Here is a 72,089-nt window from a genome sequence, read left to right on the forward strand (position 1 = left end):
TCCTGATCTGTGTTTTTTTACACTTTCGACACACTTCGCGTAATCTTGGCGCGCTTGCGCGTCTATTTCACTCCAAAATTGTTCACTTTCTTCTTTATTCATTTTCACTAAGGATTATCGATACAGTCCTTATTCACTCCTTATTCACGTAGTTTTACTCAGGAACTTTGCCTAACGGTCGCCATCTCCTATATTGCGTTGTCCTTACGCATTATAGGTATATGTCACTAATAAACACTACTCACTACATGGTTTAACGGACCATGTCACGAAGCGGAATAACGTGGCGGACTTACTTCAAGACGATAGCCTTGCTGGTGATAACCAGAAGGGTCGCTTATGGATTCTTCAAACTTAGTAGTCGATAGCCAGATTGGAGACGTCCAATTGGGTCGAGCTAAGAATCAGAATTCTTTATTCATCAGATACACTTGTCCCTTTTATACATTTCAAGGTTCAATACATTTCAAGGTTTAACATAACAAATAGCTTAATACATAGGTGAGACGACTGGAGTGACAAATAACCAAAAATGCTTATGGTTTGTTTTACGTTAAGCCAGGCGCTAGCCATGCAATTTGATCCTACCACGCCGCATGCTATCGGCCCTCGTACCTCACAAGCAGAAGTGGAGAGAGAGTCGATAGAACGATGCACTCGTGGTTAATGACTTCTATATGTTGTGTTGATATTGCATAACAGTGCGCTTTTGCACTTGTTTGTTATTTTCGGTGTGGGTATGATTGGTTTGCTACAGTCGGTCCTAAATGTTGTGGCATTTACGTTAATGGTATGCTACAATATTTACCTAAAGCTATTAACAACATATTTTTCTCATTTCGACTAAGTCTTCCTAAACTTGGAAATTTCAAATCATTGAACTGAATACTATTAGCAACTGCTACCCTTCTCGACAACATATGCAACATATATGCCCACAAATCTTTACTCTGTACACAATTTACGTATTTATGCGACAAATCCTCAAACAATCCTGGACAAAACGTACAGAAAGGCTGAGGAACTCGTCCATGCCTATGAAATTGTTCCAAATTTGGAATCTTTTCATTCACGAAAAGGTACAAAGAGGAAACCTCATTCGAATCGAGTCCTCGGTGATGAACATGTTTCCAAATGAGTTTCCATTGCTGTTGACGATATTTTTTTTTCAATTTGTGAGCCTGGAAGTTTTGCTATATAATGAAGATACAATGATTTTGAGCACATTTGATCAGAAACTGACGAAGGCAGGATTGCAAGCTCAGTGCTATGAGTGTACCCGAATTTGGAAGGAGGAGATCCCGACTAGATGAACATAACAAGAATATATCATAATGTGATATAACTAACAAATTATGTTATAATTTTGTTATGACATGGACTGTTTATTACTTTTTCAAACTAAATTATAACAAAATATATTATAATCTTTTGTAACTAGTTTTGTTACAAATAAATCAGAACAAACTCTGTTATAACTTTGTTATTTTTGCAACTGAACAAAATGATCAGTTGAAAAAATAACATAATTATATTAGAATATGAAATTATTTTAATTTTAACTATATTACAAAAAATGAGAAATTTTATTATGTATTCGTTTTTTTTCATTGCTTGTAGAGCAAAAGGTCAATGGGTACAGGTAAAAGATCAAAAAATGCTTATAAGGAAACATCGTTATTCTATGTAATTGTAAAATTTATGAAAAAACATTCAATTGCTGTTGAGGGGCTGCAGTTTTTTTATTGCGTAGAATGCCGGAAGCGTATCCGGTTACCCTCAAAACTGAAAAGTACTCATATTTTTTCAGCTTTGAACCGATTTAAGTGGACTTCGACTCGTTTGAATAAGAAATCTTTTTTTTTATTGATTAGTTATGGGCATAGAACGATTGGGTTACGCGGTATTCCCAAAAGTCCAAATTTTCTGGAACATGTGTTTATGCTATTGAGGGGCTCAGATGCAAAGAGGTGTAAGTGACCATTTTGTCGAGTTTGAGTTCAGCATATAAGAAAATCTTCAGATTTCAAGCTTTCAGGAACATTTTAAAGATTATTTTTATGATGATAAGAATAAATACAGTAATCAGAGAAAATTGGGTTGATATTGAAACTCCATACATTTTAAATGGGATGAAAAACTGGTGAAAAACTTCAAAGCTCATTTACTCGAAAGAGGGTTTTTGTTACTTACACCCCTTTGCTTCTAAGCTCCACTATTCTACAGTCAGCGAAAAAAACAAGCGAAATTCATCGAAATACCTTATGAAAATTTGCTATAACTAATTCTTATGGATGCCATAAGAATACCTTATGAAAATTGATCGTGCTTGCTATGACAAATTTCATAAGATAGACTTATGAAAAGAACAAAAAAATCTTAAAATGATGCAGACTGGATTCGACCCATGAACGTCGAGATCACCGAGCCCGTGTTTAATCCACGCGGCTACCGACGCTTGAGCATATCACGCTGCTAAACATTAATAAAAGCCAAGCTGTGAGACGATTTTACGTCATAGAGTGACCTTACACACTTAGAAAAAATGACAGATTACGGTAAAATTTTACCGTAATCTCAACAGCTGAACGTACGGTAAAAATTTCGGTGAGTTTTCAAACCACCGAACGTACTGTGAATCTCAAGAAAATGCATCTGTCAAAATTACCGGAACATTCGGTACTTTTTACAAATTTACCGTAAAAATAGCAGAACGTTCGGTATGTTTGTTTACAAATGAATTCTCAATATCACTGAACGTACGGTAAATTTTACAAATTTACGGCGATTTTATGCGAGCACAAAAAAAAACAATATTTTCATAAAAAACGTCGATGATGGGATTGAATACATGACATTCTGATCAAGAACCACACTTGCTGCCACTGTACAAGAGAGTCTTGCTTGGAGATGATGCGCAAATTCTAATAGAACTGATGCTCGAATCTGCCGGCGTGGCTGTCAAACGCATTTTACAGTAGTACGGTAAAATAGTCCCATCACCGATCTGTTCGGTAAAATATTCACAGGTATCCTGCAAATTTGTCTGATATCACCGGTTCTTCGGTGATCTCTTAGATTTCACAGATTTTCTCCTGCAATTTCACCGATTTCGTCGTAATACTGTAGTTTGCTTGTTTACAGATCAGTTTCGGTGATTTTTTTCACCGAATACTGTATTTTATTCTAAGTGTGTATGAAATTCACCCGAATCATTATGAATAATTTAAAGGCCGTTTCATAAGTTGAGCCTTATGGAAATCTTAAGATTATTTGGCTGAGTGTAATATCGTCATTGTTGGAGTTGAATCGTATTGAAAAGACATGGTCTCTCGTGAAACATGCTTCGAAATGATTACTTTGAAGTCACTACTTTGGGCCTAGGCTGGGCAGATATGCTATTGCAGCTGGTCTATGGAAAATTCCACGCGTATGGCAATTTGGGGTTTCCTTAACCCACGATGACCAGATTGGTTCTGTCGGATTTGTTTTAGATGGAAAAAATAAATCTGGATTAAATGAGATCAATATTGTCAAAATCGGAGAAAATTTATCGCAGATATAACCATTACAAAGTATACCTTCTTTAGTTTATTGACTGCTGTTTCATATTATGAAGCAAAAAATAAAGGCGTTGCAACTTTTAGAAATTTCATCAGACTCTTCCGTATTTTTTTATTTTATTCATTACTTTAATTTGAGTTTTTGGGTAAATATAGCATCATAGCTATTGATATGTTTATCTAAGTATTTATTTCCTTCTTTCAATATCCCAGTCCCGTTACGGTGCCAAAATCCTCACTTTTCTACAATTCCCAATTCTTATAGGTTAAGTAAAATTTTAGCTTCAAAAAGTGAACTGCACATGAGTTTTTTTTAATCTCAAAATTGAGTAAACTAAACTATAGTTGGATTTATATGTCATTTTAACAGTACTGCTGTTCAAACTTCTAATTATAACGTCAAAAAGTGCCGAACAGACTATGTATTATTAAGTAATGAATGTTAGTGAGCGTGGAGATAGCAAATGTGGTACCTACTAAATAATTCTAATCAATAAAAATGTCAACTATGTGGGGTATGTGTGCCATCATTAATCTCATGCCCCCATATTCATCCTATTCGAAAACAAGCGATTACGGCACCGATTGATTCCGTTCTTTTTGTTTTCATGGGTGCTCACTTCTAACAAAAAATACAAGAATAAGAAACAAAACAAACAGCGCTTCAATCCTTTGTTTTTCGTAGGATGAAAATGGGAGCCACATGCTTAAGAAGGGAACCAATACCCTATACAGACAATTCTGCTCAATTGATGATTGCATTTGTCTATTATAACTTTTTTCTTTCGATCTATTATTATTTGACCATATATTGTTTGACATTATATCATAAATATCTTTTTTTATTACTAAAAATATTCTAAAACAGAATAAAACTAAACAGCATCGGCATATGATAATTGTGATCAATTAAAACAAAGCCACATTTTACCTTCGCTCACGTAGGTACGTGTATAATCGCCGTTCTCGCAGCGCGAACAAAACAAAAAATAAAATAAAAATCATCTCCGACCGGAAAGAATCTTTGTCGCCGCCAAAATGCACCCCATGACGAAGCTCAATCATAAATAATAAATAGTCGACTAGCAACTTTTTCGTCTTCCTCTTTGTTCCTTGGAAATAGCCGACGACGGGCCATGCGAACGCCACCACTGTTATTAGTGTTTCAGTGCGCATGTCTGCGCACCGCGATAGCGCTGTTGGTAATGTCGAATTCGTTTATTTGCACCGCCTGCACCGCTTTGCCACCGGGTGTAGCAAACTTGCACCGAAACCGTTCGTTTATTCGCAGGTACTGTTCTGTTTTGACACCCGATTGGCACCGGTGCAAGAAAATGCTACACCCAGTATGAGCGCGGTGTAGCAGGTACAAAGCTAATTTTACCAATACATGCATATCGCTGAACTTGTATCGTGGTTTTGTTTTGGTATGAATGATGATTTTCTCTTCGGCATTAGGTAAACAGTTTGCTTTGATATTCGTTTATTTTGAGATGTTTTAATTTCCAAACAGCAAATCTGTGCGTTTAAAAATAATTTAAACTTGATCGATGATTATCACGTCTTTCAACTTCTGAGGAATCTTCAAAATTTATCGGTAACATGAACTTTCGAGGAGTTTATTCAACGTATATTTTTCCCATCATTATTTTTTTTTTTTTTTGATTATCGCAAATATGTGGATTACTTTTAATGATTTTAATCATCAGAATTTTCTGTCGCATGTTGATCTATTAATTATGAAAAACATTGACGTAATAAAGTTTTGATAAGCCCAGAATAGAATAAAAATTTATTAATTCAAATTGGACTGAAATATTACTGAAGTAACATTTTGAATTTTGATAACATTGAAAGTCAAACAAATGTCACTAAAGGATGGTTAAAGCGTTTTTAATATGAGTTGCGTTTCAATAACGTTATGTTTTAAAAAGCATTTATTTATTGTCCTTTTTACGTTGTAGCTAAACGTTTTCTATTAAACTGCCTTTAACATTTTTTGTGTTAAATTTGTGCACGAGATCGTTTACAATTGTATGTTAGCATCCTTTTTTTTATTGGGCAACGGAAATTGTTAAATTCTAAAGAGTTGCTTCTAATTGAAAAATTATGATATTACGAGAATTTGAAGAAGATAAATAATGTAGGAGTGTTAAAACATTGGATATCAATTTTCAAGTAACATTTATCATTACAAGTTTATCATGTTCAAGTGGATTACTGAAAACTTTTAAAATTGTTAAATTGGATATAGAAAGTAGAAAATAAAACTAAATAAAATTTTGTTCATCACGGAAATCATGAAAACATTGATTATGTTTATTTTTGATATCCTTTATTGTTTTCATTGACGCTCTCACGCGCTCTTACTAATACCATCATAAGCTGTCAATAAATTGCACCGAAACCGTTCGTTTTTTCGGTGTCAATTGCTACACCGGTGCAGTGCACCGTCGGGAATTAACGAATTCGACATTACCAATACATGCATATCGGTGAACTTGTATCGTCGTTTTGTTTTGGTAGGGAATGATGATTTTCTCTTCGGCTTTAGGTAAACAGTTTTCTCGGATATTCATTTAACAGCAAATCTGTGCGTTTAAAAATTATTTAAACTTGATCGATGATTATCACATCTTTCTATCAACTTCTAAGGAATCTTGAAAATTTATCAGTAACATAAAATTTCAAAGAATTGATTCAACGTATATTTTTCCCATTACTATTTTTTTTGATTATCGCAAATATATGGATTACTTTTAATGATTTTAATCATTAGAATTTTCTGTCGCATGATGATCTATTATTTATGAAGAAAATTGACGTAATAAAGTTTTGATAAGCCCAGAATAGAATAAAAATCTATTCATTCAAATTGGACTGAAATATTGCTGAAGTAACATTGAATTTTTGAATTATATTGAAAGTCAAACAAATGTCATTGAAGGATGGTTAAAGCGTTTTTAATATGAGTTGCGTTTCAATAATGTTATCTTCTAAAAAGCATTTATTTATTTTTCTTTTTACGTTTTCTATTGACCTGCCTTTAACATGTTTTGTGTTTAATTTGTGCACGTAGATCGCTTACAATTGTATGTTAGCATCCTTTTTTATTGGGCAACGGAAATTGTTAAATTCTTGAAAGTTGCTTTTTATTTTTATTTTTATCACGCCCAAAAAAAAAATTACCGTGATATAAACGAAACCGTGAATTTGGTGAAACGAGAAATAAATGTAAATTTTTTACCCAAAATTGTTCAGCTGAAAAATATATAAGTCGTAGCTTATATTTATTAACTGTTTTGGTGGATTGAACAATAATGCATTGATTTTATATTGATATCGGAATGTTTTAAAACAAGTGTGATAAAAACGAAATGAAAATCGTGATAAAATCGAACAGAAAACCGTGAATTTGGGCGAGTAGTGATTAAAACGACTAGTGATAATACCGAAACGCCACTGTATTACGAGAATTTGAAGAAGATAAATAATGTAGAAGTGTTAAAACATTGGATAACTATTTTCAAGTAACATTTATTATTACAAGTTTATCATGTACAAGTGGATTACTGAAATTTTTTAAAATTGTTGAATTGGATATAGAAAGTAAAAAATAAAAATAAATTTAAATAATTTTGTTCATCACGGAAATCATGAAAACATTGATTATGTTTATTTCTATATCCTTTATTGTTTTCATTGACGCTCTCACGCACTCTTACTAATACCATCATAAGCTGTCAACAAACTGCACCGAAACTGTTCGTTTTTCCGGTGTCAATTGCTACACCGGTGCAGTGCACCGTCGGGAATAAACGAATTCGACATAAGAGAGAGGTTCATTGTTTGATCGTGCATTCAAATCTCTGTCTATTTTTGTCCTGCGACTGACAAACAAGAGATGGGGGAATAGGGAAACTGGCAATACGTAGAACCAGTAAAGCTTCTTTCGTCCCTCAGTTCAAGTGCTGTGATAGCCTCATTGGTAAAGGCGACTGAAAATTAACGATGGCAGGATTAGTGGTTCAAATCCCGTCCATGTTTGTAGTTTTATATGAACTCGAAAGTTTTTTTATGTGACCTATTATTTTCTAAACATAGAATAACACACTTAAAGTAATTACCCAAAAATGAGTAAAAAAAAAGTGTTTACCCTATTTGATTTTTACCCTAATTGAAAATATCAAACTGTATTATAATTTTGATATATTTTATCAAAGACTTAGAACAGGGCTTGATATATTTTTGATGTATTTGTAACAAACTCTGATACACTTTTGTTAGAACCCTTATGATTTTTTGTTAGAATTTTTGATAAATAATGATTTGCATTTCCTTTCGACATCATGAAGCCCTAATCCACCCCTATTTTTTTGGTAAAATTAACTGCGTATATGCTACTCTTTGTTCATAATTTTTCCACAGGAAGCTTCCTACTAATGAGATAATTTTAGCTCTACATTTACATGGTAATTCGATAATAGATCCTATGTACCACACTTTTGATAATGCAAACGTATTTAAAAATTGCACTTTCTGTAGTTTGTTCAGATTTCTTGTTTTGTGTAACCACAATAATTTTGACAGGCTGTCCGAAACATGTATCCAGTTTTTTTTCTATCATTTCTTTGAACTCGTTGGAATAAAAGACTCCCAAAATTTTGATATTTTGTCTAACATGAAGCCAATCCGGCTGAAATAACAGGTCAATTCCATGACCTATGTTCAAACATTCTGTTTTGGGAAGAATCAAGCTAGCTCCTGAAACTAATCCGAAATGATTGAAAATTTGTTTAATTCTCTCTACTTTTTCTATGGAATCAACTACTACACTTACATCATCTGGATACGATCCTAAGAAATCTGAATCACCATCGCAAATATCCCTCAATTTCTGTATTAAAGGTTCCATGTAAATAGCAAATAAATGCATAGACAAAGGATCTCTCTGTCTAACCGATCTTCTGATGTGTATCTCACTACTTAATCTTGATCAACAATTTTGAATAAGACATTGATCTTATTTGTCTAATCAGATCAATAAATCTTATGTTAATTCCCATCCTCTCCATCGGATTTAATAAAAATAAATCTTCCACTCTATCAAATGCTTTGTCTAAATCAAACGATTTCAGTTTTAAATGTAATTCTGTAATCTTATCTCTAAGAGAGCAACTGATTTCAAAAATATTATGGTTCTTATTTGCACATTTTTGATTAGGTGAAATAATAAAATTCAAAACTTTTTCTAATCTGCTTTTGAGTATTCTTCAGCACAGTTTGAAATCAAAATTTAATACCGTCAAACGGGGTTACTTGCAACAGCGGTGTAACTTGCAACACGATTACATACACTAAATGTGATGCATTTTCTAATAATAATGAAAACTAGTATGCTCTGCTATTTCGGTTTTAGAGATTATGTGTATCAAAGATCGATTTAGTATAAAAATGAGCTTTGTTTCTTTGTTAATGGTTTAGCTACACTGTTAAAACAGATTGCTCATTTTATGCCATAAAAACAAGTATGAAAATCGTGCTTGACCTCTCCCTTATGGTAAGTGCGATAAGTCTGATGACCTTGCTTGCAGTTAGGGTACCTAATAGTAAGCTTAGCTAAACGATAAATGTTTGATAAACTTATTGACTAAGTATTGCAAAAAATCTTTATTATATTCGACAACCACTATGGGGTAACTTGCAACAGTTGAATTTGACGAAACCTTCTATTATATATCTTCATTTCACGATATATTTGACAGAAATAACCGAAATGGATCATTTATTGATTACGTAACGCGTTCATTTTCAAATGACAATTCATTTTATACATTTTTTTTTGCACGTGACCTTCAAACATTGTTAGGAAATACCGGAAATACCACATTTTGAAGTTTTATTCATGTTTCATCATGTTAAAAGTTCAATTTTTGTTTATGAACACTGTAAAGCAATCACCAACATCAATTCTGAACCTAGATGGAGTAAATTGTTTCAGTTTAATACCCAAATTAGCGAGTTTGACATTTACAAAGAAGAATAGGTGTGTTTCAATCATATTAATTTAGCTGAAATTGCCAAACACCACTTCAAACTGAAAACTACTTGAAGATGACTCACTCTACCTTTTCAAGAAATGACAATAATCATTGTTGACATTTTGTAATGAGTCCTAAGTCACGAGAATCATATATGTTTTGTGTTTGAGGAACGTGAGACCTGTTGCTAAACGATATACTCTCGCTTGCAATAACTATCAATCCTTTCATGAAAAATTATATGTCAATTGGTTAGTGTACATCTTTTCATGGTATGTTTCATGCATAACATCAACAATTTACAATACGACCAAATACTAGAAAGTTAGTGCTGTTGAATGATAGCTAACTTAGCTTCATGCCCTATGTTGCAAGTTACCCCACAGATGGGGAAACTTGCAACAAGCATGTATTTCGCACCTCCTGATTAGGTGGCAACGTATTTTGGTAAACCAAGTGCTGCGTAGTATTCTACTCGGCGTAATTAGCGTACACGATGCTTCACAGGATGTTTCAAATGTTTAGATTTTCAATGATATTGCTTCAAAGTCGAAAAGTGTTGCAAGTTACCCCATTTGACGGTAACGTGATAGGCCTAAACTGATTAACTGTTTGAATTTGACTACTATTTTTATTTTTCACTAACACCACTACTCCGTCACAAAACTTTTTGTGAACGTTGCCAGCTATGAAATCATTCACAACTTCTGTGAAATCAGATTTGATAATATCCCACGTATCTATGAAAAACTGTTTTGTTAAACCATCATTTCCCGGCGCTTTGTGAGAACTACTATTATCAATCAAATTGTAAACAAATATTTCATCTACCGGTTTCGTTTAATTACACAGCGTAACAAAAAATAACTTTTGGTATGTCTCAAGAGCAAACTTATGTGTCTCCGAAGGATTTTGGGCCGCTGAATCCGAATCCGGGCTCAGATTTGCTCTAACACGTCACAATTTTGAGCTATACCTCAATTTATAGGGCAAAATATGCGATTTTGGGCATTTTTGACTGCAAGCCATTAAGCAAGGAAATATTTTTTTTAAGCAATCAAAAGGTTAATTGGTCAATTAACATCTAAATCAATGGCTCATGCAAAATATTTCGTTTTACCAAATCGAATTTGATAGTTTTAAACGATTTATGTTAGGTACGATATTGCCCATACAAGTCATCCTCCAAAAGTTGCATGCAAGTTTTCATACTAACATAAAATGCTTAAATCTATCAAATTTGATTAGGTAAAACGAAATATTTTGAATGAGTCGTTAATTTAGATGTTAATTGACCAATTAACCTTTTGATTGCCTAAAAAAATATTTCCTTGCTTAATGGCTTGCAATCAAAAAAGCCCAAAATCGCTTATTTTGCCCTATAAATTGAGGTATAGCTCAAAATTGTGACGTGTTAGAGCAAATCTGAGCCCGGATTCGGATTCAGCGGCCCAAAATCCTTCGGAGACACATAAGTTTGCTCTTGAGACAAAAAAATGTTGCGCTGTGTTATCGTTTTCAATCAAATCTGGTGGAAAGACGTTTTGCGGGAAAAAAACTGTGTTGGGATTAACATTTTCACGGTCAAATATTTTTTTAAAATGTTCTACAATGTGGTTTTCTATAACAGCAGAATCTGAGCAACAATTTCCATTAATTTCGATTGTTTTGATCTGTGCTGCATTGCACCTGCGAACTTTCTCAGCTACGTGAAACACCGAAACTGGTTCGCCAATATTGAAATTCCCATTTTCATTTGTTTGAAAAGCTGTGAACTGTTTTTGTAACTTTAGCATAATTCCCTTGATTCTGTTGATTTCCGAAATTTTTAGTGGATTAACCAAATACTCATTATATGCTTTTTTGAGAGCACAGTACCAAATTTCCATTGAAACTTTGAAAATTCTATTCATCTCACCAGTTTTCCACTTTATGAATGATGATATTTTTTGTTTAGCACATTCTGTCCACCAAATAACTGGGCTACGATAGTATCTTTTTTGTGACGTCCAGTAGCGCCATTTTATTCTAAACTCGTCCTTATTCTGCTGATTCATTATTCTAGATTTATATCGCCAAACTCCTCGTCCAAAGATGCGACCTAGGTTCGGAAGTTTTAGTTTAATGATTAGGGCTTTATGATGTGAAGGTGGTCATGACTTACACTTTTAATGTTTGTTTGAAAATACACGGTTGGGACATGAAATAGTTATTTATGCAACAAGTTGCAAAATGATGATTTTTTCAGCACGAGTCGTACAATTATCCAACGAGGCTTGCATACAAAGTTTTTTTGTAATTACGAAATACCCTAGTGTGGGTCATCGGAACCGTTTTCTCAGATCAAAGCTTTTTTGGTTCCGTTTCGGGTCCTGAGTATCTGTGCAAAATTTGAGCTTGATCGGTTGCGTCTACACTTTGCGCATTGCAATATAAATTTGTATGGGATTTTGTATGGGAAAACATACTTTTTTGCATTTTTGTCATAAGTTCCCGCATAGAAAAATACTATTCATGGCATCGTTCATATTATACGATGTCCATTGGTGCAATAATAACTATACAAGAAATTATCGTTTGATGATAAAATGAAAGAGATTGAAAAATTTCAATAATTTAAAATTGTTCAAGTATCATTGAACATATTATAATTATAAGTCGAATAATAATCAAATCATTTTTAATAATAAGGTTACCGAAAATTTCAGCGACAAAAATAATGTATTTGACTATTTCGGCACCAACATTTCAAAAGGGCGTAACTGCATTTGGAAGTAATGCCTTCTTTCAAAGCTGTAGGTCGTACTGCCTCCCTTACACTCAAACCACCGTGGTTGTCGGAAAGAGGAGAGTTTTTTCCATCTGGTACTTGTTGTGAAAAACATGGAAATCATAACACATGATCCACAGCTTTAAAAGAAGGTGATGATTCCAAAAGCAGTTACGCCCTTTTGAAATGTTGGTGTCGATTTTTTCACTATATTTATTATTTAATGGTTGGAATAAAAGGTCATCACGATAGTCTGCATTGTCATCCGATTTTGGCATTTTAGGCACAAAAATGGGTTTAACACTTCACATCTACCTCACTTGAGTGGATGTACGACCACGAGCGGAGCTTCAAAACAAAAGCCCTTGCGGTCGCAGGTTCCAGTCACTTTGGGGTTACATGCCACTTGCAGAATATCTGAGAGAGTTGGGGAACGAAATTCGGCACTTTTTAGGCACAAAAAACACAATTGTAGTGAAGACAATTTTAGGTTCTTGTTACGACGGCTTATAACTGCTGACGTTAATGCTTCCAGCGACCAGTTGCGACCAGCAAATCACTGGAGACCACTGAAAAACATACCTTCCGGTGCGGCCAATACTAGTGTGAAGGAAGATGTTCCACGACCTCGACAGAGTTTTCAGTTTTACCACTTTCAAACACTCGCGACCGACGATTTAATTTGGTCTAGTACGGAGACACCGCGCGAGAAGGATTAGGCACATCAATAACACGGTTCGATTCCCAATCCAGCCAGAGATACAGCAAACTTAAAAAAAAAATCACCACGAATGTAAACAACGATTCATATAATGATACAAAAACTTGACAGTGCCCAGCAAAAGCTCGCAGGGGTGTATTTTTTTCTATAGTCGATAAAGAATATTTCATGAAATATTTCCGTTTTGTTTTTATGATTCACAGTATCGTTAAAAATATGATAAAGCGATCATAATATGAATAATAGTGCTAAAATTTTGTTCCAGAAAAATGGCATTTTTGAATGGTAACGATACTTAACAACCCATTCGGTCTATCATTAAAACCCCGTATATGATAGCAAGTAGCATCAATATGATTCATCGTATCATCGATTTATAATCCAGTTTATGATAACACGAATAATAAGAAAATGATAGCCCGTATGGCTTATGTATGATACAGTTTTATTCGGGTTGAAAAAGTTTGTCTGAAACTTTTTAACCGATACTGTAAAATGATAGCCTAGGATGTTCTGAAAAACTTTGTTGAAGACCGCAAAGCGATCCGATGCTTGTGAAAATAGTTATAACCAACGAACCGCATGCATGTGTTTATGTTTTAACATGTAAAGAGTGTAGAATTAGCATCTAGATTAAAATACACATAAATAAAAACTAACAAAAAAAATTAATATGTAAAGGAATAACAATAGCAACAAAATCATGCTGTTTCGCCAAGCAATGCTAACGCTATAACTTTTTTCATAAGCATCAGTTCACTTCGCGGTCTTCGACAAAGTTTTTCAGGACACCCTAGGCTATGTTTTTATTTTAATCGGTTACATGGTTTTAGAAAAATTAAAGCTTGTTATAAAAGAAATGTAAAACAGTGTGTTTTCCCATGTAAAACCCATTACAAACTTTAAACGCAATGTGCAAAACGTAGACATAACCGATCGTGCCCAAATTTTGCACACTTATTTGGGTCCTGAAATGGGATCAAAAAAGCTTTGATCTGATGGGATACCATTGAATTTTTCATTTTTCCATATAAACGATTACCCACTCTAAACCCATTCAGTGCGATCTTTTCTAGCTGCACATGCATCAGTAGGAGCCACGTGCGCGCGCTCATGCTTGTCGGCGTAGTTTTTTGTTTGATCAGGTAGGCTCTGATGTAGTAGGCGTCAACAATGATTGAGCTCCCGTTGTCAAACAGTTGTACGCAGGCAAAAGAAAAAGCAGATTCAGCAGCTGTCTCTACACTTGAAAACTTGCGACAGTTGGCCTACTATAGCCTACCTGATAGAAGAACATACTATCTTAGATAATTAATACATAGATTTCCAACTTAACCATCGCAGTATGCATGCGGTTGGCTTCGCTAACCTAACGCCATCTGTTGGTCGACGGGTGAAGTAAATCACCGAAACAGGTGCGCTTTTCAGTTGAACTACCCTGCGCACTGAATTGTTTTGCTGAAACCTTGGCAACTAAAGTGTTGTTATTGAGTGAAAACAAATGACAACAAAATGATACGAACTCAACACGAACCTGCAGTACGCGCTTCATAACTAGGATTTTCAGAAGCTAGGACTTCAGAAGGATCATCAGAACAGTCAACTCCTGGGAACTTGTGCTGTTAATTAATGATCGATACCTCGTCCACTCAATCGGATTTAAAACGCCTCGTAATTTATGCAGCCTCTATTGGTCTGTACAGAAAAAAGCTTCTCGCTCTACTAATTTTCTATATCGTGCATTCGCGATTTTTTGGATTGGGTTGTACCTCGAAGCTTACAGCAACATTACGCGTTCCCTTTGACTATATCTGGGTGGCGCTGCATATTCTGGTACACCTTTATTATTTAGTTTTTTATAATCAAGTCCGATGGATATTTTTAGTCATATCGATTTGTCTTAACTTGGTAGGGTTGCATTGAAAAGTGTGTATGATCAACCAAATACTTTCGAGAAATCTATTCCGGCGCACCCACACATTTTATGGAGTCATAATTAATCATTTATCGGTAAAGCATAAGTTGTTGTACTAGAATAAGCCAAAGATTGTTGGAATCAGCTTAAAAATAACCCCGATAAACCTGCTTCGCTTAAAATTCTGATTTTTGTTTTGCTGGGCCACGTTTCTGTCCATCAGTAGGTACAACCCCCCGTCATTAATTCAGGTCATCTTTTTTCAAACTGTTAGTCAATACCCCTAGGGCTAGTTCTAATAGAGATGGTAGACACAGGGACACCGTTGATGTAGAGCAAGTGTACTCAAATTTAATAAACGATTTTTATCGGAAAAAGAAGTTTAGATGGTAAAAAGAATTGCTGCGGTCGTCGTATAGTGTTCTTGTCATTAAAGGTATATTTGAAGTAGAATCTCGCGTACCATAGATTTCAAATTCTCCCGTCACATCTATTGATAAATTTCTTGAAATGAGTTTCACTCCACGATATTGCAGTTCAGAAAAGGTTCAATTGATCTCAGCCTACAAATAAATTGTGTCAAAGATTTTTTGTCGTTATAATACAACATAATCAATCTTCACCCATGATATTTGTAACGCGGGTTTTCTTAAGTGTTTTCTGAAATGCGTCTCGAAATGCTTGCGGAAAGCTTTGGTATCCTTTGAGCAGCGGACGACGTCAAATGTCTTCTTCCATTTCTCACATCGTTCGAGCTGAGCCAAAAAAATAATGTTAGTTTGTGCTAAAAATTACGTTAGGCCAACACAGATTCTGTGACATACCTGCTTATCACCAGAACAGTATGAAATGTTTGGTCCGGAAGCCGTACTGCGAAATATTTGTTGCGGTTCCAACTTGAACGAACGCGAATTGACAGCTTGTTTGAGTGAATTGATAACACATTTCAAACCTTCTTTAGAAGGTTGCTTGAATACCTTAAATTACAGGCTACAAATGCGCAGAGAGGAGTAAATGAGTAGTTCACCCGTCGACCACCATTCTCTGATAGGCGCTTCTGATTTGTTGCCAGCTATATTCTTAAGTTGCATATCTATGTATTAATTATCTAAGATACTATGCACTACGTCCTGTCGCGCATGGAGGCTCGCACGTGGTTGCTGCTGATACACGTTTGTGTGGCTAGAGAGATTATACTCGGCAAGCCTCGTTGGATAAACGTACAACTCGTGCTGAAAAATCATAATTTTGCAACTTGCTGCATAAATAATTATTATACAATTTTGTATTATAATTTCTATTTTATATAATTCATTTTGGTAATCCTTGTTTTTTTGTTTTGTTTTGATAGTACCGTAAACGCATCATACTTTTCGCACCCAGGGCCTAACTTTGCGCACTTTTCAGAAAATCGTTAAACGATATTGCTTGCATTAGGCAAACTTTTTTCTTTCTAGCTAGTGGTTGTGGACATGCGGGAAATTGTGCTTGTAGAAAAAAATGGCTGGAGTGGTTATCATCCAAGTGCAAAGTTTGGTGCCTACACGGTAGACACTAGTACAGTTTCTTACCGATTTTGGCAACACCCGTTTTTGTCTACTCCCGATTTTGGCAACACCCGTTTTTGGCAACATTTCCTTCCCGATTTTGGCAACACCCGTTTTTGGCAACAATTTCTTACCGATTTTGGCAACACCCGATTTTGGCAACAATTTTTTACCGATTTTGGCAACAAAAAATTTTGACCAAAAATTTTTACCGAAAAATCGTTTGTATTTGTAAATGTAGTGTTATTTTAGCCTTACTTTTCTTTAAAAAATCAAAATTCATTAAATTTTCCAAAATCGACAATTTTACAAATCATGACGTAATTTATGAACGTCACCTACAGGGATCGTTTAATAGCTTGTGAATAGTCCATATTTATAATATAAGCCAAATTGACGCTTAAAAATTGAAAATAATCCACAATTTTTTTTTACCGATTTTGGCAACACCCCAATTTGGCAACATAAAATTTACCTCGTGTTGCCAAAATCGGTAAGAAACTGTATAGGACACGCTTGTATGGAAAAAATAAATCCTCGCTCCAGTCGACTTTTTAGATCCCATTTAGGTCCCATATGAACTGTACAAAATTTCAGCGCAATCGGTGAAACTATAATTTAGCGCAAGCGATTCAAAGTTTACATAGAATTTACTATGGGAAAAGTTGCACTTTCAAACAAAAAATCGTAGAGGTCGCCCCTTGTCTCCTTAATTCAAATCGATCAATGCTTCTTGTAGGAAATTCATTTATGAAACTTTCCTTCGAAGACCGCAAAACAATTGAATTCTTGTGGAAAAAGTTATTGATTTATTACCGATTAGTGATCCGACGAACGGCTTTTTGTTTTGTTTTATCAGCAGCACTGTAGCTGCTGCCCTGGCTGCTGCTGTTTCTGGGGGTGGTGATGCCAACCCCCCCGTAACTTGACAGATGAGCTCAGTTTCGCGTACCTACTTGCAAATCGCAGATGTCGCTACTGTTCTTAAACAACGGGTCCATCCTTCACTGACGCAATAATTTTTGTCCATGCGAAAACATCTTTTTGTTTCGTGGTGAGTGGAAGCCAACAAGAGGCTAGCGTTTCGTATCAAAAGGACGTATTCAACAGAAGTGCAAAAACTAATGTTCATTAAATTGAAATTATTTTGATTTTTCTATTTGTTGTTGTAAGAAATGTAATAAAATGACATGTTTAAACGGTCTTCCATATTAATTGGTGACTGCGCATGCTAGACCAAACCGAAGATCAAACTCAAACTCGAAAAAAAAAACATCTGCAAATGATTGTTTTTAACTTCCATTTTGACTTGGCCACCAGATATTACAGCTACATATGTTAGCATAAGTAACCTAATTTATTACTTGTTGGTGCTTAATAACCGCACTAGAAGAAAATATGAGTTTCTTATTAATTTTATGAAAGCCGATTACTTTGCCTTTACTTGTTTTATAGATATAATTTTCGCTTTTAGTAAACAAATTCATTATGCCGCACTTAATTTGCATTTATCTACCACAAAAAAGCGGAAACAACAAATAAAGGTTTCTGTTTAATGTTGTAATATTTTTTGTTCGGTTTGTTATTGTCAGTTTTCGTCCTTTTCAAAAGTAGCGCATGCCGCTTTGAATCTGACAGTACCACCCGGACCAAAATTTTTAGGTACGCTGACGTTGTTCGGCAGCTGTCAAGTAGCTCCCGGGTTGGGTGATGCCACCCGCCACCCCATGCAGCAACTACAGCAGTAGTGCTGCTGATAAAGCAAAACAAAAAGCCGTTCGTTGGATCACTAATCGGTAATAAATCAATTACTTTTTCCACAAGCATCCAATTGTTTTGCGGTCTTCAAAGGAAAGTTTCATAAATGATTTTTCTACTAGAAGTATTGATCGATTTGAATTAACGAGACAAGGGGCGACCTCTGGGAATTTTTAACTGTAAATCCTATGAAAACTTTGAACCGCTTGCGCTAAATTATAGTTTCACCGATTGCGCTGAAATTTTGCACAGTTCATATGAGACCTAAATGGAATCGAAAAAGTCAACTGGAGCGAGAATTTGATGTTTGTCCCACACTAGTAGACACCCATCAGATGCATAAGGGGCGATAGTGACCAGGCTTTCCAAAAGTACCGCATCATGATAGCATTTTGATGGCTGTCACACTTTTATTCCCAGGACAGCCTTGTGAATGCATGGTTTATGACAGCCCACAGAATAAAACTCATGCGACCTACAACATTACTGTCAGGAACTGCTCACATCGTCTGCTTTCGCTGTGCGTTCGTTCGCCGATGACAACCTCGGCTCTAGCCCAAACCGTCTCTCGTTGGCTGGACGCGAAGTGACGAAATTCGCTGCGCTCGGCCCGAGCATTTTACTTCTGTTGAACGTGTCGAGTATCGTGGTATATCGCACGCTCAAAATTATCGACGCGTTTCATATATTATGTATTTTTTCAAATAGAGAATATGTACCTGTAAGTCTTATTCTAGTAGAGTATTTTACATAGCATTATTTTTTATTGGCATCTGAAATGCACTGCCATGTTTTCAATATAAAAGAGAGTTGAATCTCACATCAGTGGTATATTTTAGCCAGATTACAATTTTGACAAACGCTGGCACAAACTTTTTTTCGCCCCTGGGGCATCTTGTGAAAGGCATATCATGTTTGTAAAAAAATATTTATTGAGCACATATTTTGTGAATAACTTTTAGCGTTAAGCCATGTGCTCCCGTGACAGCCTATGACACCCTTTACGCGACAGCTGGCTTGGTTAGCCGAAGATTGTCATCGCCATGCGGCCAACAATACTGACGACGTTTCCCACTCGGCTCGATACGACTCGAGTATGCAACTGTCAGGCAAGCAGCCGAAGCAGCGGCTGTTTCAATACATCTTTCGCTCATGCGTGTGCATGCTGTTGGCGATACATTTCTTACTGATGGTGTTGCACACGGTAAAGAGAGATGGTCTGCACACATAAGAGAGTGTCGACTCAGCCTTGCGCGGGCTGTTGCGAGAAGGATGTACATTTGGAAAGCCTGATAGTGACTGTCATCCTAATAACTTGTACAATCTCAATCTCAAATAATACATTTATTTTACGTACCTTGTTATGTACAATAACACTCAAGAAGGGTTCAGTTAATAACCGAACTTTTCGTTAAGCGAAGTTCTACCATCGCCGGTTTGGTCCTGCGGTGGAACCCATTCAATGTTCTTCTCCTCACTCTGCATCTCTTCCGCATCATCAAAATCTACGTTGTCTCGGTTCCGTTCTCGTGTACGGTTCCGATTTCGCTTCTTTTTACCAACGATGGACGAAGATGACGAGTCTTCCAGTTCGGTCTCACTCCTGCGCTTTCTGTTACCTTCGGTCGATGCTGGATTTTCCACATTTGTAGATTGCGATTCGGCAACACTTTCTTCCGCCTCTCCGGCCTTCCGATTTTCATTGTCTTTGTGATGCTGTTCAAGTTGCTCTGGATTGTAAGCAGGGCCCTGAATGTTCTTTGACGTTTCCTCTGGATTCTTTTTTAGTGATTCCTGTTTCCTGTCCTGTTCGGGTGCGTCCTGTACCTCTTCAGCATCCTCTTCTTCAACCTCTTCACCGTAAGAACTTGTAACCCCACCGACCTTGATTTCCGTCTTTTTAATGCCAAACGTCTTGCTAAGCTTGTTTCGCTTACCAAAAAGAGGCATCATCTTTTTCTTGAGAGCCTCTTTGCTACTTCCAGAACATGAAGCCCCTTGATTCATGCTTGGCAGATCAACTGGTTTAGCAATCTTAATAAGCTTCTGAAGTGTCACGTGGTCCTTGAGAAGCCTATCCTTTTCCAACCTCAGCCGACGAATTTCAAACTTATCGTACGGTTTGTCTTCCGATAACTTTGTTAGGAAATCATCCACATCATCATCGTTCTCCGGCAAACGGGTTCCCTTTTCAATCATTTGCCGTTGCTGGATCTTACTTTCAATCTGTTCAAGTCGCTCCAGAAGTTCGGACTCGCGCCGAATCAGATCTTCGTACGTGTGGACTTCAGCCGTGTTTTTGGTCTGCTTTCGTTGTCGACGTCGCTCGACGTCGCCCGTTCGATCAAGGAAGTCGTCATCGTCGTCAGAATCTGACGTTTTCTTATGACGGCGGCGTGGTTCTGAAAAGAAATGAGCAAATTGTTAGGTGTGCATGAAAGCTACATTGGCTAATCGTTCAATTAGTATCAAAATTTCAATTTTACGTAATTAATTTCGCCCATTTTCCGTACTGGGTGGGGCTGGCTCACCGACACTTCCGGTCCGCTTTAGTGCTTTATGCATCATTGTGGCCAGGTGTTGCTCTAGTTTTTCCAACACGCTAAAACTGCTCAGCACTAAAATGTGTAAGACCTACTCATAAGTGCATAATTTCCAGACCACACAAAAATGTGTAGCAGTTACACATTCTCGAAAAACAGGTCGTACACTCTTCTAGATGCGAAATGTTGATTTTTTTTTGTTTTCCAAGGTCACTAGTAATCCTACCTAGATTGGCGTACAAAAATTTTAGCGATTTTAACAATTTTGCGGACACTGGAGCTGATTTTGTAAATGTGCAAGGGTTACACATTTTTGGTGTAGTCTGGAAATTATGCACTTTAGTGCTGAGCGACGTTAGCGTGAACTGTATTGTAAGGCACCCTACACACTATTCAAACCGTTTGACCAACATTGCCACCGCCCTCAGGTTGGTCGAACCAGCAAATGTTTCTGCAACCGTATGACGAACTGCCAAATCGTGTTGCACCAACATGTCACTTTGGTTGCACCAACATCATCCCCCATTTGAAATCACACTATGTTTGTGCAACAACACTACACACGGTACGATCGGTTCGTCAAACATTGGCTCCGCCCACCGTTGGTTTGAGTAAAATCAAACTGGTTTGATTTTTGCCAACCAAACCATCAACTGTCAAATCGGTTTGACGAACTGCCAAATCGGTTCGTCAAACAGCATCACACACGGTCAAACACAGCACCAACTCAACCACCAACCTGGGGGCGGAGTCAATGTTGGTCAAACCGTTTGAGTAGTCTGTAGGGTGCCTAAAGCATGAGCGGTGATCCTTGGCATTCTTGTGTAAATTGGGGTAGGTACTCGAAATGCTGATCGATCACCGATTATTGCTGGCAGATGCAGTGGAAAGTTTGTCTTAATACGTATCAATCGTCTCTGACCAACGAGAAAAACTGACTTCACTGATTACCTGTCTCTGAGCCAAATTTGGTATAGAGTCTTCAGTCTCCGATTAATCGCTTCATGTTTGATGGAGGTTTTTAACCCAATGGGTTACATAGCCGCTATCCGAATGAAGAGAGTAATGTTCCGCGTAATATATCACAAATCGAAAGAGGTACGGTACATTACGTGGAGCGGATATACTGAATTGGGTACCAGACCAAGTCCCTGCTGGGTGGCGCTAAATAGGTGAGCCATAGACAATAGAATCGTCAATGTCGTAGGGCATAGTATGTGACTATTGTCGAAACAACACTATATTTGGTCATTGTCCAACTAAGCGCATAACTATGTTAGGGTCAAGATTAGGATGAAATCATTGGTAAAATATAATAACACTTTTTAGTTTGTGTAGTTAGATATTCGCATGGTTAATTATTTTATGAACAATAATTTTATTGAGAATCCGATTTAAAATAATTGAATAGTAATTTTTGTTAAGCCATATTATATTAAAATAATCACTATCATTATCAATGAATGCTATCCACTCAAGATCTTCGCTTGAATTACTGGAGGCTTCACTTATCAACAAATTTACAAAAAAACACGCTATAACAGAATTTAGAGAATCGTGGAGGGTGAGAAATCTGAACTAGTAGCAGTAATCATATAGATTAACAATTATACTCTACTATTTTCAATCATTGCAACATTATACTAATATGTGCGGGCCGCCCATTTGCGGAGTTGTGCGGCCAATTATTCTCTTTCCATTCCAGAAACGACCGTTTTGAAGCAAGAAGTGTCCCAATGGCCAACACAAACGGGACTTGTCCGAAACACACAAGATAAGTACAACAATTTTATAATCAGGCAACCAACTCTTTCTACTACTTTGCTAATAGATAATACAATATGCATACTTCAATATCAATTATTTGTTTGTTTGCGCGTTTATTTATGACACTATTGAAGCATTCGTGTCGCCGCGGAATAGTTTACAATTTATCTTATTTACATTTTTCAATTCACTTTAAAGCTTTTACAATTGTGTATGTAAACTTGTATCTCAATTATGTTCATTATTAATAGTAGTCTGATAATCCAAGTCTAGTGATTTTTTTCCCAAGGAATAGAAAGAGTTGGTGTCATAATCAATACAATACTTGAAGCTGGAAACTCCTTATTTCCCCCTATGGGTTATAGGGAGGGGCGGGACATTCGAGCCTACTCATCAGTGGAAAGGACTTGCTATGCTAATCGGTTTAGCATAGGGCAGATACAAGTCTACTGGTAGACGTATCGCCCAGCGAAACAACGCAGATTGGCCACGGCCCGGGGGTGCGTTGATTATAACAGAATAACAGAATTTCGCCCATTTTCCGTACTGGTTCATAATGCCACTAAAATGAATTGCGTAATGAAAAAACGTTATATAATGCGACTTATTTGGGCTGCATAATGAACATCATGCAACTCAAATGAGGTGAATGATGAAAAATCATCACATAATAGATATTTATGTAACGAGTTGCAAAAAGTTGATTTTTTCAACACGAGTTGTACATTTATCGAGTAATACATGAATTTTCCCTTAATCATAAAGTATTAGATACTCATATAAAGACTTTTGTAATGACATTTTGGAAGTGATCCTATTTTTTGTCGTTTCGTATATCTGTGACTTTTGATGTACAATACAAATAAAAATTGACATAATTTCATGGCGACTGTCTAAATTTCAGCAAAATCGGTTGACTAGAAACCGAGCACCATATCGTCAAAGTTGGCTATTTTGTATGAAAAACGGCTGGTGGTCATATTGTTTTGTCCGACACTGTATATCGACTAACATCGAGCGAAAGGTCGTCAATACACTACTGACGTGAAAGGAACTATCATCACTGGATGGATTGATCCAATTGGTTTGGAAATGACTGAGTTATAGCGAAGAGTGCCCAAAATACCGGCCGCTGCCCAAGTGGTTCGCTACAACAATAATTTTAATAAGTGTAAGAAGGGTTCCGTTCACCAGAGGTGGGTTAAATCGGTTTTTTTTAGTTAAAGCTGATGTTATCTTGAAGAATTTGAGATAAATTACTAAGAGGTTTATTGAACAAATTTCTAGAGAGGTGTCTATGAAAATTATTGCAACTATTTCTTTTGGATCCTATAGAAAAAAATCATGGAAAAAATCTTGAACCTAATTTAAAAGAGTATTCGGCCCAATTCGTGGATTTACTGCTGGAAAAAATCATGGAATGGTGTTTGCTAAAATTTCTGCAGAAAATTATGTAAATGAACAAAAAAAAAACAATTGAGGGGTCCAGAGTCAAAGGGGTGTGAGTGACCATGTTGTCGATTTTGAGCAGAGCATATGAAAAAAATTCTTCAGATTTCAAGCTTTCAGGAACATTTTTAAAATTAATTTTACTCAGGACCCGAAACGGAACCAAAAAAGCTTTGATCTAAAAAACGGTTCCGATGACCTACGCTAGTAGGCATATTTACACATATCTTATCTGCCGTGAATCGCAAGTCAGTCCCATCTGCATTTTGGTCAAAAATGAGTTAATGACCGTTTTCTATATTTCTTGGGATGATCTTTCAGCTGCGTATATAAAAATACATAGTTTGTTCAGTAAAATTTAAAAAACAACACCAAGTCAGATTGTCCCATAATGAAATGTAATCGCAAGTCAGTCCCATTACGAACTTGTGTACCCACCAGTACAAAACTTAACACTGTTTTAGCCAGTTTTATATTTTTCGCTGTTAGGTTTTCACGTTTGAAATAATGTGTGAAAGTTTCATGATGATCGCAGAAGTTTTCAATTCATGGCGATTTTTTTAAGTTTCACATAGAAATCGAATTTGAAAACTTCAGAGTCCATTTTCTCAATGCCTACTTTTTGCAGATGGGACTGACTTGCGATTCACGGCAGTTATATCCTAGCTTTTGTTGTGGGTATGTCTCTACCGACCCACATATCTTAAAACGTTGGTCGGGTTTTTTTTTTTATTATAGACGTTTTAACCACAGGGGTCATTCGCGTCTGGCTTTATTTAATCATAATCATAATATTTACATGTTTTACATAGTGTCACATTGTTTTATACAGGTCCATTTCTTTTACAAACTTTATAACTTTGTTTTCTTTTTCTTTACTATTTTGTAAGATGCTTTCTAGCGTTCCGGAAATGCCAATTGTTTTTCTGATTCTTTTGAATTTAGTACAATCAATTAGTAAGTGTTCGATGGTTAGTTTGCATTTACAGCTTGAACATGCAGGGGAGTCCGCATAAGGAGTTAACAGAAAATCATGGGTTAAACGTGTATGTCCGATCCTGATTCTGCCTAATACTTTTTGCTCGTAGCAATCTTTACGATCTATCCATTTAAAAACATCCCTCTTTACATAATTCAACTGTGTTCCTGGATTTGATGAGTTCCAATCTAGTTGCCAAGCTTTCCAAATCATTTTTCTGCTCATTTTTTTCGCATCGTTTGCAGGAAGATCCACATTAGCTAGATCATTGTTTTTACCCTCTTTTGCTATTTTATCAGCATATTCATTGCCCTGTATCCCAGCGTGACCAGGGACCCATACCAACCTAACATCTTTGGATTTTAAACTTTCTTCGCACTGTTGAACCCAAGGATGTTTTGAACAACTCCCTTCCAATGCTCTTATAGAACTTGCACTATCCGTAAATATAACGTTTTTAGTAGCCGAAGGAGCTTTCTCTATGGCTGACCATATCGCTCTTATTTCTGCAGAGAATACTGAACATTCATCATGAATTCGACCCTTATCTGTAAATGTTGCGGAATATACTCCATATCCTGTTTTACCATCACCTTTCGATCCATCTGTGTAAATTTTAAGGTAAGTTCTGTATTTCGTGTTGGAGATTTCGTTGAAACAAGCCTGAGCTTCAGTCGCGCTGCAACCAACCCTAATTTTATTAGCCAAGGACCAGTCTACTCTTGGAGTTTCAAAGTCCTATTTTTGACTACTCCATCTGAATAACGGAATAACTTTAGGAAATATTTGTCCTGTTATGGCCTCATAAGAGGCACTAGCTCTTTGTATTAGCACTAGATCATGATCTGTGCGTCCCAATTCCATCATTTTTATTGCCAGATTGGATTCGAACAGTGAAGCAAGGTATTCAAAAGGCAATTGACCTGATTCGGGGTGGAAGCTCAGGTAAAATATTATCTCCTGGGCGCCCATTAAAAACACCACCCCCGGCGAAGACTGGCGCTCGAGCCTAGCTATTTAGCACTGTAGTTGGAGGAAATGCCAATGCAGAACCCGTAGCTTCCGGGAAGGTAAGCCCAGCTCCCTGGGTTAGTGGGTTGGTGTCAGGCCCTGCGAGCCAGCCGTAAAAAAGACTAGCACCGGAAAATCAACAAGAGAAGAATGCGAACCGATACCAATGGCGACGACCACAGCGACGAAAAGGGACTTGCGATTGGAAGCTCGGTACGTGGAACTGCAGATCTCTCAACTTCATCGGGAGCACCCGCATACTCGCCGATATACTGAAGGACCGCGGGTTCGGAATCGTAGCGCTGCAGGAGGTGTGTTGGACAGGATCTATGGTGCGAACGTTTAGAGGTAATCATACCATCTACCAGAGTTGCGGCAACACACGTGAGCTGGGAACAGCTTTTATAGTGATGGGCGACATGCAGAGGCGCGTGATCGGTTGGTGGCCGATCGACGAAAAAATGTGCAGGTTGAGGATCAAGGGCCGATTCTTCAACATCAGCATAATAAACGTGCACAGCCCTCACTCCGGAAGCACTGATGATGACAAAGACGCATTTTACGCGCAGCTCGAACGCGAGTACGACAGCTGCCCAAACCACGACGTCAAGATCATCATAGGGGATCTAAACGCTCAGGTAGGCCAGGAGGAGGAATTCAGACCGACAATTGGAAAGTTCAGCGCCCACCAGCTGACGAACGAAAATGGCCTACGCCTCATCGATTTCGCCGCCTCCAAGAACATGGCCATTCGTAGCACCTTCTTCCAGCACAGCCTCCCGTATCGTTACACCTGGAGATCACCACAACAAACGGAATCGCAAATCGACCACGTTCTGATTGATGGACGGCACTTCTCCGACATTATCGACGTCAGGACCTATCGTGGCGCTAATATCGACTCTGATCACTATCTGGTGATGGTTAAACTGCGCCCAAAACTCTCCGTTATTAACAATGTACAGTACCGGCGGCCGCCCCGGTACGATCTAGAGCGACTGAAGCAACCAGATGTCGCCACCGCATACGCGCAGAATCTCGAGGCAGCGTTGCCGGACGAGGGTGTGCTCGATGTGGCCCCTCTAGAGGACTGCTGGAGTACAGTCAAAGCAGCCATCAACAACGCAGCCGAGAGCACTATCGGGTATGTAGAACGGAGTCGACGAAACGATTGGTTCGACGAGGAGTGCAGAGCGGTTCTGGAGGAGAAGGATGCAGCGCGGGCGGTAATGCTGCAGCATGGAACCCGACAGAATGTGGAGCGATACAGACAGAAGCGGAAGCAGCAGACCCGTCTCTTCCGGGAGAAAAAGCGCTGCCTGGAAGAAGCGGAGTGCGAGGAAATGGAACTGCTGTGCCGTTCACAGGAAACACGGAAGTTCTATCAGAAGCTCAACGCATCCCGCAAAGGCTACGTGCCGCAAGCCGAAATCTGCAGGGATAAGGATGGGAGCCTCCTGACGGACAAACGTGAGGTGATCGAAAGGTGGAAGCAGCACTTCGACGAGCACCTGAATGGCGAAGAGAATGTAGGCACGGAGGACCAAGGCAGCGGAAGAAATGACTATGTTGGTGCAGCAGAGGACGGGAACGAACCAACTCCCATGCTGAGGGAAGTTAAGGATGCCATCCACCAGCTCAAAAACAACAAAGCGGCTGGTAAGGACGGTATCGCAGCAGAACTCATCAAGATGGGCCCGGAAAAGTTGGCCACCTGTCTGCACCAGTTAGTAGTCAAGATCTGGGAAACCGAACAGCTACCGGAGGAGTGGAAGGAAGGGATAATCTGTCCCATCCACAAGAAAGGCGACAAGTTAATGTGTGAGAACTTTCGAGCGATCACCATTTTGAATGCCGCCTATAAAGTGCTATCCCAGATCATCTTCCGTCGTCTTTCACCTAAAGTAAATGAGTTCGTGGGAAGTTACCAAGCCGGTTTCATCGACGGCCGGTCGACAACGGACCAGATCTTCACCGTACGGCAAATCCTCCAGAAATGCCGTGAATACCAGGTCCCAACGCATCACCTGTTCATCGACTTCAAAGCGGCATACGACAGTATCGACCGCACAGAGCTATGGAAAATTATGGACGAGAACAGCTTTCCCGGGAAGCTGACTAGACTGATAAGAGCAACGATGGACGGTGTGCAGAACAGCGTAAGGATTTCGGGTGAACTATCCAGTTCATTTGAATCTCGACGGGGACTACGACAAGGTGATGGACTTTCCTGCCTACTATTCAACATTGCCCTGGAAGGTGTTATGCGACGAGCCGGGCTCAACAGCCGGGGTACGATCTTCACGAAATCCAGCCAATTTGTCTGTTTTGCGGATGACATGGATATTATTGCTAGAACATTTGGAACGGTGGCAGAACAGTACACCCGCCTGAAACGTGAAGCAGCAAAGGTCGGACTGGTGGTGAATGCGGCTAAGACAAAGTACATGCTGGTAGGTGGGACTGAGCGAGACAGGACAAGCCTTGGCAGCAATGTTACGAAAGACGGGGATACTTTCGAGGTGGTAGAAGAATTCGTCTACCTCGGTTCCTTGCTAACGGCTGACAATAACGTGAGCCGTGAAATACGAAGGCGCATCATCAGTGGAAGTCGTGCCTATTATGGGCTCCAGAAGAAACTGCGGTCAAAAAAGATTCACCCCCGCACCAAATGTACCATGTACAAGACGTTAATAAGACCGGTGGTTCTCTACGGGCACGAGACGTGGACGATGCTCGAGGAGGACATGCAAGCACTCGGAGTTTTCGAGCGACGGGTGCTAAGGACGATCTTCGGCGGCGTACAGGAGAACGGTGTGTGGCGGAGAAGGATGAACCACGAGCTCGCTGCACTTTACGGCGAACCCAGCATCCAGAAAGTGGCCAAAGCCGGAAGGATACGATGGGCAGGGCATGTTGCAAGAATGCCGGACAACAACCCTGCAAAGTTGGTGTTTGCTAACCATCCGGTTGGTACAAGAAGGCGTGGAGCGCAGAGAGCACGATGGGTGGACCAGGTGGAGCGTGATCTGGCGAGTGTTGGGCGTGACCGACGTTGGAGAGCTGCAGCTGCAAATCGAGTATTATGGCGGCAAATTGTTGATTCAGTATTATCATGAATTTGATGTTAACTAAATAAATGAATGAACCTGATTCGCAGACAAAAGCCGCAGTAGGACTCGTACAAAACGCTCCGGAAGCTATACGGATAGCTTTATTATAAATAGGTTTTAATATTGGTAGGACCAAGTCCTTCCTTCTGCTGGCAATAGCATATCCGTAAAATAACCGAGATACAATAAGTGCTTTGGCAATTCTTATCAAGGTATCTCGAGAACTTCTGACCTTACCTCCTAAAATTTTGAGAAGATTCAAAGCTCCTACTGCCGATTTTTTTTTCTATCTTTTGCGTGTTTCACGAAATTGAACTTGTTGTCGATAGTCAGTCCCAATATTTGCATTTCTTTTACGCAGGGTATTGTCGTATCATCCAAACAAACATTTGGTATTGACCCTCGATGTCTGCGATTTGTACAAGTATGGAGTAGTTTACATTTTGAAATTTCAATTTTGAAACCGGTTGAGGAGAGCCAATGCATCGCTTCTTCCGCTGCCTGCTGTAATTTTGATCTTAGCCGTTTTCTTTGCTTGCCATATGCTACGATAACTATATCGTCTGCATAAATTAAAATTTGTACGTTCGAAGGAATGGACGAAAATAGTGGATCTATTGCTATTAAAAACAATGTTGCCGACAAGGTAGAGCCTTGAGGTATTCCGCGAATCATGGGCCTTAAGGTTGAAAATGTGGAACCTATACGAACTTTCAAAGTACGATCACTCAGGAAATTTTTTATATATTCAAACATTCGTCCTGAAAAATTCATTTTCGAAAGGGTGTTCAGAACTACCGTCCGGTTCACCGTATCATAGGCCTTCGACATATCAATTGATAACAACTCACAATGCTGGTTTTGATTGATTGGATCGTTCAAAAACTCTTCCAATTCTGAGAAATAAACATCGGTTTCGAGGCCCGCTCTAAACGCGTATTGTCGTGGGTCTCTCAAGTTCTTGTCTTCAATGTACTCTACCAATCGCCTGTTGACGATTCTTTCTAAAACCTTTGCCATGCAATTAATTAGTGATATGGGACGATAATCGTCGGGACCACCTTCTTTTCTACTTTTCTTAATGGACAATCCGCCATTTGACCAGCCGTTTTGGTGCGGCTGTGAAGCCGCTGGTATGTTACCTGCTGATGCGTCCGCTCGCGTCGATGGTCCAAATGGGAAGAGGCCGAGTCGCGTCTGCCGCGAGCTCTCGTTGCTGTGTTGAGTTCGGGACCCGATTGCCTCAAGCTCTTGTGCAGTCGCCCGAATGGTGTTCGGGTTTTATAGCAAACAACCATTACCTCTGACCGAGGGGTATTAATACCGCACATCCCCCTTCCACATTAAAATAATAAAGTTTTAACTTTATTTTTATCATCATGAAAGTTATTAACTTATTTCTGTTTTTTTTTTTTTTGTTGAATGATGAACATCAGTCGTTTTCATATATTACGCTTGATTTACGTCGGCAATTGACATCGTCGACATGGTCGACATACAATTCAGCACTACTCACACTTTTTTGCCTTTGACTTGTCAAAAACTTTGTCCGCTGATGAGGTGGTGCAGTTTTGTTTACAGTTATCGTTTTGCTGGGATCCGATCGGTCTGTAAATAACGGCATCATTCCTCTAATTTCCTTTCTTTTATTCGTTTTGTTTAGCTTTAGTGAAGGTTTGTAAACAACCAGTGATAAAAAAACGCATAAACAAGAGTGTTTATATCCATTACCCATCCTTTTATCCCCGACAATGCAGTTTATATATAGGTAAAATAAGAGTCAATCTATCGTTACATTTTTGTTTATTTTTTTAGGAAATGTTCACCAATATTATAAAACAGCAATAGTGGAAGAAAAGAAATTCAAGTGATGTTTACGGCCTAGCTATTTTCTAGATGTTTCCCGTTAGTTTTCTATTGCCTGCACGTAATCCTTCATGTAGGAGGGCATCGTTCTTATTCTGCGTGGTCGTTCGGAAATGCTCGATTCAGGATTTTGTTTGGTGCTTGAGCTAAGTTGAGGTGCATCATTGGAATTGTCATTGGATGTGCGCCAAGGTCCAACCTTCCGAGTCTGGGTCACATGCCGTTTAACAATCTGGCCGTGATCGTTTTGCAGAGTGAGGCTTCCGTTGTCGTTCTTGATGATGGTGTATTTTTGAGTGTCAAACCTGCTGTCCCCTTTGGCGCGGTTCAACCGCTCGATGATGACCGTGTCCCCCGGATTCAAACGGCATGCTCGCGCTCCTCTTCTAGTATCCTCACGGATCTTAGCCTTCATCTTCTGCTCCTTATCTCTGCGCTCGAATAGGTCCTCGTCATATTTTACTGTTTCATGGTGCAGCAAAGGGAGTCTACGTTTTATTTTACGGCCCATCATTATTTCCTCAGGCGGAAGGCCAGTAACCGAGTGAGCTGACGCATTGTGGGCATTGACAGCAGCTTGTAGCTCTTCCTTGAAACAGGACCCGTTGCCAACTGCAGAAGCCATTGCCTTATTGACAAGCTTCATGTAGTTTTCAACAAGCCCGTTCTGTTGTGGAAACAGGGGGGTTGAAAACACGGCCTCAATGCCACGATCGGCGCAGTACGCTCGGTACTCTTCACCATTGAATGGTGGTCCGTTGTCGGACCGAATATTTTTCGGAAAACCTTCACGAGCAAATACTTCTTCAAGGACATGTTTTGTCTGTTCAAAACTTGTGGATTTAACCGGCCGGGCAATCAAATACCTATTAGCAAGAACAGAACGGAAAGAAAAAAAAAACTGGAAAATTCACGAAACATAAATGAAGTAAAACATACCTGGACCGGTAGTCAACAATCAGCAAAATTGAAACGCCTCCGTATCTCGCGTATGGGCCATTGAAATCCACTGCAATACTTTCCCAAACCGTTTGAGGAGCGAGGATCCTTTTCATGGGGGTTGGCTTTTCGGGTCGTCCATTCGTCGCGCAGGTCTGGCAGGTTTTCACCCACTCCTCGGCATCCGTAGATAGTCCGGGCCACCACACACGCTCACGCAAGATACTTTTGAGCTTTGCAGTCATCGGATGTCCATCGTGAGCTAGGCTCAGAGTTTTCTCCCGCAGTTTTGTGGGAACTACAGCGCAACCATTCTTTACCAAAATTCCATCGTTGAGTGAAAGCTCACCTGCTACACTTTCGAATCGGCTAAGTTCTTTTGGCCAGATGCGGGTTTCTAGTGAATCGATCACCTTCTGAAGAGTTTCGTCGATTGCGGTTTCTTCTCGCAACTCTTCTTCCGTCAAGAATCCTACAGAATTTGCTTCCAAGGTTGCAATTTCCCAGGGGCTGTGTTGCTCATCAAACGCGTCATCGTTGCCGGTGTACAACCGCGAGGATGGATCGGCAATGTTGTCTCTACCTCGGATATATTCCACGTCGTAGCTATAAGGACTCAGACGAAGGGCCCACCCATCCGCTCGTGTTAGGGCTCTCTTGGAGTTCTCTCTCGAACGATTCAAAATGAAAGTGACGCCTTGTGCGTCGGTTCTCAACGTGAAATGTCGGCCTAGAAGGAAGAACGAAAAATGTTCCACAGCCCACACTGTGGCCAGAGCTTCACGCTGGTTCTGTGCGTACCTTTTCTCGGTATCCGTGAGTGCCTTCGACGCAAAACTTATAATACGAGGAGACTTGGACAAACCTTCCTGTACTAGTACCGCTCCTAGAGCGTTCGGCGATGCATCTGTATATAAGATCGTTCTCTCGTTTTCGGCAAAATATCCCAGCGTCGTAGTACATCGTGTGATTTGTTCCTTAATTGTTTCGAATGAAGCAAGTTGTTTCGGTCCCCATTCCCAACTTTTATTGGTGGTGGCGGCCCACAGGATGCTCGAAATATCTGCAAAGTCCTTGATGTAAGGACTGACATAAGATGCCAGCCCAAGAAAACTTTTCAGCTCGGAGACATTAGCTGGGGGTCGAAACTGTCGGATTGCTTTTACTTTCGTTTCATCCACATGGAATCCATTCTCATCCAGTCCATGGCCCAGGAATACAATGAAACTTTTGTCAAATTCACACTTCTGTACGTTGAGGGTTAAGTTGTTTGCACGAAGTATTCTCAAGACTAGGTTGGTCGTTTCCCTAAGTTTATCCAACGTTTCCGCGAATATCAGGACATCGTCGATGTACACTATTAGATTGTCCACTCCCTCCAGAAGCCGGCTCATCTCCCGTTGAAAAATTTCGGGAGCGCAGTTTACGCCGAACATCAGGCGCGTGAAACGGTACATTCCGTTTTCTGACAAGAATGTCGTGAGGTCGCGTGAATCTTTAGAAAGCTCAAGGTGGTAGTAGGCGTTACTAAGGTCCAACTTTGTAAAGAACTTGGCACCGTGAAGTTTCACCTTCATCTCATCTACTAGTGGCATACGGAAATACTCCCTTTTTATCGCCTTGTTTGGGGCCCGCATGTTGACCACTAGTCGAAAGTCGTTCTTGCCTTTAGGCACCGCTGACATGCCACTTATCCACTGTGGTGCTCTAGTGACGCGCTCGATAATGCCGCAAGCTTCCATGTCCTCGAGGCGCTTCCTGGCTGCTTCCCTGAACGCCGCAGGGACATTGTAGTATGCGTTCCTTTCAGGTGGTATTGACGAGTCCACACTGAACTTGACCCTCACTCCTGGCATTTTTGGAAAGATTCCTGTGGTAGTATACTGCTCGCAACTGTTCACCGAGAGTCCCACCTTCAACAGCTTCAACTCACATGCCGTGCGTCGCCCGAGCAACGACCGTCGACCTTCATCTACTACAAGAAATTCTGCGGTCACTCTCGGTTTTTCCGCATCTACGACTTCTACCTCCGCTTTAAAGGCACACCGTATTTGCATAGGAGCGTCTACCGCATATGCTCGCAGCTCCCTTACTACGGCAACTGGCTCTAATTTAGCCATTCCGCATCGTAACTCCTTTTCCAAACATATCCAATCCTTTCCGCCCACTATATTGACATCGGCACCTGAATCAACGAGGAAATTGTATGGCCTGGACGAACCAAGACGGCAACGAATGATTGCATCACCCAAAGACACAACTGTGTTAATTTGCTAAAACAAGAAGAAAAACGAAAAAGAACCAAGTAAGGGGAACAATTTTACCCAAGTAAATTGGTGTTCATCAACTAAATCAAAAGGTGGTGAAATGACTCTAGAGTTTGCAATTCTATTTCTATAGTATGTTGTCTTTATTTAATCCACACATCGAGTTATGCATTTGACTTATACCTGTTCATCGTTTGATCCTTTGCCCCATCCAGGTAGGGGACCGTTACGTGGTTTTTCGTCGACACTGTTGATCCCAGTTTTGGGTTTCTTGCGACAAGTCACGCTGAAATGGCCAATTCGTCCACAAGTGTTGCATGCTTTATCCAATGCTGGGCAGGTATCCCGTTTGTGGGACAGGTAACCACACCTCCAGCAGCGCGACCGCTGTCCCTGACGATAATCTTGGAATGGTCCTCTCGTTTTCGTCCTTTCGAATCCCCTGCCTTCTTCGACTTTCCGCATCTTCCGAAATGGTTCCCTCTCACGGCTATGATCTCGTTTTCTGGTGATAGCTAGAATGTTCTGTGGGCTTTGTTCCGCAGCCTGTTCGTCAACTTCGAACGCTTCGACTCGTGAAGCTGCTTTCAGGATGTAGTCTGCATCATGTCCGTAGGTCCTTCCAGCTGTCGCTAACTCCCGGTTCCGCATGCCCTTCAGGAGCTGGGCAAGCACAAAACGAGTTTGGTCCCCAGGGCTGTAGCCACACAAACGAACTTTCTGTGTCAGCCGTGCGTGGAAAGTGATTATAGTTTCTCCCTTCGCTTGACGCATGGCCTGGAATGCCTCGTGTTCCGCAGCCGTGTCAGTCATCGACTTGAAATAGTTGTTTACTTTCGAAACGAGAGTCGCATAACATCTTGGATCACGGTAATCCGGTTGCAGATTTGCAGCGCTGATAATATCCTGCAAATCTTTCCCGAGCGACAAGTAGAGCAACTTTGCACGGTCGACTGAACTGCCAAACGTTGATAGAGATGCAGCTGTTTCGAAATTCCCGATGAATGCTTGCCAGTTCTCCCACAGCTTGCTCGACGGAATGTCCTTCGGAAATTTTGGAATAAGATCCCAACGGATGTTACTTCCCTTGTCCGAGGGTTCAGGGTACACAGATGATCCAACATCATGCTTCTCGGTGTATCCGGTGTGACTCGCGGTTTGGTTTATCATCGGATTTGCTTCGCACGGATGGTTTTCTACGACCGTTTTCTCCAAATGGGTCATTTCTTCAGACACAGCTCGTTCCTCGGTTTCGACGGTCTCATGAGCCCCCACTTCTAGGTCGTCAGAACAAACGGAGTTACTGTCGCTTTGATATTCACTCGCCTCACTAATATCCGAGCCATCCTCGGCATTCGGAGCCAGAACATATCTTCCACCGCTATACATGTTGTATTCTATGGAAAAAAAATGAGAAAACGTGACCGGTTAGTTCACTCAATCAAGATTTTCAAATGAAAAATCACCGACTATTTTCGGACAAATTTTGCAATTAGGTTGTTCCAAGGTAGTTCCAAAGTCATATAAACGAATTCAAGGGCCTTTTTCACCAGCTGTTCTTGTTCACGAAATACGTCAATCTATCTCAGGATACAATTTCGCCGTGCACAAAAAAAATACTAGCACTAGTACTTCAATGATTCTTCTTTCTGTTGTTCAGCCTATACATTCACGGTCCTTTCCTGGGATATTTGCATAAGCAAATAAATCGTGCATCAAGCAACATTTCGGTGTTTTCCTGGTATCCATCATATCAATATGAAATCAAACTTAATGAAATTTCGAATTTCATTTTTCTAACATGTTTACCTATGAATCTATGGAAGCACGTGTCTCAGATCAAAGTTCCGGTGTACTTCCAGTACACCTTGTGGCACTACCAGCCACAAACCGACGCCATGCAAAATCGTTCCAAACGATTCGATCCGGTGTTCTTCTAGAACACCTTGCAGCACACTAACCTACAAAAAACGCAGTCCGGTATTCTTCTAGAACACCTTTCAACATCCTCCGCTGCAAAACCAGCCATATTTCCATGCTCAAGGAATCGCTCCTAGCAACAATATGTTCCGGTATTCTTCGAGAACACCTTGCAGTAAACTATCTGCAACCCAGCACAATCGCATCAAACGGGATTCCGAACCCGAAAGAAAAAAAAATCATTCAATTCCGGTATTCTTCGAGAACACCTTGCAGAAAAACTCAACTGCAAACCAGCTCAAGCGCATTACACGTGGTTTCGTTACGTTCAAGTACACGAAATTTTCAACCGATTTCCGGTATTCTTCTAGAACACCTTGCGGCATAATTGCCACAAACCGAAACTACTTACTTTGGAACTCTTAAAACAATTGCATTTTGCCATTTTTGTCGGAAAATATCTCAGGTTAAACTGGCAGGTTCGCCAATGGACAATCCGCCATTTGACCAGCCGTTTTGGTGCGGCTGTGAAGCCGCTGGTATGTTACCTGCTGATGCGTCCGCTCGCGTCGATGGTCCAAATGGGAAGAGGCCGAGTCGCGTCTGCCGCGAGCTCTCGTTGCTGTGTTGAGTTCGGGACCCGATTGCCTCAAGCTCTTGTGCAGTCGCCCGAATGGTGTTCGGGTTTTATAGCAAACAACCATTACCTCTGACCGAGGGGTATTAATACCGCACACTTAGGTATGGGGACTATGATTGCTTCTTTCCAGTTATCTGGAATCATCCCTGAATGCCAGACGTTATTGTCAGTACGCAATAGTGCCAACTTACCAATTACCGGCAGGTTTTTCAACAAAGGGTATCCTATACCATCTGAGCCTATGCCTTTGCTAGTGCATTTCTTAAGAGCCCAATCCAATGGATTACCGGCAGGGAGTGCGTTCAATGCTGGTCAGCAGGAGTAAAAACATTTTATTTTGTATGGCGAAAAGCATCTAAACTCGAATTTCTCGAAATGAAAAGCTTTTATCGAAAAAATATTTGGTAGGCACCAAACCGGCCCATATAGCCGAGGCGGTAAACGCACGGGTATTCAGCATGACCATGCTGAGGGTGACGGGTTCGATTCCCGGTCGGTCCAGGATCTTTTCGTAAAAGAAATTTTCTTGATTTCCTTGGGAATAGAGTATCTTTGTGCCTGTCACACGATATACGCATGCAAAATGGTCATTGACAGAGGAAGCTCTCAGTTAATAACTGTGGAAGTGCTCATAGAACACTAAGCTGAGAAGCAGGCTTTGTCCCAGTGAGGACGTTACGCCAAGAAGAGAGAGAGAGGCACCAAACCGGTCATCATTGTGCACAACCGCTACAAAATATTTTTTCGAATAATGTGTTCCACTTCGAGAAATACGCCTTTAGATGCTATTCGCCATACAATATTTTTGCGATTTACTTTTAGCGATTTTTCGCGCATAGAAGCTAGCGCCTCATTGGTCGATGCGGAGAGTAGGAAAACAGCCAAAGCATTTAATCCATTCTTTGTAGAGAAGGTCTTGGTTGTAGCTAACATTTTCTAGCCGTTCAGTAGCTTGAACAGGAACATTTGATTGAATTGATTCCGTGAACAACGAATCTTGACGTAAAACCATTTCGTAATGTTCGGCGAAAAGCTCGGAAACAACGGATGGTTCATCAGAAAAGTTCCCATCAGTTTTAATGAAAAGCTTGGGTCTTTGCAGTCGTCCTTGCAAAATATTTACTCTTTTCCACATTTGGTCGGGTTCTTAGGTATAATGAAGCGCAAAAAAACGATGCTGAAGACTTTGATTTAACGATATTTTTCAATTAACTTGTTATAAAGAATCTTTTAAAAAGTATACTAATTGAATGAATGTTATTTTAACGGATTGTGAAACTAATTCGAACAAAGTTTATCATATACTTATGCATAGCTGAGCGATGCTCATTTTGCCTTGTTCTACCCTAACCACACGTATTGGATGGGGGTTCATTACGTTTTTGTAAAATAACAATTTCACAAAATGGTTTTACAGAGAGGCAAATACCTGCCAGAATATGAAATTTTTTTTAAATGTACAATATACATTTTAGATGTTGTATTTGGGATAATTAATAACAAAACTCACCGTGTGTTGCCTGCCGGAGCAATCCGTACCGATCCAGTATGCGACATGCTTCTAGTGCACATTGTACCACAGCTTGTTTCTTCTTACCCTTGTGGGTCACTTCCGCCACAACTGGTCGACCAAAATCGTCATCGACAGGAAGTTCCACCCTGCAGACATAATTGCCGACTGATAGCTCGTCCAACTTGTAGTCCAAGTCGTGGCCTTCCCTTTCAAAATATCCACGCAATGTTTTCTTCGGGTCATCCAAAAACAGTTCCTCGTTGTTGGTAACGGCAAAGGGATTGTGCGCGAGATCAGTTTCCTCATCTGCATCTTCCGCCATACCCCAATTGATTCCCTCCGATTCCTTTAACTTTTCAATGCGCTCCTTCTCCTGTCTTTCAATTTCGGCCATTTCCTCTCGGAGCTTTTCCTGTTTTTGGCGCATCTCTTTCATTTCCGTAATAGTCATCGCAGACGGCGCTTCCTCATCTTCAGGAGGACCTTGCAGGATATATACGCGTGAGCTAGAGCCGAGTTTGATCATGTATCCTACCTTGACTCTCACGTATGTTTTAGGCTTCAATCGTTGTTTGTTCAAAAATGTGCCATGGGTACTGTTGAGATCATAAAGATACCATCCTGGTTCGACGGTATAATGTAGCGATTTAGTTTCCTCGATTTCATCGGAGTCGTCTTCATTGGTATCTCCAACAGGTCCCCTGTACTGTAAAATTGCGTGATATCGAGATATGGTAGGATGTGCCATATTAATATCACAATTCGGAAGCCGACCGAACAACCAATACGGTTTATTTTCCAGCTGATTCACATTTTCTATGATCACACCATTCTTGAGCACTTCGAAGTTGTACTTTAATGAAGCTTCGCACTTTTGTGACCAAACTGGTTCTTTGTAGGGAATGGGAGGAATTTCATTTGCATCAACTGCGAGAAGCTGCTCCTTCTGTTGAGGCGGCGGTTCATCCGACGCCGACGGTTCCGGAACGTTTGCAGTAATTGGAAGATCTGTTTTACGGCTCTTACTCAGCAACTTCAAATCAATCGAAGGCTTTTTAAACGTTGATTCGTCGTCGGTCATTTTTAAAATGCTTGAACAAATTAAACGGAATTTTCACTGCACAGAACACAACAGAATAACAACAGTTTGACTACTGACACTGACCGTCGAGGATCTGACAGATGGCTAAACTATAAAATAAGTTTACCGAAAATTTCGTCGATTTACACGTTATTTAATTACCTGAGATTTATTACCTAAAAACAAACGCTTACACTGAGCGTGTAATTATACAAACGCTTGCATGCACGCTCGTTGAAAACTACTCAAAAGTGAGTCGTTTTCGACTCACTTTTGTACTTTCAAACTAGCTGTCAAAAAGAGAGTAACTTTATTTTATGAAAGATAGTTGGTTTCAACTCGCTATGGAATAAAATTACGCTTCACTCACTTTTGAGTTTTCTCGAAATAGTTTTACTCAGTCTAACCAGCGGTGTCATGGTCGCGATTTTTTCCGCAGTCATGTTCGCAGATTGTGGACAATCCTCGGTACCCACTTACGTAATTTATGTTAAGTCCTTTACTGTCAGAGCTGTCAGATCGGTGTAACACGCTAAAAATAATTTACACAAAAGGCAATTTACACGGAAAAAAATACACGGTTATGAATAGTTATTGGGTACCGAACTGGACAAACAAAATTTGACGGTTTTCTTTGGTACATCTAGGTCTTGAAATTAGTCTATTGTCTAACGGTTGAGACTTGGTTGAGACTTAGCAATAAAATGACAATTGTTCAAAACGTTTAGTTTTCCTTATTTCAGTAACTAAATGTGTTGTTTTTCGCATAGGTTCTATGATAACTGATGATGGCAAGAAGTATGTTGGTAAACATGAAGGAAATCAAAATATTTAACATGTTTTTCATTGGCACATCAGGTCTCGAAAACAACAAAATCTGAGAAAGGAGGTCTTCGGAAAAATGAGGTTCATCGATCGGATGCTGCCATAGCAGGCTGCTCTGGACGGAATCGCGAATCCGAGCGCGAATCGGTGCCGGTACGCTGGTAATTACACTGATAAAATTGTAAAGCTAAAGTTCATACTGTTTGAGAATATACAATTTATTAGACTATACAATCGTTTCTATATCTGTAAACATATTTGTTATGATGAGTATGTTTTAGAGTAAACTTGGTCAATTTTGATTATCTATGTATCTTGAATTCGACGCAATAAAAACTGCAGCACTTATAATGCGTTGCGCGAAAATTTGTACGCGTAAGTAGAGTGCCTTTAACCGAAGACTACTATATCAAGAAGACATGCAACTCAGTTATTTTTCTATACTAACGGCAAGCGTCACCGACGGCACCACCGCCTGGTGAGCTAAAGTGGTACCTTTGTGTAAAAGTGTAAGAGTGTATTGGTGTGAGTATGAAAATTTACACACACTATCATGAATAGTGCCACCTTAATCCGGGGTGGCGCTGCTAGCGGAGACTCTTGATTTTCAGCAGTGCTGCAAGTCTTCTTGATAATGTGGTCTTCGCTTTAACTTAGAGTGGCGTCAATGTCAAAATTGGAACAAAGATCATGTGTCAAATTGCTGTCAAATCCATACACGGAACCGCCAAACTACCCAAAATTGAGTTCTTTTGACGCAATCCTATAGTTCCGCCCAATAAGCCAAATTTGAGTAAATCGATTAAACTCACACTAGGTAAATTGCCTTTACCTCCAGCAAAAAAATATACTTAAGAGTAGGTAAATTCAACCCAAGACCTCCCCTCATTCAACCCAAATTTGAGTATGCCTCCATTTACTCAAAATTGGCTTATTGGGCTCAAGGACCCCCATTGGGTAGACGCATCTCTGTTTGTTTTTGACAACATCGGTGGGGGAAAGAGGGAAAACAACCTAATTTTGGGTATTGTCGGGCCGCCACCAAACCGGACTTCGCACAATCAAGTCGCGACGCGACCCAACTCGCGACGTTTTTTAATCATGTTAAATGTAGTGCGCATCCTTCCCGTTGTTGTCAGCAACACAGCGCACTAGATGCGAAACAGTTGCGACACTTGTGGACCAAGAAAATTGCAATTTTTGATTGAATGTCGGTCTTGATTCCAACCGGATAGACAATAACTAGTTTATTCGATATACTCAGCTTGGAGTAAAATCGACCCAAAAAATAGGTAGTTTGATTTCTCCTTGTACAAACGCGCGTTCCAAACGAGCAGGAGACCTGTCAAAATCGGAACAAGACGCCACTCTCCCTTCCAGTCACTCTACGCGTAAGCGCCCATACATCTCCGCCTGTAAAAAAAATCATTTTGGTGTTTTCGGCGCAGTATTCCTTGGCCAATTCGCGCACTTATTGTATACAAGTCTATACACGGTCGTTTGCGAAAACCCATTAATGGGTGAAAAAACACCCATTTTCTGTAGAAGTGCCTCTCCCCATTTAATGGGTAAAGGCGATTTACCCATTAACGGGTAAAGACAGTTTCTGCCAAAAGTGGGTATATTTTTACCCATTATAGGGAAACAATTTTCACCGCAAAATGAGTAAAAATTTACCCATTTTTCAGAATGGGATCAGGAAAATATAAAAAATCTTATTGTTTACATAATAATAATGTATTGTTCAGAAATAATAATCAAAACTACAAATTTTTTATTCGTTTTTATCAAATTATTTACAATAACAAGACATTTATCATAATTCTCATTGCTTTCCGTCCATGGTGTTTTCTAGTCCTTGCTCTAGTCATTCAAATTTTTGCCTTGAAGTTCGTGCCGGATGGAACGGGTAACATCCGGCGGCAAAGATGTGACTCCCTCTTTCTTGGTGTCCAGCGTGTGTCCTCAGATTGACAATATTTACCGAGAGCCGTTCCAGACGGTTCCAGAAATGCTTGCCGCGATCTGTTTCCTCGTTTTTGCAGCTGGGATAACGACAGTGGTTCTCATGTGAAATGCGTCTGAAAAAACGCAATAATCGGTTGAGAAGTTGTTAATTGTGTTAATCCAGAATCAATTAACTTACCGATAATGAATTTTGATCGTTGAAATTCGTACGAGAATTCGTTTCAGGAACGCTTTGCACTTTACTATTTTTCCTGGTTAGATTTTTTGACTTGCTTATTTACTATAACTATTTTTTCACCCATTAACGGGTAAAAAAAACACCCATTTTTAAAGTGAATAGGGAAGCTATAAATGGGTATTTTTTTACTCATTATTGTTTTTTAAATTTACCCCTTTTGTGACAGAAACAGGTTTTATTTGAAAATGGGTGTTTTTTTACCCATTGATGGGTATTTGCAAACAACCGTGTAGAAGACACCATACACACCAAATTTTGTTTACTGGTATTCAGCAAACTTTGCTGATTTTTTTTGTGCTGATTTCATTCAGCAATACGAATTTACTGAATATCCGCAATTATTTTTTAACTTGCTGAACCATCCAGCAATTTTGACAGTTGATCAGCAACGTTGTGCTGACATTCAGCAAAAGAATTGCTGAAATTCAGCAATTTATTTTGCTGATTTTTTTTTGTGCTGGAAGCGTTTCAAAAAATTTGGTGTGTACGATTAAACATATATGGTATACCAGCGGAGGTCTATTAGCGATTTTGCATCTTTTTCGCTCTCTATTTTCTTGCAACGGGTAATATATTCCACCACTAAAAGCAGCTTGTTTTATGGTGTCAGAAGTGAAAGTTTATTTTCGATTTTCTTTCGCGTAAAAAGCCGGGAAAGTATCGGAAGTGCAATCGCGAGATTATTCGTCGGGGAATTGCCTGGAATCTAGGGGCAAGACACTGTGCAAACGAGAGTATTATGTTTCCAGTTCAAAACCGAATAAGCGACATTTTTTCTTTTACTTGCGCTGCTTTTGCCTTGCGTTAAACACAATGTCGGAAGTGGGGCGCTGTATTCTACACCTGGTATTCTATACAGCGCCCCACTTCCGACATAGTGTATAACGCAAGGCAAAAGCAGCGGAAGTAAAAGAAAAAATGTCGCTAATTCGGTTTTGAACTGGAAACACAATAACTCTGAGAAATTCTGAGTAACACATTTCACTAATGATCGACGAAATTTGTTGAAAAGCACCCCTAAAACTGCAAGAAAGACGAGATATCGGGCAATATTGTTTTGATTTTGCGATAAATCAGGCAACACATAAGTCAAAACGGGAGCAAACCGGAGAAATTCTGAGCAACTATGTGAAGGAAAATGTACTCTCCAGCACAGTGTCTTGCCCCAAGATTTTGATGCATGTTTCAGCGAAGAAAATAATCAAAGAAAACAATATTTTTTCAAATGCAATCCCTCACAAGATTTCTAGAGTATATCATTACCTTCCATGTTACTCGGAAAATCAGATGTGTTTTGCCGCATTTCCACTGGAAACGATCAAAATGCTTAGGTTGTCCAGCGTCCACTTTACCCCCATAACCCCTAGCCAAGGGTGCGACCATTTATTTGCAAAGATTTACATTCATTTGTTATTATTTCAGTTCAGAAGCATGCTATCGAAAAACAATGTATGGATGAATTTAACCTTGTAGTTTTTTCTGAAAGTTTGCCGAATAATATTGGGGTCGCAAACGTATACCAAAGTCGTGAGCGAGCTGTGAAGGGAACTTTCCACAGCGTGAATGTAGTCGCACCCTCGCCCTAGCTATCGGTCGAACTTGATGAGTAGAAGTCAAAAATAGATCTTGTACCGTCTTTTCGAACCCTCTAAGCAGAATACCCTCTTCGAATGAGTGTAAATAGTTTCAGTTCCAGAGTGGATAATTGAAACCGAGGAAGATTACAGGTGGTAGCCGAAATACGCGTATCTGTCAAAGGATAAACAAAATAGGGTGAAATTAAAAGGTACGAAACTGATTACACTCATTCAAACAAAAATTTTGGTATCCAAGATGGCGGATCATAACCCAAGATGGCGGCCATGGAATGGTAGTTTGAGCTATAATACCATGCAATATAGGTATCTATCGATCGGGCTTGATGAATAGAAGTCTAAAATCGATATCGAACACTATTTTGAAAATCAAGATAGCGGACCGTGAAACATTCGTTTACATAAAAATATTTAACAACTTCTCTCAACTGTTTGTGTTGCAACTGTATGAAAGCCAGAAAGCAGAACAGAAAGCAGAAAGCCGCCAATGTTCCGGAAGTCCGATGTGCCGTGTTTGCGTCGATTCACTTCTAGGCGAACAGCTCATCCAAGCATTTGCTCGGTAGAATACGAACAGGGGTGTTAATTCTTTTCCTTATTCGGACAACAAACGTTTACACGGCGTAATGCGTAATGCAACCATATTTCTACTGATTGAGATTTGAAATCACGGCTCCGCAATTTGATAGGTATAGGCTCAACCAAATATGTCAACCTGTGATTTCAACCTGGGGTTAAGGGTTAACCTGAGAAAAGGTTAACGTTTTCTCGAAGTGCCGGCGAAAAATAGTGAGAGCACACGATTTAGCTTTAATTTATGTTGAATTGTTTGTTGACTGACCAAAACATGAGGAATCACAATTTATATTGAAAGCTATGAAACTAATATATCTAGCAAATGCCATGTGGAAAAGGTATGAAACGAAAATAAAATTCAATTTATGGAATTGAATTTAACCTACCTATCTTCAGCTTAATGTTTTTATGTTTTCATTACCACAGCTACTGCTTCTACATAATTGAATGGCTTCTTTGCTATTAATTTCATTCTTCAGCATGGTTCTGTGGAATACCGACACGTTTACCCATTCGGCTAGATATATGGAACTTCGCGTTTTCTTCGCGTCCCAGTCCCCGAGCAAAGCCGGATTATTCATTTTGATGACAACGCCATCAAACAATCATTTCAATCTGGATTTCAACACAGAATTTTCAATGGGACTCACTCAGATGACAACGAATGGGCTGTTCCAACTTTTACGGTTCTTCTCTTTGTTTTGCTTCAGTTTCATTGCGAGAAAACTAGCACTGGTTCACAATTTGTGGATCATTCATAGCCGGTTTGTTTTGTATACAGTGGGTAGATTCTTCATGTACATTTTAGTTTATTTTTATCTCATTCGCATTTCACTCAAACTCACGTCTGCTATGTATGTGAACAGAATCCACGGCAAGGGGAATGACATATCCTTTTCTAACCGGAATATCCGCATCTATCCGTTTCTAACCGTCGCTAACCGTTGCTAGCGAGCTGCTAAGTGAGCAAAAGTTAGACGCGGTTAGCGACGGTTAGAAACGGATAGATGCGGATATTCCGGTTAGAAAAGGATATGTCATTCCCCTTGATCCACGGTGCTCCCCAGACCGTTATTATAAAAAAAAAATCTCCTTCCAATCGGTGCCCACCATTCGTTTTCTATGACTATCCTGCATGTCTGGGAAAAATTTGAAAAAAAAAACGTAGAGCCCATTTTTTAGTTTTTTAGACATAAAAAATGTACATTTTTATGAAAATATTTCAATAATGTGTTTAGCTTCTCAAGTTCAAATACGTTAAGAAAATCGTGAATGTAAATAAACAAAAAAGTAAATGAAGGGAAAGCACATTACCTATGTGCGTAAGAATATTTAAAAGGAAGAAGAGTTTATTTTTATCTAGTTCATTGATTTGGGGCTCAATCGCGAATAACGCTTTACGGAGCGAACTTAAAATATACAATATCCACACGGTAATAACTTTTTAATCATATCTGTTAGTAATGGGAGGAAGTCACGGTACTCGTGGCAGCTCGAGGTTAGAAGGTCACATTTTGAGGGATGGACAGGGTAAGAATTAAACCAAAGGTTTCACTGCAGCTCATCCGGGACGAATTGCATCTTGCTAGCGTAGAAGAAGAGTTTAAATTGTTTTAAGCCCTTAACACCAGTTTTATTTGCAGAAAAAATTAAAAAAAACTAATAAATTGTGTTTAAAATCAGGAACATCAATATGTGATAATTTATAAATTTTGAATGGCAATTACATTTAATCAAGTATATATTGTATTTATAAAAGTAATATCTTGAATATAAATAAAGTGTATTATAAATAATAATACCTATACTGAAAGCCGCGTTGCAGTGAAGACCACAAAAGTGTGTTTAAATTTACTATGAGAAAACATGATCATCACACCAGAAGTGCCTCTTAACAGCGATTTGTCTTCTCTTTTACCAACTAATTTGATAATCAAAAGGTTCTTTGTTCGAAACTGATTGGCCGCAGAATCTTTATTTTGAGTGTGTGGAGCGGATCTGATTGGATGGTTAGAACACTTGACTATCACGCCGAGGACCTGGGATCGAATCCCACTCCCGACAAACTCACACAAAAAAATGTGAGTTCTTCCTTCGGAAGGGAAGTAAAGCGTGGTTCCCGAGATGAACTAGCCCAGGGCTAAAAATCTCGTTAATAGGACAGATCGGTGAAGTACTAGATTTGTAGTAATGAGCTGAATTTTAGTATGGTGAGAAGGTCAATTCTCCGTTTCTGCAATAAAATGGTGCAAAAAGCGTGGGTATTATGATTCCTTGCCTAATTTGATGCTGTTTGAGCAAAACTTTGGGCAACAGTGTTGTTGTTTTCTCCATTTCTTGCAACATAAACAACATAGTTATCCAAAGTTTTGCTCAAACAGCATCAAATTAGGCAAGGAATCATAATACCCACGCTTTTTGCACCATTTCATTGCAGAAACGGAGAATTGACCTTCTCACCATACTAAAATTCAGCTCATTACTACAAATCTAGTACTACACCGAACGTGCCCCATACAGATAAAAAAAAAATTGAGTGTGAATAGATACCATGTCGTGGTAAAATTGAGAACATTAAATCGTTGAAGTGAAACGAAACGCAGTCCCCTCAAATTCAAAGGCGTTGAGTATTAGGTTCAATTCTGCAGAATATTAATACTAACTACAAGCGGTTTAAAGCGTATGGGAATGATAAATGCCTATTGCTGACACTATGTGGACATGTATTGCAAATAAAAAGACTCTAATGCCGAAGCAAGTCTGTATATATCTACTTTTTACAGAGACATCTGCATATTTTTTTGTGAGTATTTTTTTCAATAATTTTCGCAGCTCATTTCAACTGGCGCTGCCCATAATCAACGTAAGGTATCTTTTCTGGTTTGTTTTGTGTTTTTTTTTTGTTTTTCTGATGTAAGAAGTGAGAATAAATGATAACAACAAGAAAGGAATGAATCGGTGGCAATCTTAACTCACTCCCCTCTTTGTCCACACAATATTTTCAACATTTAAGGGACCGAAATATTGACCTTCTTTCCTTCAGATGGTTGATTTATTAATAACTTTAAATCCTATTTTTTTTTAACAAATATGAAAACTTTGTGCGGCTCTGTGGTCATGTGGCTATGGTCACCAAGCTCTTAGGGCCGATTTCTTCACCTACCCGGCTTAACGACGTAAGCCTGGTTTATCTTAAACCACACTTAAAGTTAAGCCAAACTATTAAGCCAGGTTTAAATATTTGCATTTCTTCACACCGGCTTAGCAAATGAAGGCGATGGCTTACGCTAAGCCAAGCTTAACGAAATTTCCCATATCATTCCAGTGACTTTCCAATGGAAACGTCATTTTAAGCCGCCGATATTTTGAAATGCCCGTGACGCGTCCACTCTGGCCGGCACCTTATATGCAGTATGGAGTAACAACAACAAAACATCCGCTGAAATTTTTGCAGGAAAAGTGGAATCGCTCGGTAAATTTTTCGGATGCAGAAGGAAATTAATAATGATAAACTACCTAGACTTTTTATATTTTACCCAACGCTAGTATCGAAGATGTTCGATTTAATACCACAACATTTGGTGTTCGAATTTGTCTTTCATTGTACAAAATTGGAGCGCCACATTGCAGAAAAGGCGTTGCAATGTTGATTTTATGTTTTGATATCCAGAATCGCCTTCGAATAAATAATCTCCATTATCGCCCTGTTAGAGTTGCATTTCGATAGTGAATTTTTGAAAATGTGTAGGTCGTGAAATGCTCCAGAGTTCAGACCATTTTTCGAATATGTTTAAAAGTTCAAGTTCAACTAGAAACTGAAATCCCTTATAGAAACAGCCTATTTCACTTTTATTCCAATCGTTGGTGTTTTTAATACTGTATTTTAAACATGTTTAGGTGCCGTTCACAAATTACGTAACGCTCTAAAGGAAAGGAAATCATGATCGTGCGTTACGGCCCACACAAAAGATTTAGAATTTTAATAGAAAAATGCGAAGCACGCTACCTTTTACTAAAATATAAAACGGAACGTTGTTTGCAGTGCTGAATAGTTATTTATGTAACGAGTTGCAAAAATTTGATTTTCCAGCTGCAACGAGTTCCATACAACATTTTATGCAATGATGCATTATGAGATGCATTATGAACATTATGCAATTTATTTTCATAATACTACTTATTTTAGATGCATAATGATTCAGTATGGAAAAGTAGGTCATTATGATACTTAAATGAGTAGTATAAAATAGAAATTATAATACTGAATTGCATAAATGTAATTTCGACCTATCTAAACTCAATGTCATCGAATATCTTCGAAAAAGGCAATTAATATTCATCATGAAAAAATGGGATTAGGGTGCCTGTACCAATTATGGCACTATCTAAGGAAAACTATTTGTACAAAAATAACGAAAAGACCAACGAATGTCATCAATATGTTAAAAGAGAGTTTGTTTCCATACTTTACAGGAAAAATATAGAAACGCAGTCAAAACTACTTTTAGTATTTATTACAGCGTGCTAATGATAGAAACCCTGTACCAGTTATGGTTACATTTTTTAACTTCGGTTCCTTTTCGCACTATTTGCATGCATTCCTTATGAAATTAGCCATAACTGGTACAGGGTTTCTATCATTAGCACGTTGTAATAAATACTAAAAGTAGTTTTGGCTGCGTTTCTATATTTTTCCTGTAAAATATGGCGAAAAAGGGTGCAAGGAAGCCGCAATTTTAGGGAAAATAATTTATTTCTATCATGATTTAAGCAAAATGTGAAGTTTAAATCAGTGCAACCATATTTTGTGAACGTGATCTGTTGTTCACACAATTTTTCTTGGTGATTTACATCGTTAAAAGGTGAAAATCAACTATGGCAAATATTTGGTACTATAGCCATAATTGGTACACTTTCCCTACATGTTCATTGTAAAAATCGAATTTACAACGAGTTGCAAAACATTTTTGCAATGAAAAATAAATCACTAGAATATGATTATTTCCATCAGTACCACCCTGCTTCGCTGTGGTTCGGTGGGAACGGTCATGCTGGGATACTAAATTTTGATCAAGCAAGCTGTACTATAACCGTGACAATTTGGCAAGTTCTTGCCGTGACAACTCTGATTGTGGATCAAACAATTTTATTATGATTCATAATGCAACCAAAATCAGTTGCATTATGAATCATATTGCAATAGTTTGGTATAGTATGAAAAACTAGTCTGTTGTGATACGGCAAGTATAAATCAAATTTCATGGTGCTAAGTTGCAAAAAGATATTTAAAATCCACTTGCGTCCTTTTTAGATAGGGGAACTGCCGTATTATCGGCAGGTTTGTTTTCTTCGTCACGGGAGGTTTTTTGAAACCTATTGAACTCAAAGTTGGCCTCAAATCCTTCCAAGGTAAGCTGAATGATATGGCCATGTTTCAGGCATTTTGACCGACAAAACCCCCCCACGACGAAGAAAACAAACCTGCCGATAATATCCAACGTCACCGTATTAGGTACATATTCAAAATAAGTCATGTTTAGAAGTACACCACGAATAATACTTTTTATATTTAGAATTATGAGCCAAAATGTTGAATATTCGTTGGGCTAAACGTACTTTGAACTAAGTTTTGACAAATCTCCAAAACTATCAAACGATGCCTTTTTGAAGACTTTCAATCTAATTTAAAAACTTGATTGTCCCAAAACCCGATGTTGAATATTTTATATTGACGCCGCTCCGGCTGTAGATTATCATTTTCTTTATCATCGCCTCCATCCGTATACAAACTTTCTACAATTGTTTCGTTCCTAAGTGTACATGCTTTATTAAAAATATGTTTTGCTGATTCAAAAATTTATCCATGAAGCAGGTGAAGAAACCCAAACTCTGCAATTTGCGGCTTAAGCCTGGCTTAGCGCTGCTAAGCCACCTCAGAGCACCGCTTAAAATAAGCCACACTTAACGTAAACCGTAGCTTTATTAAACCGGGTTTAGTGGTTGAGCCGAGGTAAAGAAATCGAAAAAAAGTTAAACCCGGCTTAAAATTTCGCTAAGCCTGGTTTAAAATTTAAGCCCGGGTGAAGGAATCGGCCCTTAGTCACATCGTGCTGAGGAGCGCGGGTTCGATTCCCGCCGCAGCTGTCAGGAAAAGTTTTCGGCTATGCCACTGGGCGTGGCATGCTAGTTCCTTGTCTAGTTTTTTTTTTATCTGTATTAACGAGATTTTTAGCCCTAGGCTATCTCGGGACCCACACGCTTTACTTCCCTTCCGAAGGAAGAACTCACATTTTGCGAGTTTGTCGGGAGTGGGATTCGATCCCAGGTCCTCGGCGTGATAGTCAAGTGTTCTAACCATCACACCAGGTCCGCTCCTCCTTGTCTAGTGTCGTGCTTCCTTCAAAGAGCGAAAAGCTCACTCCCGAGCAGAAGAGAATAACAACAGCATTACAAAATGCGTTATTTTGGCAAAATATCTGCATAATGGAATTAGTAATTTTCATGTTATTAACATAACATATTGAGTTATAAACTTGTCTGTCATAAGCGGCAAAATAACAAGTCACAAAACAAAAATTTGTTCCTGAAAAATCAATTTAATAACATGTTTTGTTAGTGGCAATAACAACTTAATAACAGTGAATTTGGGAAATATTTCAATAACAAATTTTGATATTAAAGAGTTATTGATAACATTCCAAAAGCAAAATTAGGGTAAAAACTAACTTTTTTTACTCATTTTTGGGTAATGATTTTAAGTGTGTTATTCTATTTTTAGAAATAATAGGTCACATAAAAGAAATTTCGATTTCATTTTAAAACTTACAAACATGGACGGGATTTGAACCTCCAATCCTGCTATCGGACATTTTCAGTCGCCTTTACCAATGAGGCTATCACAGCACTTGCAGTGAGGGACGATAGAAGCTTTACTCGTTCTACGTATTGCCAGTTTCCCCATTCCCCCATTTCATGTTTGCCAGTCGCAGGACAAAAAGAGACAGAGATTTGAATGCAAGATCAAACAATGAACCTCTCTCTCTTACCAACAGCGCTATCGCGGCTCGCAGACATGCGCACTGAAACACTAATAACAGTGGTGGCATGGCCCGTCGTCGGCTATTTCCAAGGAGTAAAGAGAACGATGAAAAAGTTCTAGGTAGTCGACTATTTATGATTGAGCTTCGTCATGAGGTGTATTTTGGCGGCGACAAAGATTCTTTCCGGACGGAGATGATTTTTATTTTATTTTTTGTTTTGTTCGCGTTGTGAGAACGGCGATTATACACGTACCTACGTGAGCGAAGGTAAAAGGTAATTATATCATATGCCGATATGATTACTTCTGCAGATGCTGTTTAGTTTTATTCTGTTTAGGATTATTTTTAGTAATGAAAAAAGATATTTATGACATAATGTCAAACAATATATGATCGAATAATAATAGATCGAAAGGAAAAAGTTATAATGGACAAATGCAATCACCAATTGAGCAGAATTGTCTGTATAGTTGACATTTTTATTGATTCGAATTATTTAGTAGGTACCATATTTGCTATCTCCACTCTCACTAACATTCATTACTTCGTAATACATACACTGGAAGGCGACTTGCAGTAATGACAAGCATAACAATGTTTTTAAATTTACCATGGCAAAACATGATCATCGACCCACCAACGCTTCTTGTGTGCGTTTTGTTTCTTCTCACATCATCCGGTTCGATAGCCGAGTGGTAGCGTGCGAGCCTGGTGATGTCAAGGTTCTTGGTTCGAATCCGGTTGCCAACAGAAACTTTTTTTAATTGAAAATCGAGTCCATGGTAAAATTGAAAACATAATTCTGTTGAATTGAAACGAAAATCAGTCTGCACACATTTAGTGGCGTTGTGTATTTAAATTGACCCTCAGAATAGTAATTTCCACCGCAAGCCGCCGTTCAGTGTAGTCTGTTCGGTACTTTTTGACGTTATAATTAGAGGTTAGAATAGCAGTACTTTTAAAATGACATATAAATTCAACTAAATTTACTCAATTTTGAGATAAAAAAAAAACTCATTTGCAGATGTATCACTTTTTGAAGCTAAATTTATACTTAACCTATAAGAATTGGGAATCGTAGAAAAGTGATAGGAATTTGGCACCGTAACGGGACTGGGATATTGAAAGAAGGAAATTAATACAAAGATAAACATATCAATAGCTATGATGCTATATTTACCCAAAACTCAAATTATAGCAATGAATAAAATAAAAAATACGGAAGAGTCTGATGAAATTTCTAGATATTGCAATGCCTTTATTTTTTACTTCATAATATGAAACAGCAGACAATAAAATAAAGCAGGTAAACTATGTAATGGTTATATCTGCGATAAATTTTCTCCGATTTTGACAATATTGATCTCATTTGATCCAGATTTATTTTTTCCATCTAAAACAAATCCGACTGAACCGATCTGGTCATCGTGAGTTAAGAAAAAAACCTGAATTCAGTAACAAATTTTGAAAACGACGTATAATCAATGGTGTAGCATTGATTATACGTCGTTTTCAAAATTTGTTACTGAATTGCCATACACGTGGAATTTTCCATAAACCAGCTGCAATTGGCTTCTTTAGTGGTGTTGAGATAATTCCATATTCACAATCTACATGCCAAACTGAGCCGAAATCCAAATTTTCATGAACTTTGGTACCCGGGAACCTATTTAAAAATCGATTTAAAGTTTGTATGGGAGCGATTTGTCGAATCACCCCTCGTCGCATTTCGTACTGGGCGGAGCTGTCAAGCAGTTGCCCAGCTGTCAAAAGGTGATTTCAAAAAATCTTTTTGTAATTGAATTTAGGTATCAAAATAAAGTTTTAAAAATCTGAAAAAAATCATACTGGCTTATAAAAAGGTGCTCTTTCGAATAAAATCAAAAAATCAATATATTATTCTTAATTTAAAAACCCAATTGGTGATTGGTACAAATTAAGTACCTTACCAAGAAAAAAATGTTAAATTTAAATTTATACGTTCAATATGTAGTCCGTCCAAAGTCTTACACCGTACCGTCAAGGCGCCATTCACCGTGGGGGCTCCATTCACCGTGTGCCTTCGAATATTTTTTCATCATTTCCATATTATGATTGAATGATATGACAATTTCCCTTCAATTTCACCAATACAACACTAATGTATTGTTACCATGTCAAAACGCTCATTAGAAACATTTAAAAGTATCATTTTGACACTAAAGTGTGTTTACATGAAGCGGGTTTCTGCTCGTTCACTGCATTCATAGTGAAAAAAACGAAAACTGCGCTAAGGTGATTTAAGCGATAAACTAAATGTAGTAACGTTTTTATTCCACCAAGAAGCAACTAAATTCACATATCAGGTATGTATTTTGCATTACCGAAGTAAGTTTAACAAGAAAGTACGATTACTCGTACTTTTTAATTGAAACAAAAAGGCACGGTAAATGGGTACCCTAAAAATCAATGGTCTCCATTCACCGTGCCCCATATTGTCCCATATATCTAGAAAAAAATCGAAAATTTGAACATTCGTTTTTCTAATAAAATCTTGCAAGTTATTACTTGAAATGAATTTAAACGGAGAAAATTCCCTTGGCTGGGTTGTTTTGTCCATTTTTAAACAAAATAGAATAAAATTTCTCATACACGGTGAATGGGTCCCTACTACCACGGTGAATGGTGACCTACCACGGAATTAGGCGACCCTACTACCCTTTACTAATTGTACTATATCACCAAATTTTGTGAAAAATTTTCTACTTCTGTGGATATTGCTTTAATTTTAACCTATAATGAAAGCAATTAAAAGCGGCACCAACAATGTTAATGAGACTGGCGTCAAATGACAGCCCTTATTTGCCCCGAATCCTCTTAGATCCACGGTGAATGGTGCCTTGACGGTACATGAAACCGTTTTTAATTAGATTTTGTTTTAGATTTTATAGAGGCATTTTAAAATCTTCTCCTGTGTGATAGGGATAGGATTTTTCAAAACACCATCGTTCTTCTTCTGCTATGTTCTGCTATGTTCTCGTTTAGATGTATGCAGGGTACTGCGCCACTTGGGCAGTGGCTGGTATTTTGGGTACTTTTCAGCTACAACTCAGTCAATTTCAGAAATTTAGCAAAACCTCGCGCCGCCCAGCAGGGACTTTGTTTTGTACACATTACAGCACCTCCATGTCACGTAATATACCACACCTCTTATCAAATGTGATACCGTAAGCGTACCATACTTTGCGCACCTAGGGCCTAACTTTGCGCACTTTTCAAAAAATCGTTAAACAGTTTTTCTGGTGCATTATGCAAACTTTTTCCCACGAAATACTAGTTAGTGATATGGGTATGCACTTTGTCTCAGTTTGGATGTAATGATAAATGGAAGAGGAAGACAAATTGATGAGTGAATATGCAGTTGCTTTCCCTCAAATGCTGTAAATAACGTTGAAGAATGACGTAGGTTTTGTTTCAAAATTTGTTTTAGTTTAGATAGCAATACCATAAAGTATTTGTGCACTCTCAATAATACAATAATAACTAAACTTGTTCCACAACTGAATGTAATATTGAAATGTTATTTAAGGGCTGCATACCAATTGCTTGGTCATAACAAAATAAGATTGTCCAACAAAACATGTTATGGAAACGTAATGCCTTGATAATTCAATAATAACAAAACAAGATATAAAAACAGGTTTTGTGATTTCGTAGTTATTAATTTGATATTCCCCTCTGCTCGGGCTGGAAGCATTGAACGTGTCCGTGTCTTTTAAAAACTTTTTTAATAAATATATCAGATGTATTTATATGGTATGTATTCTGAAATAGTTATTTATACGAGTTGCAAAATGATGATTTTTACAGCACGAGTACGAGTCGTACATTTATCCAACGAGGCTTGCCGAGGGGACCGAAATATTTACCTTCTTTCCTTTAGATGGTAGATTTATTAATAACTTTAAATCCTTTTTTTTAACAAATATGGAAACTTTTTTAATAAATGTATCAGATGTATTGACATGGTATGTATTCTGAAATAGTTATTTATACAACGAGTTGCAAAATGATGATTTTTACTGCACGAGTCGTATTTATCCAACGGGGCTTGCCGAGTTGGATAAATTCGACGAGTGCTGTATAAATTGAGTTTTGCAACGAGTTGCATACAGCTTTTTTTGCTATGACGAAAATTATTCACTAGAATGTGATCATTTCTGTTAGTACCATCCAGGTTCGCGGTAGTTCAATGGGAACGACTACGTGCTCCAACATACTATAGACCTGAAGTTTGGGCCAAGCAAGCTGTGCTATAATCATCTATAACCGTCACAGTTTTGAAAGCTCTTACCGTGGAAACAGTGGCAACCAAGGTTGAAACTCAGATTGTTGATCAAACAATTGCATTATGATTCATAATGCAACCGAAATGAGTTGCATTATCAACCATAATGCAACTCTTTGATTTAGTGCAAAAAAGTAGGCCGTTTCGGTGCTAAAACGGCAAGTGTAAAATAAGAATTAATAGTGCCGAGGAGCAAAAAAAATATCTGTTTTAACTAGCTTTTAGCCCAATAAGATTTCTAGTCGAAATGGCTTACATTCCTGTCCTTTTAGAAGTGGGATTCAGACCCCAGATCTCACCTGGGGTACCCGCCTGAAACGCGAAGCAGCAAAGGTTGGACTGGTGGTGAATGCCTCAAAAACAAAGTACATGCTGGTAGGTGGAACCGAACACTACTGGATCCGTCTGGGTAGAAATGTTACGATAGACGGGGATACATTCGAGGTGGTGGAGGAATTCGTCTACCTCGGATCCTCACTGACGTCTGACAACAACGTGAGCCGTGAAATTCGGAGGCGCATCATCAGCGGAAGTCGGGCCTACTACGGGCTCCAGAAGAAACTGCGGTCGAAAAAGATTCACCCACGCACCAAATACACCATGTACAAAGCCGGTGGTCCTCTACGGGCACGAGACATGGACCATGTTCGAGGAGGACCTGTAAGCACTCGGAGTTTTCGAGCGACGCGTGCTAAGGACGATCTTCGGCGATGTGCAGGAGAACGGTGTTTGGCGGAGAAGGATGAATCACCAGTTCGCTGCACTTTACGGCGAACCCAGCATCCAGAAGGTGGCCAAAGACGGAAGGATACGGTGGGCAGGGCATGTTGCAAGAATGCCGGACAACAACCCTGCAAAGCTGGTGTTTGCAACTGATCCGGTTGGCACAAGAAGGCGTGGAGCGCAGAGAGCACGATGGGCGGACCAAGTGGAGCGTGAACGAGGATGGAGAGCGGCAGCCACAAACCGGGTATTGTGGCGTCCTAATTGGGTTCACAGTTCAGTCGATAAAGTGACATTTCGACCCGAACAAAAAATTACCCCATACCAACTTTAAATTAATTTTATAAATAGTTCCCGGACTCCAAAAATTATGAAATTTTGGATTTCGACTATTTTTTGGGCGGAGAATCCGATAATGAAATAATCTGGATACCCCTGAAGAACCCAATTGTTGATTATGTCTTGTCTTAAATGTGATGTTGAACAAATAAATGAATGTAGGTATCTCATCTTAAAAGATATGTGCTTCACACTAGAATGTCCAGACATCGTGATGGATATCACTTTATCAACTCTTGAAAATGTTTAAATGTTATAAGGCTCGAGAGACATAAAACACTGGAAAAACGATTGATATCTTGATTGATAGCAAATATTTTTAAAAACCATTCCTTTGAATAAGATATTTTGTTGGGATCTGCTCTGCCTCATACTTGGGTATTTATTTTGTGTTTTATTCATGTGTGAAAACGAACTTATATAGATAAAATTTGAAGGCACTAACTTTTTTCTACAATTTCTAGAAATTCTATTAAAAATTACTCATCACTTTTATCATGTTATTAGGTACATAGATATCTTTATATTTTCCTTTTCTTGTCATTTTGTCCGCATTTTATTCTTAGTTGAAGCAAACTTAGATGCGCATAATTCATTGTAATATTCACGTAATAGTACTCACTTATCCATATTACAATAAATTTTGCCCAGACATGCAGAATAGTCATAGAAAACGAATGGTGGGCACCGATTGGATGGAGATTTTTATTTTATAATAACGGTCTGGGGAACACCGTGGAATCATCATTCAAATAAAACATAACACAACATAAAACAAAATACGTTTCTTTGGATTTCTGTATTGGTGAAGGGATCTGAAACACCCAGATCTTCATTGGCTCAGCTGATGCAGTTGCGACTTGTTGCATTGATAGTGTGTTGATTATATTTTTGGCTGTATTTTTAGATAGAAAGTGAAGATGAATGCATGAATAGAACAAAAAAAAATTCTTAGGATGCTAGTAGTAATCAAAGCTGATATGTTTATTGTGACACATGCATTCGTTTAGAAAAACAGTGGTGCTGCTTTGGTGGATAGTTATGTAAATTCATTGAGCGCTACGTTCTTATACCGAGACTAAATTTGATGGAAAATATAAGAATAGATTGTCGTGAGTGATACTGTAAAATCTGTATGGTAGCAAATATCCAGCATGACTTGGGATTGTTGGCAGAAAGGTAAGCGAGGTATGACCGTATCGGTGTTCTTCTTTGGAAGCATATGCCTCTCGGTGCTGCTCGCTTATCTAGTTTTCGGCGATAGCACTGATGATGAAGGCTTCCGTACATTGAGAATGATTGCGATAATGTTTCGACATGGGGATCGCTCACCTACAGAGTTCTATCCGAATGATCCACATCGTAATCATCAATGGACTGGTGGACTAGGCGCTCTATCAGAGGTAACAGATTTAAGATTTGAATTTCATGGTAGCATCTCTTATATTATTGTTCAACATGCTTTACAGAAAGGTTCTCAACAAATGTACAATCTTGGGAAGAATCTAAGACCTCGCTACTACCGTTTGCTGCCTCCGAACGGTCTGTATTCTAAGGATAACATGTACGTTGAAAGCAGCTACGCTGAACGATGCATCATGAGCGCTCAAAGTTTCATGGCTGGCTTCTTACCTCCTTTGGAAAACACCAACCCGCTCCCTATCCCGTGGCAACCGGCAGCGATCAATACAATCCCTAGGGATCGGGATACGGTAGGTAGCAAAACTATAGTTCACTCTTCAGTCTACAACTCGATAACGCAGAGACCATCGAAATAGGGAGGGATCGAGACAAAGACATTTCAAGACTACATAATAGTTACTTGAGATATTTTGGCCAACGTAGGCAGTTTCAAATACATTCATCATATAAAATCTACATATTCTTTGTACATGGTTATTGGATAGAACGAAAAGTATTTAGCAATGCTGTGTTCAGTGTTGAAAAATTCATTTCGTCATATCTAAATTCAATCACCTACAGCTCATTTAAGAAGCTGAACCTGAGAATATGGTATATGGAAAACTTGTGCGGCTAGACCAGTTCTGCAAGAAAGTCACGGAAAAACCACTATTTTTCAAATATTTAAGGTAAATGTCACGGAGTACCTTCTAAAAATGCGAATGATATTCACGGTGAATATCATTTGGCATTTTTCAAATGTAGTCCGTGACATTTACCTTAAATATTCTAAAAATAGCGTTTTTTTCCGTGACTTTCTTGCAGAACTGGTCTAGCCGCACAAGTTTTCCATATACCATATTCTCAGGTTCAGCTTCTAAAATGAGCTGTAGGTGATTGAATTTAGATATGACGAAATGAATTTTTCAGCACTGGCTGTGTATTTAATTTTGATTTGCAGTGATACATGCTATTTAGTATCAAAAGATTTCACTTTCAAGAGGAATATGTTTTTACTGTTAAGAATTTAGATCACGTAAATGAGTTAGAGCTTTGTTAGAGCTCAACACAAAATGAGTTGAAGCCATACCACAGTTATTTTTTTATTTTGTCGATTACGTGCTCATTTTTTAATATTTCAGCACTTGATTTTTGTTACATAGTTTGTTCGGAGAAGTTTTTACATAATACCCCGGACAGACATGTGATACGAGTGTGATTCCTGTACAACGGTACGCAGTGTCAAGAAATTTTTGACAAGACTGACTTGAACTGAGAGAATTTTTAGTATGGCACTCATTTCAAGCGCAATTGTACAGTAATTCTTGTATTACATGTGTGTCATAGGTATAAGACAAAGCACATCTTTTGACATGAAGAATTGGATGGTCAATCCACCCATAAGTGAAATACAAACATACAAACACACATATTTTTTAACCCTCTAATACCCAAATTTTTGATTTTGATCTAAATATCATTTTTTGTCATCTAAAATCGATTAAAACATGTTTTGGAAGATGATTCGTTTTAATTCTTGATTTTGTCAGTTTCGGTTTTTGATTTTTCTAATTTTTATTTTCAAACATCCCTATACTTTTATATTTTTCCTGGAAGCCTATTTGGGTGGCGGATTTTTTGAGACGAAAACATTTTGAAATTTTACGATTATTGTTGAAATATTTTAATTTTTATTTTTTTTCACTGAAAATTTTATTTTCCGTGTAATTTTAAGGAAAATAATTTTAGAGTGTGTTCGACTCCCTTAAACTATTTTACTAGGATAGAATGATTTGGGAAAAATTTAAAATATGTTAATTGTAGCTACTCAATACTAAATAATCAATGACATCTAAAAGGTGACTAAAACATCAATTTTTCAATTATTTTTTAAAAATGTAAATTCGGTTTAAAAGACACCAAAAATCGTTTTGAGATATACAGAACAGTCTCAAATATCAGCCAAAAATATTAAAATTTTGATTGCCCACTAAACAAAAATTACAAAAATACTCAAACTATACCCCGTCTAAAGACGGGGTTGGGTATTAGAGGGTTAAACAATGCAGACACCAAGCATCTAGTAACTGTCATAACTATTCAACGAAATTATTACATTTTTCGTGTACTGTACATTAGCTGTTTGGATTGCAAAACATAGGGTCTGGGACCATTTGGGCAGGGGCACCTATTTTGGGCACTTGCTGCTATAACTCAATCAATTTCAAACCAATTGGCTTGAATTTGTGTACATGGCTAGATACTGTGCGTATCTGATCGTGTCTCAGAAATCAAGTCAATCGGTTCGAAATTGATTGAGTTATAGCAGCAAGTGCCCAAAATAGGTGCTCCTGCCCAAATGGTCCCAGACCCTATATGTTTTTGCTGAACATTAAAAACACGCTAGCTTTTGAAACAACAAAGTAATTGACAAATTACTGATATTACAGGGTAACTTTGAACTCGTGTAACTGCTGTCGAACTTTGAAAAAACTATATTGCTACTCTATAAAAATTGCTGAAAGCTTTGCATGTGTATGTTTATGTTTTACGGTAATAAACAAACAATCATCAAATATTGCAATTATTCAAAAACTTCCTTTTTTTTCAAGAGATAAAATCTTGCAATTGTAGAGAATGAGACGTCTAGTCGTCTCATTCTATACATCAATGTCCGACAAAACTGCGTATTTTTGTATGATCAACAACTTTACAGAACATGCAAAAAGTGAAAAGTCTTGGTTAAAAAGTGTACTGAAAATGAGTTTCTGAGTATGTATATTTTTTAGCAACTCATCATAACACTTAATCATAGCACAAAAAAAAAGATGTGAAGCACCATGCTGTAGCATATGCAGAGTAAATATATGGACAGCCCCTAACGAAAAAGAAAAAAAAACTGACTACGCCAATGATGTCATCAGAGGAGGCGCACACCTACAGAAGGAGGCACGATGGGTTAACAATCAAAGTTTTGCGGATCAACGATCTTCAGAATGATGGAGAATCAGGGCGCTTATGATCTTCAGGGCCATTAGTTGATGTATCTCAAAAATATCAAGAAGAAGCAAGGGGTGTGTCACTTCCTTTGCTAAATGGAAGAATCCGCATTTATCCGCTGCTAGGTGAGCAAAATGTAGGTTGTCATACGTGTCGAAGCATTATTTTTCAGCAGCCGGTGCCGAAAAGTTGTGGCCCTTTTTTAAGGACAAACGTCTTGACATCCCGCTTCAAGGGTACATGAGAACTTAAAACGCACAAATCTCAAGAAGCAAGCTCCAAACAACAGTGCATTTCATTATTCTGTTCTTGCTCACTTGTAAAAAGCTTAAAATAAGAAGATCAAATGCGCTGGTTTTGTTTACGAAGAGATTTGTGCCCTCGAAATCGTGAGTAGGTGCCAAAGTCAGCCATTGTGGCGGCCATCTTGGGATTACAACAAGTCTGTCCTTAAAGCAGGAAGCAACAAATTCCAGTAGGGATAGTACGTCAAGAAGAGCAATAATTTTTATTAATCCTTGCAAAAGATTTATTAAATGTATCTTGTGATTTTCGACCGCCTGATGATGAACAATAACATAGACAGTAAAGACGATTAGCTTTTCAACCTTGATAGTTAGTAAGTGTAATATTGTGGGTGAAACACATAGGATAGTAAATGCGTACAGATGGTAGTATGTTTTAGATTACTTAAATCGACTTTCAAACGATAAAACTAAAGACAACACTACTGGTTGAACGTTTAAGGACAGCTACGAATAAGGCTGATACAAATTTAATTTTGACTTTTTGTCTCCCCCCCCCCCCTTCAAAAATTTTTGGCTGGATTTTCCATTTTGAGGGGGCAGACAATAAAATATTTATCCAAATATCGGGTTTCGCTGAAAATTCTTTTACAAATCCGATGAGATTTTAATATTTTTCAAATTGAATGCTTTATTATTTTTATCCCCCCCCCCCCCCTCGACCAGTCAAAGAGTGGTGGGACTAAAAGTGAAATAAATATTTGTAACGGCCTAATTCTGATGAAGATCCAAATTTGGATCGAAACATTGGAGTAAAACCAAGATAATAAATTCGTAGGCTAACTTATTGAGACTGCAAGCATTACCAAAGTGTATCCAATATCCATTAAATGCCTGGTAAAGCTTCAGTACATATTGAATGCTTAATTTCTGTCTGATGATCGATTTAAATGTTTTTTATTCAACCAACAGCTTTTGGCTCAGAAAAAACCTTGCCCACGGTACGAACAATCACTTCAACGCTTGATGAGCTACCCACCGAAGGACATCCGAGATTTGAATGAGAAGAATGCAGCGCTCTACAGGACATTGACACAATCAACAGGACAGAACATTAGTACAATCTTGGATGTGGAATTACTTTACAACACTTTGGAAATCGAAAAGAACGCCGGCCTTGAACTTCCGGATTGGACCGAAAATATATTTCCAGATAAAATGCTACCATTGGCAGAGCGAAGTTTAGCACTTTTTACGGAGACCCCTTTTATGAAAAAGATTAAAGGAGGGGCAATCATCAGTGAATTGCTGGATAACATGATTAGAAAGCGATCGGGAATCTTGATGCCGGAACGATCGATCTTTATCTATTCGGCGCACGATGTCACGTTAGTCAATCTTATGCGTACAATGAACATCATTGACCAGACCAGCGGCAAACCAGACTTCTCCGCTACGATCGTATTTGAACTGCATCATAGCATCACATTTGATGATGATTTCGAAGTGAAAATTGTATTCTTCTTTAACAGCGAGGATAAATACCCGAAAGAGATCAAAATACCGAATTGCGAACACCCCTGCTCGCTTACCAAGTTCAGTCAATTGATGGAAACGGTTCGGCTTAAAAGCTATGAAGAACTGTGTGCAATTGTTTGATAATGGTTTATTATTATTATTATTATTATTATTATTATTATTATTGTTATTTGTTTTTGTTTTTTTGCTAAGAGTGTAGTGATTCCAAATGATCTGACTTGTTACCACTTCAATTGAACTTAATAAGATAATCTCAGTGTGGCCAGCAAAATTTATGGTGTTAAAAGATTAATAGAGTATTTGTACTCTTACTAAGAATATAGGCTCCTATCTTCATCCTACTCAAAACAAAGGAACTGTTTTGTTTCTTATTATTTTGTTCTTCTTATTAAATAACGGAATCAATCGGTGCCATAGTCGCTTTGTTTTCTAGTAGGATGAATTTGGGAGCGCTAGATTACTAAGTGAACGGTGACCCAACATTGAACTTATTTGTTATAAAAAATACACCCAAATGGGAAAATAAAACGTTTTCAATCTGAAGTTGAATATGCATTCATTAATCAAACATTATATTGCGGATTTTCCCCGTAATAGACTCACACGCGGAAAATTTTGTCCCACCAAAATATTCACACACCGCTTTTCCCTTAGATTAGGTTTTGTCACTGCTAACGAAAACAACATTGAACGCACGCTCTCGGTTGGTGCAATGAATACATGGTTCGTTCAGCTGCTAACTGCCATGCAAACTGACGTGTGAGTGTTTATTTTTTCTCTTCGAAGATTTGCTCCAATGTCTTTTTTTTTTAATTTTTATTTATGTGTATTTTAACTTAAATGCTAATTCTACACTCTGCTCCAATGTCTATCAACAAATAAAAAATGCCATGGCAGGCAAAAAAAGCACTGTGGAATTGCTCAAAGAACACTAAGTTGAAGCGAAGCAGGCCAAGTTACAGTTGAGACGCAGAGCCATAAAGAAGGAGAAACATCTTCCTCATAGCAAATATACCAATATTCCATGGTCTAAAACGTCCGAAAACCGTTTGATACCTTTTGAAATGCTGAAACCTCCTAAACCGCCCTGAAATGCCTCAGAAATGCCTTGAGACGCATCGAAACACCCAGGATTTTTTTTATTTAAACGTTTATTTTAGGCTCATGCGCCATCAAGCATAACGGAGCCGAATTCAGTTATTTTTTTTACAATTTCATGTTTTGACTTATAATTTATATTAGTTTTGGGGAACCGAAAAACTCACGGTTTGGTCGAGGTTAGGGGGAACAAAAATATTTGAGGAAAGGATAGGGTGATGGGGCTTTTCGTTGACACGTAACAGCATGGTGTGGCGTATTGCTGCTGGCCAAACGTAGAGTGGACAAACAACCTGTATAACGATACAAACAGACGATTTTCGAAGGGACACGAAGTGGACAATCGGAGCAACAAGACTGGCATACATTGGCGGAGCCAGTATTTTATTTTTTCTTGCTCACTCTCCTAAACATGCACGAGAGGGAGAGCGATGGAAGAGGAGGCAGCTTGCCCCCTTTTTCATCCCGCTCTTTCTCTCGCATGTTTAGGGGAGTGAGTAAGAAAAAAGAAAAAGCTGGCTCCGCGAATGCTGGCATATCAAACAAAGAGACGAGGTGGACAAGTGGAACAACAAGACGGGGATATCAAACGAAGACTTCATCTTGCTTCAAGAAGTCGTACATAAGCTTCATGTACTCAAGATCTAGTTTACTCAACACATCTCTGATGTCTTCCTTTTCTGGTTTCCCTCGGGCCCTGAGGGATGCACATAAATCGGATCTGGTAATACCGTACTCGGGGCATTCCCACACAACATGGTTGATATCTTGATAGCCTACACCGCAGCTACACCGAATGCTATCTGTGTGTAAAGGAATAGGGCACTGCATGAAATTCTCTCCTTCTATTTTACTCTTACAGAAATTTTGTAAACAACAAGGCCAAGAAACGTCAAAATCCCATACAAAATCAAAACAGTGCAGTGCCCTATAACATCAATAATAAAATCTCAATTTTTGACCTAAGTTACCAAGCGAATAACTGCACGATGTCAAAATTTTGATTATTATCGAACTTTCATGTACCTCGGATTTTTCTTCATAGAATGTTAGAATTTCGGCTATAATTTACAAATGCAAAATTTGAAAATATTCTATCGGGGAAAATTTGATTTAGATGAGTTTTTAGCTATTTTCCATACTAAAAATCAATAATTACTATTTTAGCCCAAAAAACGGCCCATACAAATTGTATGGAAAATTTTTCGCCGATGAAATATTTTCTAGTTTTCCGATTATGAATATATAGCCCAAACACTAATCATTTTCGAAGAAAAATCCGAGTCACATGAATGTTCGATAATAATCGAAATTTTGACACCGTGAACTGTTTTCATAAGCGTCGGATCACCTTGCGGTCTTCGGCAAAGTTTATCAGCATATCCTAGGCCACTGGCGTAGCCACGGGGGGGGTTTTAGGGTTAAAACCCCCCCCCAGAGCCAAAAATTTTGGAACAATTTTCAGTATAAAGCGCTTTGCGACGAAAAATTTTTTCGGCTGCGCCGCTATTTTTAAATTATGAATACAATTGCTCATTACTGTTTACAAAATGTAAGTGGCAAATCAAGAAAGGCATCATTGACCGTTGAAAACCCCTCCCAGAGACAATTTCTGGCTACGCCACTGTCCTAGGCTATACTCTCACGTCATTAGTTAAATGGTTTCAGACAAAAAAAAAATTCATGAGAAAAATGCAAAAAGTACGTTTTTTCCATACCAACTTCCATACAAAATTCAATCGCAATGCGGAATACGGGGACGCAACCAATCGCTACCAAATTTTGCACAGTTGTTTTGGACGCTAATATAGGGTATTGGTTCCCTTATTAAGCATGTGGCTCCCATTTTCATCCTACAAAAAACAAGGGATTGGAGCGCTGTTTGTTTTGTTTCTTATTTTTGTATTTTTTTGATAGAAGTGAGCACCCATGTAAACACAAAGAACGGAATTAATCGGTGCCGTAATCGCTTGTTTTCGAATAGGATGAATATGGGAGCGTGAGATTACTGATGGCACACATACCCTATTTAGTCTATTTTACGAAACGACAACAGTGTTGATATTGATATTAACACTCACGGGCTTGGGCCCAACCTCCTGTCAAATTTTCATTCATGAAATGAGCGATCAGCTGATCCGAAACGTCTCGTAAAATGGCTCATACACCCTTAAATGAAACAACACAGCACACTGTTGGAAGTTAGGTAGCGTTGAACGCCCGGGTAGCGTCGAACCTTCAGGTACGTGAATGGCGGCAGTATTGTTGGGAGGTACAAGAATGTTGAATTGTATATACCTGAATGGAATAAAGAGTGTGGCGGTTGCAGATTGAGGTATCAGTCGGCAGCCGTCTAGTTTGATGGAAGATGTCAAGCAATCTATTTTCATTGTAATTTAGAAACAGGCATCGACGGAGCTAGCCTCGCTATGGCCTGTGTGGCTATGGTGGACTAGCTCCAACACACACGAGTAACTTTCACGCAGCGACCGAAAAGACAAAAGAATTTTCACGCAGCTTTGTGTAACACCGGATCAGCACATTTTTCCGACTTTTGTCAAATCCCATTTACACTCAATCTGGTATAGTCAGGGCGTCGACAGTGTACAACCAAAATGGTCAAAAATAACGTTTTATTAAATTTTGCCTCCTGAGGGGGTGGTCGTGAATACCGACTTTTGCCAAATCCCATTTACACTCAATCTGGTATAGTCAGGGCGTCCACAGTGTACAACCAAAATGGTCAAAAATGACGTTTTATCAAATTTTGCCTCCTGAGGGGGTGGTCGTGACTTTTGCCAAAATCCATTTACGCTCAATCTGGTATAGTCAGGGCGTCGACAGTGTACAACCAAAATGGTCAAAAATAACGATTTATTAAATTTTGCCTCCTGAGGGGGTCACGGCGTGTGTATGGGAAAAGTTTATAACAAAAAAATAGGCATCGTCAAATTTTTCGCTCTTCAAAAATAGAGGCTTTCAGCTTTCATTTGCAGGGTCCCTCAAAAAAATCCACCGAGGGATCCCGAACAATTTTTTCAGAATACTGTTTTTCCCCATACAAAATGCACAATTCCAAATTAATCCCTATTTCTACTTAACAAACATACCCAATTTTTGTATGAAAAAGTTCCCCCGATGGAATATTTCGATGTTGGGCTTGAATGAAAGCTGGTAGCATCAACTTTCACGTAGCGTAAAAATTAGCGATGCCCATTTTTTTGTAATAAATTTGTTCTACCAGACACACCGTGGGGTGGTCGTGAATACCGACTTTTGCCAAATCCCATTTACACTCAATCTGGTATGGTCAGGGCGTCGACAGTGTACAACCAAAATGGTCAAAAATAACGTTTTATTAAATTTTGCTTCCTGAGGGGGTGGTCGTGGGTACCGACTTTTGCCAAATCCCATTTACACTCAATCTGGTATGGTCAGGGCGTCGACAGTGTACAACCAAAATGGTCAAAAATAACGTTTTATTAAATTTTGCCTCCTGAGGGGGTGGTCGTGGGTACCGACTTTTGCCAAATCCCATTTACACTCAATCTGGTATGGTCAGGGCGTCGACAGTGTACAACCAAAATGGTCAAAAATAACGTTTTATTAAATTTTGCTTCCTGAGGGGGTGGTTGTGGGTACCGACTTTTGCCAAATCCCATTTACACTCAATCTGGTATGGTCAGGGCGTCGACAGTGTACAACCAAAATGGTCAAAAATAACGTTTTATTAAATTTTGCCTCCTGAGGGGGTGGTCGTGGGTACCGACTTTTGCCAAATCCCATTTACACTCAATCTGGTATGGTCAGGGCGTCGACAGTGTACAACCAAAATGGTCAAAAATAACGTTTTATTAAATTTTGCCTCCTGAGGGGGTGGTCGTGGGTACCGACTTTTGCCAAATCCCATTTACACTCAATCTGGTATGGTCAGGGCGTCAACAGTGTACAACAAAAATGGTCAAAAATAACGTTTTATTAAATTTTGCTTCCTGAGGGTGTGGTCGTGAGTACCAACTTTTGCCAAATCCCATTTACACTCAATCTGGTATAGTCAGGGCGTCAACAGTGTACAACCAAAATGGTCAAAAATAACGTTTTATTAAATTTTGCCTCCTGAGGGGGTGGTCGTGGGTACCGACTTTTGCCAAATCCCATTTACACTCAATCTGGTATGGTCAGGGCGTCGACAGTGTACAACCAAAATGGTCAAAAATAACGTTTTATTAAATTTTGCTTCCTGAGGGTGTGGTCGTGAGTACCAACTTTTGCCAAATCCCATTTACACTCAATCTGGTATAGTCAGGGCGTCAACAGTGTACAACCAAAATGGTCAAAAATAACGTTTTATTAAATTTTGCCTCCTGAGGGGGTGGTTGTGGGTACCGACTTTTGCCAAATCCCATTTACACTCAATCTGGTATGGTCAGGGCGTCGACAGTGTACAACCAAAATGGTCAAAAATAACGTTTTATTAAATTTTGCTTCCTGAGGGTGTGGTCGTGGGTACCGACTTTTGCCAAATCCCATTTACACTCAATCTGGTATGGTCAGGGCGTCGACAGTGTACAACCAAAATGGTCAAAAATAACGTTTTATTAAATTTTGCCTCCTGAGGGGGTGGTCGTGGGTACCGACTTTTGCCAAATCCCATTTACACTCAATCTGGTATGGTCAGGGCGTCGACAGTGTACAACCAAAATGGTCAAAAATAACGTTTTATTAAATTTTGCCTCCTGAGGGGGTGGTCGTGGGTACCGACTTTTGCCAAATCCCATTTACACTCAATCTGGTATGGTCAGGGCGTCGACAGTGTACAACCAAAATGGTCAAAAATAACGTTTTATTAAATTTTGCCTCCTGAGGGGGTGGTCGTGAATACCGACTTGCCAAATCCCATTTACACTCAATCTGGTATGGTCAGGGCGTCAACAGTGTACAACAAAAATGGTCAAAAATAACGTTTTATTAAATTTTGCCTCCTGAGGGGGTGGTCGTGACTTTTGCCAAAATCCATTTACGCTCAATCTGGTATAGTCAGGGCGTCGACAGTGTACAACCAAAATCGTCAAAAATAACGATTTATTAAATTTTGCCTCCTGAGGGGTGGTCGTGGGTACCGACTTTTACCAAATCCCATTTACACAACAATGAATACCGACTTTTGCCAAATCCCATTTACACTCAATCTGGTATGGTCAGGGCGTCAACAGTGTACAACAAAAATGGTCAAAAATAACGTTTTATTAAATTTTGCCTCCTGAGGGGGTGGTCGTGAATACCGACTTTTGCCAAATCCCATTTACACTCAATCTGGTATGGTCAGGGCGTCAACAGTGTACAACAAAAATGGTCAAAAATAACGTTTTATTAAATTTTGCCTCCTGAGGGGGTGGTCGTGGGTACCGACTTTTGCCAAATCCCATTTACACTCAATCTGGTATGGTCAGGGCGTCAACAGTGTACAACAAAAATGGTCAAAAATAACGTTTTATTAAATTTTGCTTCCTGAGGGTGTGGTCGTGGGTACCGACTTTTGCCAAATCCCATTTACACTCAATCTGGTATGGTCAGGGCGTCAACAGTGTACAACAAAAATGGTCAAAAATAACGTTTTATTAAATTTTGCTTCCTGAGGGTGTGGTCGTGGGTACCGACTTTTGCCAAATCCCATTTACACTCAATCTGGTATGGTCAGGGCGTCAACAGTGTACAACAAAAATGGTCAAAAATAACGTTTTATTAAATTTTGCTTCCTGAGGGTGTGGTCGTGGGTACCGACTTTTGCCAAATCCCATTTACACTCAATCTGGTATGGTCAGGGCGTCAACAGTGTACAACAAAAATGGTCAAAAATAACGTTTTATTAAATTTTGCTTCCTGAGGGTGTGGTCGTGAGTACCGACTTTTGCCAAATCCCATTTACACTCAATCTGGTATGGTCAGGGCGTCAACAGTGTACAACAAAAATGGTCAAAAATAACGTTTTATTAAATTTTGCTTCCTGAGGGTGTGGTCGTGGGTACCGACTTTTGCCAAATCCCATTTACACTCAATCTGGTATGGTCAGGGCGTCAACAGTGTACAACAAAAATGGTCAAAAATAACGTTTTATTAAATTTTGCTTCCTGAGGGTGTGGTCGTGGGTACCGACTTTTGCCAAATCCCATTTACACTCAATCTGGTATGGTCAGGGCGTCAACAGTGTACAACAAAAATGGTCAAAAATAACGTTTTATTAAATTTTGCTTCCTGAGGGTGTGGTCGTGAGTACCGACTTTTGCCAAATCCCATTTACACTCAATCTGGTATGGTCAGGGCGTCAACAGTGTACAACAAAAATGGTCAAAAATAACGTTTTATTAAATTTTGCTTCCTGAGGGTGTGGTCGTGGGTACCGACTTTTGCCAAATCCCATTTACACTCAATCTGGTATGGTCAGGGCGTCAACAGTGTACAACAAAAATGGTCAAAAATAACGTTTTATTAAATTTTGCTTCCTGAGGGTGTGGTCGTGGGTACCGACTTTTGCCAAATCCCATTTACACTCAATCTGGTATGGTCAGGGCGTCAACAGTGTACAACAAAAATGGTCAAAAATAACGTTTTATTAAATTTTGCTTCCTGAGGGTGTGGTCGTGGGTACCGACTTTTGCCAAATCCCATTTACACTCAATCTGGTATGGTCAGGGCGTCAACAGTGTACAACAAAAATGGTCAAAAATAACGTTTTATTAAATTTTGCTTCCTGAGGGTGTGGTCGTGAGTACCGACTTTTGCCAAATCCCATTTACACTCAATCTGGTATGGTCAGGGCGTCAACAGTGTACAACAAAAATGGTCAAAAATAACGTTTTATTAAATTTTGCTTCCTGAGGGTGTGGTCGTGGGTACCGACTTTTGCCAAATCCCATTTACACTCAATCTGGTATGGTCAGGGCGTCAACAGTGTACAACAAAAATGGTCAAAAATAACGTTTTATTAAATTTTGCTTCCTGAGGGTGTGGTCGTGGGTACCGACTTTTGCCAAATCCCATTTACACTCAATCTGGTATGGTCAGGGCGTCAACAGTGTACAACAAAAATGGTCAAAAATAACGTTTTATTAAATTTTGCTTCCTGAGGGTGTGGTCGTGAGTACCGACTTTTGCCAAATCCCATTTACACTCAATCTGGTATGGTCAGGGCGTCAACAGTGTACAACAAAAATGGTCAAAAATAACGTTTTATTAAATTTTGCTTCCTGAGGGTGTGGTCGTGAGTACCGACTTTTGCCAAATCCCATTTACACTCAATCTGGTATGGTCAGGGCGTCAACAGTGTACAACAAAAATGGTCAAAAATAACGTTTTATTAAATTTTGCTTCCTGAGGGTGTGGTCGTGGGTACCGACTTTTGCCAAATCCCATTTACACTCAATCTGGTATGGTCAGGGCGTCAACAGTGTACAACAAAAATGGTCAAAAATAACGTTTTATTAAATTTTGCTTCCTGAGGGTGTGGTCGTGGGTACCGACTTTTGCCAAATCCCATTTACACTCAATCTGGTATGGTCAGGGCGTCAACAGTGTACAACAAAAATGGTCAAAAATAACGTTTTATTAAATTTTGCTTCCTGAGGGTGTGGTCGTGGGTACCGACTTTTGCCAAATCCCATTTACACTCAATCTGGTATGGTCAGGGCGTCAACAGTGTACAACAAAAATGGTCAAAAATAACGTTTTATTAAATTTTGCTTCCTGAGGGTGTGGTCGTGAGTACCGACTTTTGC

The 72,089-nt window shown here is 38.9% G+C and overlaps 3 protein-coding genes across 4 annotated transcripts; 1 reads left to right on the forward strand and 2 right to left on the reverse strand.

The window, feature by feature from the left end:
• Nucleotides 1-19,707: 19,707 nt before the first annotated feature.
• LOC109429542 (kanadaptin-like) lies at nucleotides 19,708-30,475 on the reverse strand. Its single transcript, XM_062858761.1, has 2 exons — nucleotides 30,280-30,475; nucleotides 19,708-20,717 (listed from the first exon to the last, which is right to left on the reverse strand). The coding sequence occupies exons 1-2, from the start codon at nucleotides 30,473-30,475 to the stop codon at nucleotides 19,708-19,710; spliced, it is 1,206 nt and encodes a 401-aa protein (XP_062714745.1).
• A 488-nt stretch (nucleotides 30,476-30,963) lies between these two features.
• LOC134285516 (uncharacterized) lies at nucleotides 30,964-39,691 on the reverse strand. Its single transcript, XM_062846400.1, has 4 exons — nucleotides 38,320-39,691; nucleotides 34,433-35,646; nucleotides 31,983-34,255; nucleotides 30,964-31,909 (listed from the first exon to the last, which is right to left on the reverse strand). Exons 1-4 carry the CDS (start codon nucleotides 39,401-39,403, stop codon nucleotides 31,084-31,086), a joined length of 5,397 nt encoding a protein of 1,798 aa, XP_062702384.1. The 5' UTR covers nucleotides 39,404-39,691; the 3' UTR covers nucleotides 30,964-31,083.
• Nucleotides 39,692-57,859: 18,168 nt separating this feature from the next.
• LOC109429524 (lysosomal acid phosphatase) lies at nucleotides 57,860-65,690 on the forward strand. Of its 2 annotated transcripts, XM_062846398.1 has the most exons (4): nucleotides 57,860-58,213; nucleotides 58,373-58,437; nucleotides 58,504-58,746; nucleotides 62,653-65,690. In XM_062846398.1, exons 1-4 carry the CDS (start codon nucleotides 58,189-58,191, stop codon nucleotides 63,337-63,339), a joined length of 1,020 nt encoding a protein of 339 aa, XP_062702382.1. In that variant the 5' UTR covers nucleotides 57,860-58,188; the 3' UTR covers nucleotides 63,340-65,690. The 2 variants fall into 2 exon arrangements, with proteins under 2 accessions (XP_062702382.1, XP_019561044.1); XM_019705499.3 differs by having other exon boundaries at nucleotides 57,862-58,437; nucleotides 62,653-64,337.
• The last annotated feature ends 6,399 nt before the right edge of the window (nucleotides 65,691-72,089 follow it).

The sequence above is a fragment of the Aedes albopictus genome, chromosome 1, assembly GCF_035046485.1.
Source record: "Aedes albopictus strain Foshan chromosome 1, AalbF5, whole genome shotgun sequence".
In the NCBI taxonomy this organism is placed as follows: Eukaryota; Metazoa; Arthropoda; class Insecta; order Diptera; family Culicidae; genus Aedes; species Aedes albopictus.

Coding starts and splice junctions, on each gene's coding strand:
- LOC134285516 (XM_062846400.1), bottom strand. CDS start 39,403: ATGACCGACGACGAATCAACGTTTAAAAAGCCTTCGATTGATTTGAAG. Junction 34,256..34,432: donor AAGGATCAAACGATGAACAG/GTATAAGTCAAA, acceptor TTCTTGTTTTAG/CAAATTAACACAGTTGTGTC. Junction 31,910..31,982: donor ATTGTTGACTACCGGTCCAG/GTATGTTTTACT, acceptor TCTTGCTAATAG/GTATTTGATTGCCCGGCCGG.
- LOC109429524 (XM_019705499.3), top strand. CDS start 58,189: ATGACTTGGGATTGTTGGCAGAAAGGTAAGCGAGGTATGACCGTATCG. Junction 58,438..58,503: donor GACTAGGCGCTCTATCAGAG/GTAACAGATTTA, acceptor CATGCTTTACAG/AAAGGTTCTCAACAAATGTA. Junction 58,747..62,652: donor TCCCTAGGGATCGGGATACG/GTAGGTAGCAAA, acceptor TTCAACCAACAG/CTTTTGGCTCAGAAAAAACC.
- LOC109429542 (XM_062858761.1), bottom strand. CDS start 30,475: ATGGTTGTTTGCTATAAAACCCGAACACCATTCGGGCGACTGCACAAG. Junction 20,718..30,279: donor CAGCCGCACCAAAACGGCTG/GTCAAATGGCGG, acceptor ATTTCTTTTCAG/AACCACGCCGCCGTCATAAG.